Source organism: Erpetoichthys calabaricus, chromosome 2 (assembly GCF_900747795.2).
Source record: "Erpetoichthys calabaricus chromosome 2, fErpCal1.3, whole genome shotgun sequence".
Lineage (NCBI taxonomy): Eukaryota > Metazoa > Chordata > Cladistia > Polypteriformes > Polypteridae > Erpetoichthys > Erpetoichthys calabaricus.
In genome coordinates this window covers 20,570,860-20,642,948 of record NC_041395.2, presented here as the reverse complement: position 1 = coordinate 20,642,948, position 72,089 = coordinate 20,570,860, and the positions used below count along the sequence as shown (strand labels likewise).

General features: G+C 40.4%; 2 protein-coding genes across 2 annotated transcripts; one reads left to right on the top strand and one right to left on the bottom strand.

Annotated features, from left to right (window-relative positions):
* The first annotated feature begins 1,603 nt into the window (after positions 1–1,603).
* On the top strand, positions 1,604–2,401 carry LOC127526519 (embryonic polyadenylate-binding protein A-like). Its single transcript, XM_051922089.1, has one exon. The coding sequence runs from the start codon at positions 1,604–1,606 to the stop codon at positions 2,399–2,401; it is 798 nt and encodes a 265-aa protein (XP_051778049.1).
* Positions 2,402–17,630: 15,229 nt separating this feature from the next.
* Positions 17,631–68,516, bottom strand: api5 (apoptosis inhibitor 5). The gene is made up of 14 exons (XM_028793499.2): positions 68,173–68,516; positions 53,651–53,812; positions 44,716–44,809; positions 42,850–42,915; positions 40,238–40,389; positions 37,686–37,892; positions 35,185–35,289; positions 34,544–34,633; positions 32,077–32,258; positions 30,334–30,427; positions 22,945–23,001; positions 22,484–22,563; positions 18,700–18,839; positions 17,631–18,532 (listed from the first exon to the last, which is right to left on the bottom strand). The coding sequence occupies exons 1-14, from the start codon at positions 68,242–68,244 to the stop codon at positions 18,453–18,455; spliced, it is 1,581 nt and encodes a 526-aa protein (XP_028649332.1). The 5' UTR covers positions 68,245–68,516; the 3' UTR covers positions 17,631–18,452.
* Between the last annotated feature and the right edge of the window lie 3,573 nt (positions 68,517–72,089).

The window sequence follows — 72,089 nt, the reverse complement described above, 5'->3', positions numbered from 1 at the left end:
ACAACACTTTTGGGGAAAAATGTTCTTTGGAAAGGCTGCAGGGATCTGTGGTGTCCGGGGTGACCTTCTCCAGGCTGGTGGTAAGGCTGTCCTCCTGGCATTGCAAGCAATCTTTGCTTCCATTTGGGAGACTAGCATCATCCCAACTGACTGGAAAACGGGACTTGTCATCCCTATCTGGAAAGGGAAGGGTGATGGCCTGGATTGCAGCAACTACAGGGGGATAACATCGCTCTCGTGCAAGGTAAGATCTTTGCTAGGGTCATCTTCAATAGAATCTGTGATCACTTGCTCACCTACCAGCGACTGGAACAGTCTGGTTTTACGCCTAAGAAGCCATATCCTGGCACTGAGGGTTCTCATGGAGCGCAAACATGAATATTGGCAGAGTTTCTTTGCAGCCTTTGTCAATTTTCGCAAAGTGTTCAACTCAGTTGATCAAGCTGCCCTGTGGGACCTCCTGAGGGTTCACGGGATCCCCTCAAGGTTGCTGGATATCTGTACACTGGTACTATGAGTGCTGTGAAGAGTGGAGGCAGGACTTCTACATTTTTTCCCAGTTGATTCTGGGGTTCTGTTCCTACTCTGTTCAATGCTTGTATGGACAATGTGTTGGGCAGAGTCGTGGGGTCCAGCGGCTGTGGGGCATCTGTTGGTGAAGAAAGATTCACGGATCTTGGCTTTTCTGATGATGCTGTGATCTTCATTGAGTCAATGGAGGCTCTGATTGGGGCTCTCGAGAGACTGAGTGAGGAGTCTTGAGTGTCTGGGAGTTCGAGTGTCCTGATAAAAACCAACATCCAGGCCGTTAATGACCTCTTGGGCACGGCCTTCAGCAGTGTGTCTGTCTGCGGAGAGAGTGACGACCTCATCGAGAGGTTTACTTACTCAGCAGTGACATTCATGTCTCTGGTGACTCTTCCAATGAAGTCAGTAGACGGATTGGGAGAGCATGGGGGGTCATGAGGTTGCTGGAAAGGGGTGTGTGGCGCTCTTGATATCTCTGCAAAAGGACGAAGGTCCAAATCTTTAGAGTCCTGGTGCTTCCTGTCTTGCTATATGGTTGTGAGACATGGACGCTATCCAGTGACCTGAGACAAAGACTGGACTCCTTTGGCACTGTGTCTCTCCGGAAAATCCTTGGGTTCCGCTGGTTTAATTTTGTGTTGCTCATGGAGTCCCAAATGAGGCACATGGCCTGCATTGTGAGGGAGCGTCAGTTACGGTACTACGACCATGTGGCGTGTTTCCCCGAACGTGATCCGGCTCACAGGATCCCTCACAGGACAAAAACGGTAAAAAGTAAAGGCAGCCTTTAACTGTCTTACACATTAGTAAGGCATTGACACATCTGTCCTGCTGAATGCTATAGCCTTTCTCTTTGAGAAACTGTCTGTGATGTCATAATAGCAGAGCTCCGCCCACATATGGGTGGGGCCCCATGCTCCAAGTTGATAAATAATCCAGAGAGAGCAGAGGAGCCCATTTGACTTGGAGAAGTGTCACTGGCAGGTGCCCTCGATTCACAAAGAGTTCATCTTATTTATTTCTTCATCTCGCCTCTTTTGCTCCAACTACAGTTTTTGGAAAGCAGCTTGGAAAAATGTCACTATCCGGCCAGTCATCTTCCCTCTCAGACGATAAACCTGAAATTGCCCCGGATGGCTTAAATTTTAATACAATCAGTGGTCAGCCATTGCAGTCTGTTGGGCCACAGCAGGATTACAGCAGTTGCAAAGCTGGACGAATTTGCATTGGAAACCTAGAAAAATCGGTCACCACTGATGACATCCACAATATATTTTCTGCATTTGGGAAAATCCTGTCATGTCGGGTGTTTGCCGATGAACATGGGTCAAGGGGTTATGGATATGTGCACTTTGAGAGCCGGGAGGCTGAAGAGAAAGCTGTCCAGAAGCTGAACGGCATGCTGCTAAATGGCCAGAAGGTCATAATTGGCCACTACTTGTCAAGCAGAGAGCGAGATCCTAATAACAAACCTTTAGAGCTGGACAGAAGTGAAAACAAGGAAAACACGGCCAAAAATGCAGCTGTCAAACAGCCTGAGGCAGAGCCAGGAGCAGAGACCATGAATTTCAATGTGATCAAAGGAAAGCCCACGCAAAGTGTCTCGCCTCAGCATGAAGTCCTGCTGAATAACTGTAAGGCTGGAAAAATCTGCATTGGAAACCTGGAGAAGTCCATCGACAGCAAAGATATTTACAACACCTTCTCTGCATTTGGAAACATCCTCTCCTGTCGGGTGTTTGCAGATGAGAATGGATCCAGGGGTTTTGGTTATGTTCATTTTGAGGATCAGGAAGCAGCCCAGAAGGCCGTCCAGAAGCTGAATGGTATGCTTTTCAATGATCAGAAAGTGGTTATTGGACATTACTTGTAACCTGAAGGGTTGACTTCAGAAGTGGGTAGACCTGAACAAGGATTTAGCTAAAGATGAGCAGACTGTGGGAAGGAATTGAGCAATGCATGGCCAGCCTCCATCCGAGTTTGTGAAACCTATGAAAGGGATAGAGGGATGGACACATCCGTGGCTTCTTAACTCTTTCGTAAGGGTCACACAGAAGTCGAAAAAGGTCAACTCTGTGACATGAAGCTCGGTCTCCGGAGCATTGTTCATGTCTTCTTAAAAAAGTTGATTTGGGTCTGTGAGAGCATCATGTCTAACTGCAAGAAGAGGACAGCTCACATCTCGGTAAATGGGTGCTCGCATTTCCTTTCCCCAAAACTGATATGGGTGCCATGCCAAAGGGGACTGTTGGCATCCTGGGGTCCAGCACATGTGCACGTGTTGCCTAAGGACATGTTGTGATGAGGATGCGGTTAAGGTAGTCAGCACTGGAAAGCAGCATTTCTTTTGCTGATTAGAGTTTTATTTACAGTTCTTTATAAGGAGAACATTTCCTCTGGACCCTTCTGCCATTAAGACTTCAGTCCTTTTCTGTACTATGAAGATTGTCTTCCTAAATTCTTATTATTCTCCTTCCATCTTTTGTATATTACAGCTATTTATTATTCACTGGTATGATACAAATGAAAATTAGTCCCACTTATCCTCTACAGCAGTGTTTTGGGACCTAATTTCCCCCAAGTATGTGTCTTTGTGACTGACCAAGGTCCCCCTTTGGTGAATCAAGTGTGGTCATCAGAGTTGGGTGAAGGGAGTAAAGGGGGGGTGGGCGGAGTAAAGGGGGGCCCAACCCACCCTGCCCTGCCCTAACTCACTGCTATTCTAGCAACGTGCCATCCACCAGTGAAAGCCCAGTGGTTGAGAAGCGCTGCTGTATGTTACCTGGTTGAGTGCTTTAACAGTCCAATACCCTTCATCTAGTTTAGCCTCTGCTGTCTTTCACTTCAGTTCGGCAACAGTGGCTTTTATCTAGAAAGATGGACCCCCACCATCTTTGTCTTCCTGTACAGTAACTAGTGCTGCATCACTTGCTGTTAGACGATTTGGAGCTCCGAGTTGTGACGTTTCACCTTCCCATTTCAGTGCAGCCATCTGGGTTTCTGGTCGGCATAATCAGAACTACTTGAGGTCCATCCATCCATTATCCAACCCGCCATATCCTAGCTACAGGGTCATGAGTGATTTATTACTTGGTCTGAAAAACAAAATCAAAGATAAACTGCATTTTCATGATAATAAAAAGAAAACTGAATATGTTAAATTTGTATAGCTTCTTATTCTAAATGCAATTCAACCAAAAATGGTTGTTTTTATTTAATACAATTGACCAAGGTGAGTGTTACGTCACAACTCTCAGAATTGGAGTAGCTTTGTTTTCTCTGACTTGTTAGTCTATAAATTTAACGTATTATTCTTCATTATTGTAGCTCCACGTGAAATCTCGCATTTCCTCTCAGCCCCACAGCACGTGAATGCGGCGTTCGTCTCCTGTCGATCATTCGAGAATATTTTCTTCGAGTTAGGTGGCACCATTTTTTTTTTTTGTCTTTAAAGATCAGTAACCGCCATTGTTTTTTCCATAATTGTTTGCATTTATATAGCGCTTTTCTCATTACTCAAAGCGCTCAGCAATTGCAGGGCTTTGCTGAAGGGCCCAACAGAGCAGAGTCCCCTTTGGCATTTACGGGATTCGAACCGGCAACCTTCCGATTGTCAGCGCAGATCCCGAGCCTCAGAGCCACCACTCCGCAGTAAGATAATGTCCATCTTTTATTCTAGTAAAATCCGATAACAACCAACATATTTTCTTCTTAATTATCGATTAACGCCCAATGGCCTTTCATCTAAAAACTAAACGGGTTTCGCTGTTCAGTTGAATATAGTAACACACACTGTCCACTATTGTTAAATGAATAAATGTCATCCCTCTGTATCAGAACATTCACAAATAATTCTTTTGTTGGAAACCCCAACATATTTTGGATATTAGCTTAAAGCTAAAGATGAGAGATTTCCATTTTTTACGTAACTAAACTGACACCATTGTTTGTCTGACAACGCCGCGTTGTTTTTTTGTTTTTTTCCTCAAGCCCACTTTTTCAGTTGAGCAGAAAGTCACGCTTTTTTATTTTTGATATAAACAATTTTTTTTTGCAGGAAAAACCACCGTATGACATCTTTTCTAAGTGAGAAAACCAATATTGTCATTTTTGACATAGGAAGGCAAACGTCTCTTTATGTTTGTTTTTTTTTTTATTAATAAATTGTGTTAGCAAAACAGCCGCTACTTTTATGCGGAGTTAAAATGGAAAAACAAATCGTCGTCTTTCTATGAAGTGTCTTTTCCTTCTATTAGAGAAGTCAAGCAAAATGACCCCTTTTATTGGCTAACTAAAAAGATTCCGATATGCAGGCTTTCGAGGCAACTCGGGCCCCTTCTTCTAGCGAGATGATTAGATAAAAAGTCGGCTTGAAGTTAAAGTGACGGGTCTGTGCATCAAGTGAGGTGACGGTCGGTCAGTCGCGGATGAGCAAAACATAACGCTCTGTGTTATCACACCTCATTCTGTGGAATTTAGATACAATGGCTGTTGTCTTTTTAATCAGCCTTTATTAACATACTTTGGGGCGTTAATGCACCCCCTGGATGCCAAATACGTTTTTGTTGCATTTTTTTTAAGTAAACGTCACAATTCACCAAGAAAAGTGAAATTTTAATGGAACACTTTTTTTTTTTCGTGCAAAGAGCATCACAATTACTGTAACACTTATCATTTTACACACTGCCAATGAACTGTAAAAACTATTAAATAAACTACTGGAACAATCTCTTATGATAGGTGCAAAGTGACCCCATCGATGAAATTCAGTAAACCACCGAGCTGAGTGCACGCGAGCACACGGAGGTAAGCGCTGACGCCCTCAGGCACGTCTAGTGCAGCGGCTCAATCCCATCGCTAGGGGGCGCCAGTGGTCACCAGCTGGCTGCTCAACGAATGTACGGCAGGCAAATTGCATTGGGAAGCGACTCTAGCAGGTTACAACCTGTCATGTTCTTTCTATCTATTAAGGTAACCGTCGTGTTTCTCACTAACAAGATAAAACAGTTGTTGTCTTTCTATCGATTAAAGCACACAGTCATCATCTCTCTAGCGCAGGGGTCCTGGAGGACCACCGTGCCTGCAGGTTTTCATTCTAACCCTTTTTTCTTAATGAGTGACCTGTTTTTTTGCTGCTAATGAACTGCTTTGAATTAATTTTAATTGATTTGCTCTGTGGGGTGTGCAGTGCAGGATTTACGTATAAGCTACACAAGCTATAGGTTAGGGCCCCCGCCTTCTTGGGGGCCCCCAAAACAAATTGTCCGAGTGAGCAATTGTCATATATACTTAAATATACTACAGCATTATTTGTCTCAATCAGGCCCGGCCTTAGGCATAGGCAAAGTAGGCGACCGCCTAGGGCCCCGGATCGACTCCTTGGTCTAATTTTCACGCATTTCACAGAGCTTCCAGCGGGGCTCCGCCCCCCTCAGGGGGCCCCTGGACCCCCCTTTCGCCTAGGCCCCATAATACCTAAGACCGGGCCTGAGGGTGTGCTGGCGCCCTGCCCGGTGTTTGTTTCCTTGCCTTGCACCCCGTGTTGGCTGGGATTGGCTCCAGCAGACCCCCGTGACCCTGTACTTAGGATATAGCGGGATGGATAATGAATGGATGATTTGCTCTTGACGACTCAGACCCCTTAATTGTTTCTTTTTCCTTAATTAGCTGCCAAACAATAATGAGATACAAAATGAGCCAAAATAACTGGTGTCTATCATACAATATCTGAAAATAAAGAACGATGAAGGTCTCAGGAATGTCAATCTGCTCAGGTCCCCCAAAACATCTGACCAGCGCTCTTAGAAAAGAGAAAATCAACATATTCAGAAATGTTTGCTAATGAACCACAAGAGCAGCAACACGCCACAAAATTAAAGAACGAGTTTAATGAACGACAAGACTCGCCGTCTAATTAAGCAACTGGTTGGAGTGAAATTGGTTGGAGTTTGAGGCCCTGACTTATACTGTAGTTGGTCTTCTGTCGGCTCCCTCACTTCACATTTCATTTCTCTTTATGTGCCAATTAATGAAAGGAATGAAGAAACTCAGGGGAACAGATCTTAAAAAAGCAATTCAATTAAAATAAATTCACAGCACAAACAGAGCACTCATTTAAAAAAGGGTTAGAATGAAAACCTGCAGCCACGGTGGTCTTCCACTTGGCGACCCCCAGCCTCATCTTTCTGACGAACAAGTTTAAACGATTGCCATCGCGTTATCAACTATAAATCAGTGGCTCTCTATTGAGTAAGATAAGCGCAGTCTTTCTAAGTAGCACGATAAAATGGTTGGCATCTTAACCATCAAATAGAGACCACAGTCATTGTCCCATGGAGTGAGGCAACTGCCATCTCTTTATCATCAGTTGTCATCTTTCCATTGCGTCAAGGCAGGATCTCACAACCGGACTCTGCCAGGGATTTTCGGTTGTAGTCTTTATTCAGATGTTCTTAGCAAATTGTGAACAACTGCCAGTCATGTACGTGTTTGTCTGAGGGGCAGCTTCTGGGTGTGTAAGAGTTGAGCACCTCAGTGGCTTATCGGCCTGATATTTTTATTTTGTGTCGTTTTGGGAAAAGGAATAAAAAGTTGGGTAAAGAACTCGCCATACATGAAAAACACAAACACGGTCGTTATTGTATCAAATATGGAAAAGCTCATCAAATCTTGAAAGTTGGAAATCGTGAGAGAGTCCATCCATCCATTCATTTTCCAACCCGCTGAATCCGAACACAGGGTCACGGGGGTCTGCTGGAGCCAATCCCAGCCAACATAGGGCACAAGGCAGGAACCAATCCTGGGCAGGGTGCCAACCCACCACAGGACACACACAAACACACCCACCACACACTGGGGCCAATTTAGAATCGCCTAACCTGCATGTCTTTGGACTGTGGGAGGAAACCGGAGCGCCCGGAGGAAACCCACGCAGACACGGGGAGAACATGCAAACTCCACGCAGGGAGGACCCGGGAAGTGAACCCGGGTCTCCTAACTGCGAGGCAGCAGCGCTACCCACTGCGCCACCGTGCCACCCGTGAGAGAGTCACGTGATGATTAAAGGCAGAGCCATTAAGTGTGGCGTACCCTTTGACTCCAAGTCTTGTAATGTGATGTAAACTAAAAGATCTGCCAGCTCAGCGTTTCTCAACCTTTAAGTTTTGCTACCCGAGTTTTCATAAGTTTTATTCGCGCCCCCCCCCCCAACGTTTTTTTGAAACCCTAATAAAATGTATTCCTATATTTTTTGCTTCCGATACACCGCTACAAGTTTAAAATTTTCCTTTCGAATAGCGAAATTACACCACGTATGGCAGTGGTTCTCAAACTGTGGGGCGGGGCGCAAAGTAACAAAAATTAAACAAGAATCGAAAATATGAAAAATACATCTATTGAAACCAAAACAAATGACCTTAAACTACATTCTGATACTAGAAAAATAAATATTGAGTTAGATAAATGTCGATAAAAGTTATGTAGGTATAATAAAATATGTATCTACGATGTATCCTTAATTACAAAAGAACAAATTGGTATTAGTGGGCTCCTTTCAAAAAAACGTTGGGGGGAGGGGGGGGCGATTAAAACTGTTATGAAAACTTGGGTCGCAAATACTTAAAGGTTGAGAAACGCGGACATATGCCAACATTCGCGCCCCCTTTTTTGTTACTTTGCGCCCCCCGCCCCACAGTTTGAGAACCGCTGTGTCGGCGTCTGTCTAGCAAGATTCAACACGCGTTCGTTTGTTTGTTCGTTCTGGTTGTGGGTGCCAAGAGTCTTAGCAGTGCCAACCCATACTGCGAGATCCCAAGGTTTTCCCAGTGCCATCTTGGAGAAACAACTCTCCCAGCGAGCCCTGGGTCTTCTGCCGAGTCTCGGTCATTTCAATTCCGTGTAGAGGGTCTCAAGTCTTTCCCACCCAATCTCTAACAGAGAGCCCAGCCACCTGGGGAGAAAGCTCAACCAAGCTTGATGGCTGCTCGTGGTTCTTTCTATCTAGAAGTGTTACCCGTCACCATCTTCTGACAAACAAGACTAAGCGTTTGCCACCTTTCTGTCGCGGTGTCTCCATTGAGAAAGAGAACCAGTCGTCTCTTTGTAAAGGAGGATTAGATCCTCTGAAGTTAAATAACGTGAGACGATGTCGTCCTAATCTGCGTTACAAGACCAAACGTGTCTTTTATCGTGCCAACATATTTTTGTTTGTTTGTTTTGTTACTGTGATGGCCGATTTAAGATCCTTTTTATAACTTTATCTGTCGGCAGTAGATTTATTTTATTTCTTGCTGATCTGCAATAATGTGCAAGAATTTTAGCATTAAAAGGGTATAAATCAGCACAAGATTATTTTATGAAAATTACAATCCAGGGTTTACACGACTTTTTTTTTTATAACCACCAGGTCCGGAATAGAAGGGGGGGGGGGGGGGGGGTTGGGGGTCTGTGGGTTTATGGATGTAATCGCAAGTCTTATTATAATGCCATGTTTATCTACATTTTGTCATTTTCATTTTGTGAAATAAATATCTTAACAATAACACGAGCTTTATGTTACACAGATGTTGTACTTGAGATATGTGGTGTTGTTAAAATGAAAATTCACAATTCAGGGTATTGAAATTATTTTTATTCTGTCATTGATTTGTAAGTCCAGGCTTGGGCAGATGAAATTTATTGTCAGTAAATGTAAAGAATTACACATAGAAAGTAAAAATGAATACACCATGGGCAGTCTGAAAATCGAGAGTCCACCTCATGAGAAGGATTTAGGAGTTGTAGTGGACTCTAAGCTATCGACTTCCGGGCAGTGTTCAGAAGCCATTAAGAAGGCTAACAGAATGTCAGGTTATATAGCGCCTTGATGTGTGAAGTACAAGTCACAGGAGGTTCTGCTCAAGCTTTATAACACACTGGTGAGGCCTCATCTGGAGTACTGGGTGCAGTTTTCGTCTCCAGGCTACAAAAAGGACATAGCAGCACAAGAGAAGGTCCAGAGAAGAGCGACTAGGCTGATTCAGGGCTACAGGGGATGAGTTATGAGGAAAGATTGAAGGAGTTGAAAGTTGTAATAGCTTAATGTCAGTAAATGTAAAATATTACACATAAGAAGTAAAAATGTGAGGTTTGAATACACAATGGGAGGTCTGAAAATTGAGAGTCCACCTTATGAGAAGGATTTAGGAGTCATAGTGGACTCTAAGCTATTAACTTCTGGACAGTGTTCAGAAGCCATTAAGAAGGCTAACAGAATGTCAGGTTATATAGCGCCTTGATGTGTGCAGTACAAGTCACAGGAGGTTCTGCTCAAGCTTTACAACACACTGGTGAGGCCTTATCTGGAGTCATGGGTGCAGTTTGGGTCTCCAGGCTACAAAAAGGACATAGCAGCGCAAGAGAAGGTCCAGAGAAGAGCGACTAGGCTGATTGCAGGACTACAGGAGATGAGTTATGAGGAAAGATTACAAGAGCTGAGCCTTTAGAGTTTAAACAAAAGACGATGAAGAGGTGACAAGAACCAGAGACACTTGGAATAAGTGACCAAGTAGCATGGTAGACAGTAGGACTTTAGGGACCTTCAAAACTCGACTTGATGTCATTTTAGAAGAATAAGGTGGATAGGACTGGCCAGCTTGTTGGGCTGAATGGCCTGTTCTCATCCAGACTGTTCTAATGTAAAGGGGTACAAATGGACTGAGCTCCCTGTGAAGAAACGAGCACCTTGCAGCCCGATTAATCACTGGAGCCAAGGGTAGTCACCTTTGGGTCAACTGGCCAAGTTGGTTGGTTTCACCACATGGTGTGAACCCACTGGAGACATGCCTTGCTGGAAATAGTGGGCGATATTAAATAATTCCAGTTAAAAAAAATGAACTGTAAAAGAACTGAAAATAAGTTTGGAACTTGTGGTCAAACCTGGTGGTTCTCACAAGTGAGGGGGCATCTGAAGTGGCTCAAGTGATCTGTAAAAGTGTACGGAGCAGCAGGAGTTGACACCACACATTGCTTCAGTGGCAGCTTGTGACTTAAACAGTTTTAATTTCCCAGTTTGTAAATGGTGGTCTTACACCCATGAGATGTTTGTTTATTCACATTTGCAGCTTTGCTCGTTTCTTGTAACAATCCTTTTACGCACTGTTGGTAATCAATATAGAGACCTTCAGCAGAGTCACGTCAGGGTGGGGAGCAGAAGAGAGGCAGGTCTTCAGTTCAAAAGCACAATCCTATCTGAAGGGGTGTCCTGTCTATGGTGAACTACTTTAACTTTCTGGAGTTATTTATTTAACGATATTTTTAGCACTAAGTGCACGTTGTGAGTGTACAGCCGGATTTTTCTTTTCATGGTCATTTTTGATTGTTGTTTGCTGCTCTACTAAAGCCTTGGTCACTACTGGGTCCAGTTCTAACAGAAAGTTTGCTTTGTCCTTTCTTCACAAAAACATGCGATTAAAACTTTCTCAAACGACATGGGGTACGTAACATAGAAAAGAATATTGTTGGATGGGATGGAAAGTGTCTTTAAACCTTCATGTTTAGGTCTCTCCACAGATGTTCTACGAGGTTTAACCTTCTTTCCTTTATATTTACCCCCAGAAAAACAAGCCAAAAATGTTGAATTTATTTCAACAAATCAAAATGTTACTACATGTAACAGAAACGTCAGCGTAAACGCAAAGGAAAGGTCTGTCTAGTGTCTGATGCTGCGCTGATGCAGATTTACAGAAGTACATGTCCTACGTGTGACACGTTTCGAGACCGTTACCAACGCACAGCCCGACGTCCCAATTGGGGCAGTAGACGTGTGTTCTTTTGCACACTTTTTTCTGTTGCTCGCACAGAATGGCATTGTCTGATCTGCACGTTCGATACACCTCTTGCGTTACTTTAGGCTCCAAAGCCTAAGGCTTAGTGACTTCTACATTTGCTGTATTGTGAACAGTGCTTCATGGGGCTAGCGTCTTTACTGTCCTTCTGATCACAATCACTTTGCCTTTTTGTCACACCACACTGATCCAATTCACCAGGCATAGCACGACATAATCCGTGTCAACATCTGATGACCAATTCACTTTGTCATCACTCTCACTCGATTCAGCTAATGGTTCAGTTTGTTCTAAAACTGGCTTTACAGCTTCTCATTTACATGCCATGGTGTTTTAGCTGAAGGCTCCACCCTGATGAGTTACCATAGATTAGCAGAAGGCAGAGAAATACTCAAGATTTATTTATTTTACAGCATATGTATATTATCTACTAGATGGCAGCAAAATACTGTCCCATAAAAGCAGGTCTTTACCGTCTTCCCTTTGTTTGACTCGGGCTTAACTGTAATTGCTTAGAATTCCAAGTCACGCTTCCGGATACCACCAGTGAGTTTAAGTCTTGGCTTTGGCTGGTCCTTCAGTTACCTGCATGAGGTGGTGTGTGTGTGTTTTTGTGTTCCATGTTTGGTCTTATCAGACCAGAGCACCTTTTTCCTCACGCTCTCAGACTCCTTTAAATTCCGTCACATTCCTGTTACTCACGAATTGCTTCTGCCAACTCACTCTACCCATAAACATGTGATTGATGCACCACTACTGAGATGGTTGTCTTTGCTTCTCATTTCAGCAGAGGACTTCATAAGTTCTGTCCAAATGACCATTGGATTCTTGGTCACCTTCTCTGACCAAGTCCCTTCTGGCCTGGTGGTTCCCAACCTCTCTACCATTGTACAAAGATTGAGGGCACTGTGCTTTTGGGAACATTCAGAGCTTTTACAAACTGTTTGACCCGATCCACAATTTGATGGAGGACCACAGTGAGTTCCTGGAATATCATGGCTTGGTTTATGTCTGGACATGCTGTATAAATTGTGGGATCGTGTGGAATCGCATGCCCTATAAGTTGCTTTGAATATGCATCAGTATGCCTGCCATTATTGATTCGTAAACTCGGTGACACTTTAGTTTACGTACTGCAAAAATGCATCTACTACTCATTTACTGTCCTTAACACACGGTTTCTTTGGGTCTTCATAACACTTACAAAGCACCAGTGAAGTGTTTAATCATCTCTGTAATGTGACCTGCTAACAGAACGTCACTTTGGAGTGCTCTGTGGTGGCTTCTCGGAGATACGTTTCTCTTGATATCCCATGTTTAGTATAAGAGCAGTGAATCCTTCAGAATAATCGAGTCATTTTAGTAGCACGTCAATACGCTACACAGCTCAGTCCTACTGATGGTTAATAAACGTTATGAAGAGCAGAAGGAGCCTTTGTTAAGGTTTCATAAAAGTAAACAAGTGATAGATGGATGTTTGCAGTGTTAGCCAAACTAAGGTTACAAGAAAAAATCAAGCCATAACAGAAAGACACACACCGTCTTTTCTTCTGATTGTATGTGATTTTACACTGAAGCTGTATGGATTATAAGATACATGATTAGTTATAATATTAAAATGACTTTAGATATAAACCCCCCACCCCCCAAAAATTTTCCTGACATTCATCAAAGTTCTGCCTTCCCCTTCAACACTGCCAGAAACAAGCCGACTCACCTGTGTCCGCGCACTACTGTTACATTTACTATCATGTCACAAATAAATAAATGAAATCGATTGGAGTCCTGCGGGAGTGCAGATCTCCAGTCCACAACACGTCAGAGAGCAGAAGAACAAAGAGCCGAGCACAAGGTCTTCAGAACTACTCTTTACTTGTGGCACCTAAACAACCAGACTGCTGATCCCGTACCGTTGTATAAAATGGTCATTTCAGTACCGGTGATCCACGCAACGCTATACTGGATGGGGGAAGAGATTTCAGTTTTTGATTTTTAACAAATTTGCAAACCTTTTTGAAAACATGTTCTCACTTTGCCATTATGAGTTGTCGAGCGTGGATTGATGGGAAAAAAATGTCGCATTCATCCATTTAAAATTAAACCTACAACACAATAAAGTGTGCGTAAAGTGAAGGGTTCCGCACCGTCTCTAAAACTGCTAAACGTGAATACGCCTCAAGTTATTGTACACTTGGGATGGACTGTTACATGCAGTACTGCAAGCCTGTCCAGTAAGTAAAAACGGATACTAAAATAGTCTGCTGCACATTGACAAGCTAAGAGGAAAATAAGATGGAGCATAAACAGCAACACCAGCAGTACAGGTGCTGGTCATAAAATTAGAATATCATGACAAAGTTGATTTATTTCAGTAATTCCATTCCAAAAGTGAAACTTGTATATTAGATTCATTCATTACACACAGACTGATGTATTTCAAATGTTTATTTCTTTTAATGTTGATGATTATAACTGACAACTAATGAAAGTCCCAAATTCAGTATCTCGGAAAATTAGAATATTGTGAAAAGGTTCAATATTAAAGACACCTGGTGCCACACTCTAATCAGCTAATGAACTCAAAAGCCTTTAAATGGTCTCTCAGTCCAGTTCTGTAGGCTACACAATCATGGGGAAGACTGCCGACTTGACAGTTGTCCAAAAGACGACCATTGACACCTTGCACAGGGAGGGCAAGACGCAAAAGATCATTGCTAAAGAGGCTGGCTGTTCACAGAGCTCTGTGTCCAAGCACATTAATGGAGAGGCGAAGGGAAGGACAAGATGTGGTAGAAAAAAGTGTACAAGCAATAGGGATAACCGCACCCTGGAGAGGATTGTGAAACAAAAATGTGGGGGAGATTCACAAAGAGTGGACTGCAGCTGGAGTCAGTGCTTCAAGAACCACCAGGCACAGACGTATGCAAGACATGGGTTTGAGCTGTCGCATTTCTTGTGTCAAGCCACTCTTGAACAAGAGACCGCGTCAGAAGCGTCTCGCCTTTGGACTGCTGCTGAGTGGTCCAAAGTTATGTTCTCTGATGAAAGTAAATTTTGCATTTCCTTTGGAAATCAAGGTCCCAGAGTCTGGAGGAAGAGAGGAGAGGCACAGAATCCACGTTGCGTGAGGTCCAGTGTAAAGTTTCCACAGTGATGGTTTGGGGTGCCATGTTATCTGCTGGTGTTGGTCCATTGTGTTTTCTGAGGTCCAAGGTCAACACAGCCATCTACCAGGAAGTTTTAGAGCACTTCATGCTTCTTGCTGCTGACGAACTTTATGGAGATGCAGATTTCATTTTCCAACAGGACCTGGCACCTGCACACAGTGCCAAAGCTACCAGTACCTGGTTTAAGGACCATGGTATCCATGTTCTTGAGTGGCCAGCAAACTCGCCTGACCTTAACCCCATAGAAAATCTATGGGGTATTGTGAAGAAGAAGAAGATGCAATACTCCAGACCTAACAATTCAGAAGAGCTGAAGGCCACTATCAGAGCAACATGGGCTCTCATAACACCTGAGCAGTGCCACAGACTGATCGACTCCATGCCATGCCGCATTGCTGCAGTAATCCTGGCCAAAGGAGCCCCAACTAAATATTGAGTGCTGTACCTGCTCATACTTTTCATGTTCATACCTTTCAGTTGGCCAACATTTCTAAAAATCCTTTTTTTTGCATTGGTCTTAATTGATATTCTAATTTTCCGAGATACTGAATTTGGGACTTTCATTAGTTGTCAGTTATAATCATCAACATTAAAAGAAATAAACATTTGAAATACATCAGTCTGTGTGTAATGAATGAATCCAATATACAAGTTTCACTTTTTGAATGAATTACTGAAATAAATCAACTTTGTCATGATATTCTAATTTTATGACCAGCACCTGTATGTACACATTACAAAGAAACAAACTCGCTCTCTAGGACTGGTCTGAACAAATAACTAAGAAGACTGTTTGGGGACTGGGATATACGGGGCCTTTCAGAAGTGCTCAATAAACCACAAGAACACTTACTGCAGGGATATGTGTAAGCATTGCTAGAAATCATGAGAATCAGGACCATTTTAAGGGGTCTGAATACTTTTGCAAGACACACAATACTGAGATATAGATGTGAAAGGCACTATATAATAGAGATGCCGATGGGAAGTGTTCATAACAAACACTTTTCTGACGCAGCAGTTTCTTGACGCGCTCAGTAGGATTTGCAGAAGCAGGACTGCCTGCCCCAACACAAGCAGAGCATGACACAAGTAACCTCCTACCTGCACACGCAGTCTGTGTTTCATCAGTTTGTACCGAGGATCTGTTTGCTGTAAGTAGCTTCTATCAGAGGTGAAAAAGAGGAAAATAAACCAAATGCATAAGCTGGTGTAACTACTGTCAAGGTAAAAGTGAAACAGTAAACTAACTAGTAGTTGGAGCTGTTCTAAGACGGACAAATCTGCAGATAAGACAATGCTTTTGAGGAGGGAGATTTTGTAATTTCAAAACTTTGCGCACTGCAATCTATTTTGTTGAGATATCTTCATGAAAATTTAACTGTCTTGAAAAATGTCTTTAAAGAATAAATGCACCACTTTTCAACAAAACAACTGAACCAAGTTGCTTCATGCAAACTGAGACACACCGACCGACATGGCTGGGTTAGGTGCATTATACAGTACTAGCCATGTGCGCCCAACTACGTTGCGCGTGTTAAAGTTGTCTGTGAAGGGCTCCCTGTTTAAACGCGGCTGCCAGTCGTGAACTGGGTCCTTCGTCGCACAGCATTATGATTTTTTATAAGGGAAACAAAATTACAAAACAAAACCCTTGGACATTGATTCGATAGGAACGGCCTACTCGGAATCACTGTCCGAATAGTAATTATGTGGTGGTGGAGGAGCATTTCTGCTTCTCTCCGTTCACAGTCTTGTCTCGTTTTCACGAGGCTGTCGTTTCCTCTCACGATCTCTTCTGAACCTTTCTCCAATCTCGCAAGTTGTTTTGTGGCAATCCAAAGAGTAAGGCAATATACACGGAGCAATGGTTATAAAAGGGGGACACATAGGTATCCAGGCTCTTTAAAGCATAAATAGGGATCACTTCACTGACATGTGAGCGAGCCACGGTACAACTGTGAGACGCGCAGCACTCGCCGGCTATAACATAACAATAATAATTTCCAGAACGTGCTGTTACGTTGTCATTCATTTTACCCATGGTCTTTCTTTCATTCATATGTTACGTAGGCACGTACCTTTTATCTTCGGCAATCTCATTCTCTAACCAGGCCTCAGGAGCTAACCAGCGTAACACTGTCCACCACCCCTTTTGTTATTCTGGCACATTGTTGACATCCCTGAGTAACAACAACGTACTAAACTGGAAGGTGGTCTACACATGCATAGAATTCGCAGACAAACAAAGATTAAGATCCAAATGAACATTATATATAAAGATTAGTTAATTTAAAGCACAATTTGTTTAGTTTGAATGTCTGTGTTTTGAGGTGTGGCTGGAGTACTACAGTCTTCAGTAGTATAAGCCTGGAGGAGATTCTTAATGCAATGCCTATGTTTTAGCTGTCTCTCTACTGCCATCTAGTGCTTCTTCTTCTAATGCATTTGCGGACAAACAAAGATCAAGATCCAAATGAAGATTATAGAGATGTGAGCACAACTAAACACTTTTATACTAATGGACTCTCATTTCTTTATCATTCTCTCAAAATCATCAGAGTAAATTGCAAATGTCCACGTTGGCAATTAAAGTAATCGGGCCACTACCAGTGTGCACAAAGCTGAAAACATTAATTGAATTGACTTCAATGCAGCAGCTCTAACTTGGTCCAGAGTACCTTTTTTTTTAATCAAAATTATTAAATATCACTTAACAGAAAAAAGGTACAAAAAACGCATGCCAGCTCTCAAAGTATAAAACTTTAAAAACACAAACCAGTTCCTCCCAGAATTTACAGATTTCAGAGCATCACAATGAACTTGTTAACAGAACTATTGTCTAAAATACACATCAATATGAAATTAAATTTCTTTTTTGCTCCCATCATTCTGAATTTGTATTTTTTGCTCTAAGGAAAGCCTGAAAAAAGCAAAAATTTCTTTAATGAGAAATGTGAAGAATGCTAAAATATACTCTCCAGTCACAGAGAGGAAAAAAGGCTGTTAGATAAGAGACCCCCCCCAATTCTTAACTACTGTGAACTAGATCTTGATTGCCCACCCAGGTACAGCTCAGGCATTTTAACCAGACTGAGAACAGCTGATAATACACACTAAGAACCATTTTTAATGTGTAGTTCAAATAAGATATTTATCACAGCTCTGATCAGCGCTGGGTATTCTGGGTGCACTGCATGACCAGCTTCTGCTCCATTCCTGCAGCCTAAATCACATATTTTGCAACTTTAGCAAAATTTGCTGCCCTAAATAAAAAAAAATTTTTTTTAAAAATGACAAAAGTTCTCTCAGCATTTTGAAAAATGTATCTTGAAGTGTATGCAACTCTTTGATATTCTCACGTGATAATTCCCAGAAAAGAGCACACTATATAAACCAAATCAAATCTCAGTGGTATGCGGTCACCTTAAAAGCCATCTGAGGAGGCTTCAACACACAGTTGGTTGAGAGAACCTGGTCTTTGTTCTTCATTGGTCTTGTTTTACATAAATAGCACAACATATTCTTTCAAATTAAAGCATTGGTGCGTGAGATGAGGATCCAAAATATTTTGGACAAAAATTAAACTACTTTGAAGATGGAGATCACAGCCCTCCTAATGCAGTTAATCAATGATTTGAGGCTTGGAGAGAGGAAAAAAAAATCCAAAAGGGCATTCACAATCTTCTTATAAACAGATGAAGTCACTTAACAAAAAAAACAAAAAAAAAAAAGTCCCCCATTCCAAAAATAATTATAATAAAAAAAAAAAAAAACACGATGACTCCTGTCGCTGAAGTTGGCTATGAATATGAACAATGATGGCGTTTTCTGTGAAGGACCTGCACTGCAGATGCAGGTGTAAGTTCAGTCAAGGACCACTACAGTGCACCTTCGTACACTCAAGTGGCAATTGCAGGGCAAGGCCTGTGGATTAATAGATCCTTCCTCGGCTTCGGTTCCCACGATTTCCCCAACCTCTTCCACGTCCTCCTCTGAATCCTCCTCTCTGTTCTGCAATAATAACAAAGCATGTTAGGTTGACCATTGTGCACCGACACAGCAAGACAAACGTACATAAACATTTCTTCAAAACATATGCAGGTGTGGCTTTGAGAAGTTTTTTTTTAGCAATTCTGTTCGAACCACAAACTAAAATATTTTTATTTCACCTAGCTTACCATATGAAAAGTTGCCAATGCTGCCACTGTATTTGCCACTTGGCGGATTGTATATCTGCCTGGAATCTCTCTTAGGAAGTGAAACTGGTTTCTTTGGAGGGGAGTTTGGGGTCATGTCTTCATTAGATGTTCGTTTTTGTCTAAAACAATGCAATACAAGAATTATGGGTTAAACCAAAGAAATATACAAATTCTACTAAAGGTGCTGTCGCCTTATAATAAATTGTTGAGAACGTAAAGCCCCTCCATCAATAAGCTCACATTTACCAGAACTTTGTGTTACATGACCCGATATATTCCAGCAAATGATGGGTAAAGACAATTGTGTGCATGCATAACTGAAAGCTGTGATGTAATGGAAGCAGACCAGAAAACCCTGGAGCAACAGTTCTGTAAGGAAGAATCACAGTTGTGTCCAAAGGCAGATTTGAGAATGACAAGTTAAAACAACATTGGTTGCAGTAACCAGTTTCCAGTGATAGAATGTATTTATAGAACTGTACTAGGGGGCTCTGCCCCATGCTCACCCACCCCTGAAACCCCCTTGGAGCGTGCTACGCTCCAACCACTTCGCATCTCTGCCGTTCGCGTTGTGAAAGGAGGAGAGGGACTGAATGCATGCTGAGGAGATGCGGTCTGATCAGCTGCTGAGCTGCATGTTGATCATTTAAAAGCCTGTACAGCCACTATCCTTTCGTCTCAAGTGACGCTGAAGTGTCTCTCGCGGGATGTCAAATTGTCTTCCGAGAAGATCACATCTTGTCTCCTTCCAAGATTTTTTTTTTTTTTAATAATAGAGACACAGTTGTGTTGTGTAATGTGACATACCTAGTGACTCGGTCTAACCAGTCTGCAACATGCACTGATAAGGGTGATATATTCATATACGTTTAATGCTGCACAAACTAAGGGACAAATTTAATTTGCTCAGTTTAGGGTCACATTGAGCCAAGTGATTATCACAGGAGCACAGAGTATAAGGCAAGGAGCAAACATGGCAGATGGCATGCTGGTCACTTGTAGTGCTCAATCACAGCGCCAATCAGAAAAAATGTGCTGCATGTAATATAGTAAGAGAAACTATTAATAAAGTATTTATTTAGTTGTAATAGTTATTTGACAGAGAGGTGTTGGAACAGTGTGATATGGTGGTGCAGTAGCTTATGTTCATACAGTGCATCCAGAAAGTATTCACAGCGCATCACTTTTTCCACATTTTGTTTTGTTACAGCCTTATTCCAAAATGGATTAGAGTCATTTTTTTCTTCAGAATTCTACACACAACACCCCATAATGACAACGTGAAAAAAGTTTACTTGAGGTTTTTGCAAATGTATTAAAAATAAAAAAATTGAGAAAGCACATGTACATAAGTATTCACAGCCTTTGCCATGAAGCTCCAAATTGAGCTCAGCTGCATCCTGTTTCCCCTGATCATCCTTGAGATGTTTCTGCAGCTTCATTGGAGTCCACTTGTGGTAAATTCAGTTGACTGGACATGATTTGGAAAGGCACACACCTGTCTATAGAAGGTCTCACAGTTGACAGTTCATGTCAGAGCACAAACCAAGCATGAAGTCAAAGGAATTGTCAGTAGACCTCCAAGACAGGATTGTCTCGAGGCACATATCTGGGGAGCTTTGAAGGTCCCAATGACCACAGTGGCCTCCATCATCCGTAAGTGGAAGAAGTTCGAAACCACCAGGACTCTTCCTAGAGCTGGCCGGCCATCTAAACTGAGCAATCGGGGGAGAAGGGCCTTAGTCAGGGAGGTGACCAAGAGCCCGATTGTCACTCTGTCAGAGCTCCAGAGGTCCTCTGTGGAGAGAGGAGAACCTTCCAGAAGGACAACCATCTTTGCAGCAATCCATCAATCAGGCCTGTATGGTAGAGTGGCCAGACGGAAGCCACTCCTTAGTAAAAAGCACATGGCAGCCCGCCTGGAGTTTGCCAAAAGGCACCTGAAGGACTCTCAGACCATGAGAAAGAAAATTCTGAACTCTTTGGTGTGAATGCCAGGCATCACATTTGGAGGAAACCAGGCACCCCTCATCACCAGGCCAATACCATCCCTACAGTGAAGCATGGTGGTGGCAGCATCATGCTGTGGGGATGTTTTTCAGAGGCAGGGACTGGGAGACTAGTCAGGATAAAGGGAAAGATGACTGCAGCAATGTACAGAGACATCCTGGATGAAAACCTGCTCCAGAGCGCTCCTGACCTCAGACTGGGGCGATGGTTCATCTTTCAGCAGGACAACGACCCTAAGCACACAGCCAAGATATCAAAGGAGTGGCTTCAGGACAACTCTGTGAATGTCCTTGAGCGGCCCAGCCAGAGCCCAGACTTGAATTCGATTGAACATCTCTGGAGAGATCTTAAAATGGCTGTGCACCGACGCTTCCCATCCAACCTGATGGAGCTTGAGAGGTGCTGCAAAGAGGAATGGGCGAAACTGGCCAAGGATAGGTGTGCCAAACTTGTGGCATCATATTCAAAAAGACTTGAGGCTGTAATTGCTGCCAAAGGTGCATCGACAAAGTATTGAGCAAAGGCTGTGAATACTTATGGACATGGGATTTGTCATTTTTTTTATTTTTAATAAATTTGCTAAAATCTCAAGTAAACTTTTTTCACGTTGTCATTATGGGGTGTTGTGTGCAGAATTCTGAGGAAAAAAATGAATTTAATCCATTTTGGAATAAGGCTGTGACATAACAAAATGTGGAAAAAGTGATGTGCTGTGAATACTTTCCGGATGCACTGTACCACAAGGACTTGAAAAGGGGATGGATGTTATTTACTTCACAGCACATGAAGGAATAAACGTATTTTCTTAACTTAAGTATTCCGGACACATTTCAAGTATTCAGTGTTAAAATGGGAAATTGTATGCATTTGAGCTCACTAAGCTCACTAATATCGATCAATCCAGAAATGAATGGGAAGAACATGCCAAACAGGAATGACAGCTCTGTACTAACACCCCTGCCTGGATGTTGGAGCTTAAGATTTAGTTTAGTTACAGAGGTTTTAACTTTTCTTAAGTTTGTCACTTGATTGCAAGCTACCTGCATTACTAACCTCTCCCTCAACAGCTGTCACCAGATGACTGAAGCATGCGCATATAAGGCAAAACTTTTTCTTTTCCTTTATTCCTGGTTTTGATGAGCAGCTTCGCTTCCAGGAAGAGTCAGTGACTTCCTATAAAAATGCTCCAACAAATGAGTTTTTTTTTTTTAAAATCAGCATTTCATAAGCGTTGAAACTGCCTGAAAACTGCTGTTGGCAGAAGTTTCCTAAACTGTTTGTTGCTAAAAAGCTTAGATGTTAATTAATAGTGTAATTGAACATAAGCAGTTTAGGAGCCCTCTAGTCCAACACTAAAACTCTCTTAAAGAACACTTGGGTGTGAATTGACCCTTAATCACTTAATTTTACTTTTGAGTTGCTTGATGGCTAGACACTGCATTTCCAAAATGATGACAAGGTTTCAAATCCTGATGCGGGCAGAAAATGCTTTGTAGGAGGCGGTGTGGCACAATGGTCAAGCCTACGGACTTCAAACTCTGAGGCTGCGGGGGGTTCAAATCCTGCCACTGACACTGTGTGACCCTGAGCTCATTGCTTCACCTAGCTGTGCTCCAATTGAAACCAACTGTATCTCACAAGTTGCAAGTCAAATGTTGGCTAATAGGATAATACTCGATGTATGAATCATGTCCAGACCCAATTTGATCAATAAAATTTCCTTCAAAATAAACTTTATTTATGCTGCTCTTACCCTCCTGTTTCTGCTTTTTGTACAGGCTTCCACGACAGGGTCACTGTGCTTTTATATGAAGGGGGATTATGGAAAAGATCCTGTAACAGAAAAGGAGATGGGAAAAGAGTGAACATTTATTTGAAATCAATGACTTCATTCTAAAAGTAGAAAATAAAAATCAGTATTTATAGAATGTGGAGAAACAAACTGCCGATTATTGGTTCCAGATGTCAAAGCAACACAGCAGCTTACATAAAAACCAAACATTTGCTTTGATTTGATAAAAAGAAAACCAGCAGAATGAAGGTTTACAATTGCAGCTTTTAAAAGCTTGCATATTATAATCTTTTTATTTAGCCAATAAAAGGTGTCATTTTGCTTGGCTTTTCACTAAAAGCTGCAAACAATAACAAAGGAACACGCAAAGTCATTTTACACAAATACTTAATAAAAAGTACAAAACACTTTCAGACTGGTACCTTAATTAGAATATTGATGTTATTGGTTATCTTCAAAGCGACAACTTTGATCTTGTTCTAAAAGGAAGAAAACAATCAGATATTAACAGGAGTAGGCATCAACTAACATCACTTACTCAAAATGCCGAGTCATACCTGACATTCAATATAAACCAGCGACCAGCATACAGTGCTGTAGCTCACCTGAATAGTAGAGCCGTCACTGTGTGCAATTATCTCTTGGATGGATCATGGTTCTATATTTTTTAAGTTGTGATCTAAAGTGTTTTTTTGTAAATTTTAAAAATACTTTATTTTTGGATATTAAAATGGGGCTCTATAGAACCCCACGTCCATATGTGACAGAAAGAGTCTTAACTTACTGAATATGTCCACTTTGAAACGATTCTGAATTAAGAAAATGTGCCTCACAAGTTTACGATAGTTAAGGATACAGGATTTGCTCATTTGGGTGCTTGCAGCAGCCACGGAGTTAAGCCAAACTCAGCACACGGCCTGTGTTATTTTACATGGACTACAAAGAGACCTGCATGGAGAGTGGCAGTAGCATGTGAGAGTTTCATTGTGCTTTGTCCGCATGACAACACATCTGAACAGACCTGATCACACTGCATTGTATCCACCATAATAAAAGGACAAGTGTCTGTGCGTTTGCCCAGTTGCTATGTCTGTCATTCCCAAAGATGGTATATCACAAACACTAACACTGCCATTACACATGCCATTGTTTGTAGTGTGCCATCTGTTGAAATGACAAATTCAATGCATTTTGTTACTACAGGCATTACAAAATCCTCACAGGTGGCGCAGTGGTAGTGCTGCTGCTTTGCAGTAAGGAGACTGTGGAAGATTGTGGGTTCGCTTCCCGGTTCCTCCCTGTGTGGATAGCATTTTGAGTACTGAGAAAAGCGCTATATAAATGTAATGAATTATTATTATTTTATTATTAAAATGCATTTTACAATAGAAGGTGCACTGCAAACTTTTAACGATGAGGTCTCCTTTCATTACTTAGATTTCAATGCATCTTAGATGGGTAGCACAGCTAGTTTTCAATAAAAGCTTTAGATCATTAAAGAGCCAAACCACTTTTGCTGTGTTGTGTCTGGCACATGCACAATTAAAAAAAAAAAAAAAAAACGGAAGCATTTATGATTGAGCAGATTGAAGCACCACATACACATTATCAATATTGTTAATGTTTGATAAGCCATGATACAGTAATAAAAGACCTGACAACAATGTTTTTTGAGGGAGTAAATTCACCAATGCAGATGCCAGTCAATCTGCAAATACATGCAGACTCCATGTAGAAACTTGCACTGTGAGGCAGGAATGACAGGCCACTCTGCCTGTGTTAAAAAATCTGTACTAAACTTCAACCCGATTAAACTTCAGTGAACTAGCATTGCTTAACTGGCCCTAAAGTGTGTGTTCATATGTGTGTTCACCCAGTGCAGAGCTCCTGCCTTGAGCTCGATGATGGCTGGGATAGGCTCCAGTTGGCCCATGACCCTGGAAAATCAGATTAGGAAGATGGATAGACTGATGAATGGATGGATGTAGGCAGCACCTGAAGTGGGGCACAGTATGCTGCAACACGATGTACCAAAATTCTCCCGTTCAAGCACTCCGTGTATGCCTGTAATTTCAGTTCCTGCCACTCCACTGCCTGCAACACAAGCTCAATGTTCTCATAGTGAAGCGCACACACACACACACACACACACATATGGTTTACCACTCCAGCTGGAGCAGGCAGTATCCTCCATATAGTGAAAGAAAATGTGGTTAGTGTGATTGTATTCCTCTTATGATTGTCTGTCTACAGAGCAGAGAGATCAAGGGTACCAAGGAAAAAGACAGAAGTTGGCATGGGCTGTGTCTGAATCTCACAACATGCTCTCAATCTCTTTATGCTTTTTTCTTTGTTAAAAAGACATGGATATGATGTTTTGCAATGTGTGTAAACAAAAGACGTACTTGAAATATTTAGTAAGTTTTAAGGCCTTTTTTATCATCACATATGGGCATGGGGTTCCATAGAGCTCTGTGTTGTAAGAAGTAAGAACAGACTAAGTCAAGTTGAGGAGCATGCACTGGTATGGTGCGCCACACCCACTACACGATGAAACAACTCAGGATCCCAGTTGGCAACCCACCAGGCAGACACACTGTCCAGTCCCACCCTCTGGAAATGACCCTCTATCTGCCGCAGCCAGGTGTTACGTGGACGACCCCTTGGCCTGGTCCAGCCACTTGGGTCCCCAACAATGAGGATCTTACGAGCCGGATCACGCTCAGGGAAACGCACCCCACGGCTGTAGAGCCGTAACTGACGCTCCCTCACAATGCAGGTCATGTGCCTCATTCAGGACTCCATGAGCAACACAAAGTCAAACCAAAGGTACCCAAGGATTCTCTGAAGACACACACTACAGAAGGAGTCCAGTCTTCGTCTCAGGTCACTGGATAGCGTCCATGTCTCACAACTATATAGCAAAACAGTGAGAACCAGGACTCTAAAGACTTGGACCTTCGTCCTCTTGCATAGATATCGGGAGCAACACTCACCCCTTTCCAGTGACTTCATGACCCCCCATGCTTTCCCAATCCGTCTACTGACTTCATTGGAAGAGTCACCAGAGACATGAATGTCACTGCTGAGGTAAGTAAACATCTTGATGAGGTCGACACTCTCTCCGCAGACAGACACACTGCTAACGGCCGTGCCCAAGAGGTCATTAAAGGCCTGGATGTTGGTTTTTATCTGGACACTTGCAAACCCAGACACTCAGACTCCTCACTTAGTCTCTCGAACGCCCCGATCAGAGCCTCCATTGACTCCGTGAAGATCAGCATCGTCAGCAAAGTCAAGATCCGTGAATCTTTCTTCACCAACAGATGCCCCACAGCCACTGGACCCCACGACCTTGCCCAACACCCAGTCCAAACAAGCATTGAACAGAGTAGGAGCAGAACACACCACTGACGGACCCCAGAATCAACTGGGGGAAAAATGCAGAGGTCCTGCCTCCACTCTGCACAGCACTCGCAGTACCAGTGTACAGGCCAGCCATGATATCCAGCAACCTCGAGAGGATCCCGCGAACCCTCAGGAATCATCAGGAACAGACTAAGTATTTTTAAAATTAAATAAAAAAATGCTTCACAATAGAACACATCTTTGTGTGTCAAATTCATATATACTATGATTCTGAAGAAATAACGGACTTGAAAAATACCAAACTTATACTACAAAGAGCAGATTGGAGCAGTACGTTCATTTTAAATTTTACTTGATGGATCAACTGTGAAACTGCAACCAATGACTTGCTGTGAAGGGTTGTTTTTAGGCGATGAAGCAGATTCCTAGAATAAGGGGTGGGAGTTGTGGGACAAAAAAGGAAAAAGAAAGAGCGAGAGTGCATGGAAAAGTGGATGATGAATTTGCTAACTCCTGCGTTTGTCCAGAAGAGAAAGTAGTAGGAGGAAAAACAGAAACAAAGATTTACAAGCCAAGTTGGCAACAATTGGGCAATACGTATTTTTAGCAGACCTGAAGTATAATGCGCTGTTATTTGCTATTATGAGTGAGTCAATGTGCTGTTATGTTTTATTTAATCAAGCAATTTGTAACACAGGAGGTTATTTAATACACATGCAGAACACAACAGTGCTGGTCTCGAGAGGACAAATTTTATTGCTTCTTTAAAGACACTCAGGAGGGATTGGGTTGGCAGACTAGCACAAAACACAGCACTGATTTCTGGTGTTGGAAATGACGGTTTCATTACATACAAATTCCATGCTTCACCTTTACAAAAATAACTAAGTTTTGCTCCGTTAGAATTCAATTGAATTTTTCTACAACCCTGTTTCCAAAATAGTTGGAATGCTGTGTGAAATATAAATAAAAACAGACCATAATAATTAGCAAATCATTTAAAACCCATATCTCTCTATTATAATAAAAACATCCTGGGACAAGACAAGACTTTTTAGCCTGGGACAAGACGTGACTTTCTCAGGGCGACACTTTCACGTCCTGTGAGATGAGACTCTGTGCCAAGAGATTTAACCAGGCCCGGGGCTGGAAATAAAAGTCAAAGAGTAGATGACAAAGTAGAACGTCGTAAAGAATTCAAAAACGTTGGCGCGATACACATGCAGAGCAGGTTACAGACAATGGAAGTACGAAAATGCGAAAGTCTCAAAAAATGATAGTAAAGATCACATTAGCCCAAACAAACAGAAATTATTACTCAGTGAAATAACGAAACAGTGAAAAGAGATTGAATATATTGTTCAGATTTAAACATTAAGTCAGAGACTTGTAGATCATCTAATTTGTGTCGACTTCAGGGAAAAGTAGTGTTTCTTCCCAATGAAGAGGCGTATCTGCGAGAATTATTTTCATTAAAAATAAAACAGACACAACATATCAATTGTTGAAACTGAGAAATTTAATTGTTAAATGAAAAGAAAAATTCCCATTTTGAAAAGGCAAAAAACTGAAATCCAGAAAAGAGATTCCCATCCCTACAAATCTAAGAAAAAATATTATCACAATGTCTCCCGTCTAGTACCTCTGGTTAGACAAGATACAAAAACCTGATTTTTTTATTTTTTGGAATATCATCTATTTGGCAGTAGTCTATCTACTAAATAAAAAGGGTGTACAGAGTAGTTTTATAGATATAATGCCTGGCAGGTCCAACATAAATGTGGCTTTATCGGTAGATACATAACACTGTTTTAAATATCAGTAACATCTTTTCATTATACTCCTCACAAGTTAAAAAATAAATCTTAGCCCTATTAAAAATTCAGATCTGCTCAGTCCAAAAATGAGCGAGTCTCTAGGTGTAGTGCAGGCATCAAACATAATTATTACTTAAGTGCAAGTAGAAGAAATTTCAGTGGATTGTCATACAAATAATTGTGATTTAAGGTTTGTCTTTTCCTGTTCCAATTATACGACGATTAGAGTAAGCCTAAGAATAGTTTAATAATACATATACACATTATGAAGAAAAGCCATTTATTGGCATTGAACATTGCAACATATAAATAAAACTGCATTTCATTTTATCTTTTAGGTATTGTGAACAAAAACTGTTCAGGGTAGATATGACATAAATAATAACCATAATCAAAATAAACAATGTACTACCGGACAACACTAACATATTTACCTTATCTGGCTTAAGGAAACATCTCACTGGGCCAAAAAAAAAAAATACAGAAGAATGATCTTACTACAGAAGATTATTCCCACCACTCTCAACAGAAAGACCTCATTACTTTGTGGAAGTATTGCCTTTTTTTCACAGCGTTGTCTGCTGCTGTCAGAGTATAGCCTGGTTTACACTTTCCACATAAAGCTTGCATGAGGTAGGTGACCAAATTCATACTTGTGGTGGCCTTTTTGATCAGCACGTCGATACACTTCTAGTCAGCAGGTGACAGTGTTTGGTCAATGTCACATAACTAACAATGTCACAGCAGAGGAAGTGAAACTCTGCTGATGAAAGAAGTGCTGAGTCTGTTATTACTGGCTTTAACTGGAAAAGGGGAAGGTAGAATGTCAGACCCATTAACCCTAAAGTAGTAAATGGAGGGCAAGTATGATAGTCTCATGAGTGGGTAAGCAACATGATGAACAGATGCACTTCAAACATTTTTGCATGTCTATCTTGTGCTTTGATATGGTGTCCATATTTTGATGACCTGCTGCATGAATAGTAAGTCCTACGCTCCGACATCCTTGTAACCAGCCACTCATCTGAATTTGCCACTTTGGAAAACTGAGCAATGCAAGTAGCAGCATGTTGCTGTCTGGTATCATTTTTATCATGCAGTTCTCGTGACCAATCAAGCCAAAATGTCATTAAAACTGGATGTGCTGAGGGTCACAGTGAGCCAATTACCATCGCAGCAATGCTGGGTGTAATGTAAGAAGCAGATGTACTTTAGCAGCCGCTATCGGCCCCTTGGCCTGGTCCAGCCACTCAGGTCCTCAACAATGAGGATCCTGCAAGCCTGATCACCCTCATGGAATCAAGCCACATGGCCATAGTGCCGTAACTGACACTCCCTTACAATGTAGGTAATGTGCCTCATTCCAGACGCCTTGAGCAACCACTCATTCTACACAAAGTCAACCCAGTGGTACCCAAGGATTCTCCGAAAATACACAGTACCGAAGGAGTCCAGTTACACGTCACTGGATAGCATCCATGTCTCGCAACCATACAGCAATGCAGTAAGCACCAGGACTCTAAAGACATGAACATTCAAACTTCTGCACAGATATTGGGAGCGCCACACACCCCTGTACAGCAACCTCATGACATCCCCATGTTCTCCCAATCCATCTGTCATCGAGGTAAGTAAACCTCTCGAGGAGGTCGACACTCTCTCTGCAGACAGACACACTGCTGATGGCTGTGCCTAAGATGTCATTAAAGGCCTGGCTCTTTGGTTTTTATCCAGGACACTCGTATTCAAAAACACAAGAAAATGATCAAAATTGAGCTGTGTTTCTGGCCAGTTTCATGAAGGTTATTTGGGTTTAGGATTTAATAACAAATGCTGGCGAGCAAAATGTGTGGTTTAAGAAGAGTGAGTATTGCAAATGCATAGATTGTAACAGAATACCATCCATCCATCCTCTTCCGCTTATCCGAGGTTGGGTCGCGGGGGCAGCAGCTTGAGCAGAGATGCCCAGACTTCCCTCAATACATTTTATAATAAGTAGCTACGTAACAGTTACTTTTTTGGTATAATTACTAAAGTTACTTTTAACAGTACTGTTCCAAACAATGGGACATCATTAAACGAGTGCCATACAAACACTACACAGTGAAAACAAAATAGTGGTAGAAAAATGACATTTCTGTTTCAGCTATTTTTATGCAGATGAATTGAAGCGAGTCTAACGATCACACAAGATAATCGAGGTCACCTCAAGTAATTATGTAACAACTGTGATAGGCCTGTGCGGAATCTGTATGTGTTAAGCTAGAGGGTATGTGACAGTAGGCCAGTCCATAATGAACTTGGTAATACAGTGACAATTAACTCAAAGCAGAACTCTACTTGGTCACCTCAGAGGCTGCTCAACTTCAAGAACTTGGGAAAGACACAGCTACAGTCCTGTGAAGCATGTTTGCTCTCACATGATTAATTTTAATTGATAAAAGCAACACTGAAAAGCACAAAATGACATTATACTACTTTGATTTTTTTTCCACCATCAACTGACTCCCATTTCATATGCAAACTAAGCTTTTGAACTAAATAGCTGTAAACAGCTGCATCCTTTTAATTGACCGATTTACCTTAATAAAAATATGTACTTCGCTTAAGAATAATTTCTCTTACCTCATCTGTCTTTAAGGCATCACCAGTCTTACCCTGCAATGCAACTCTTAACTGGCGAATGTATACTTGAAGGCCTCGAGCAAAAAACTGTAGCCTAAAAAGCAGAATAAATTTGATTGTTATCTGATCAAGTAAAATTTACTAAGAAACAAGAAGATTCCAGACTTGTGTACTTGTAACAAAAACATGCATTGCTTATTCTGAGAAACTGGATTATCTTGATATGTAGCTTTTCATGCTCAACACTAAAAATGTTTACTTTCCCGTAATTTACAGATGAATGGAAATGTTCACATAAAGTACATAAGGATATATTAAACCTATTTAATTATACAGGGACCACAAACAATTGAGAAGCCAAGCACAAGTCATCAATTTCTGAAAAATTCATGAGATCAACAAAAACTAAAGCACATACCAGAAGTAGTGCAAAAACCAAGTGAATACAGGGGCCAAAACACTTCACTTTTTACATTGTGTTATGCTGCAACCTAATGCTACATTTAAATTCCTTCCCCACCACCCTTATCAAACAACACTCAACACCCCAGAATGACAAAGCAAAAACAGGAAGTTAGGTATTTTTGCAAATTTATTAGTCCTACAGCTGGCAACCCAGCCAAACTGAGCAACTGTACGAAAGGGGCAATGATAAGAGGAAAACCAGATGGTTACTCTGGCTGCACTCCAGAGAACCTGTGTGGAGATGGGAGAAACTTTCAGGAGGACAGCCATCACCACACTACTCCACCGATCTGGAATTAAGAGCAGAGTGCCCAGATGACTTATGAAAGCCTGCCTGGAATTTGCAAAAGGCACCTAAAGAACTCATAGACTTTGAGAATCTTGGTTCTCAGTCTGATGAAACCAAGACTGAACTGTTTGGCTTCAACTCCATGTGTCACATCTGGAGGAAGCCAGGCAACCGCTCATCCTCTGCACAACACCATTCCAACGGTGAAGCATAATGGGGGCAGTATCATGCTGCAATCGCTTATCAGCACAGGGACTGGGAGCCTGGGCAGTGTAGAGAGACAGCTGAGTAGAGCAAAGTACAGCGATAACCTTAAAGAAAAAAACCTACTCCAGAGCACTTTGGACATCAGAATGGGCTGAAGGTTCACCTTTCCAATGGGACAATGACAACAAGGGAGCGAGTGGCTTATGGACAACTCTGGGAATACCCTTGAGTTGCCCAGACTATGCCCGGATCCGAACACAAACATCCATCTCTGGAGAGACCTGAACATACAGCTGTCCAATTATGGTCTCCAACCAATCTGGGCAGAGCTCGAGAGGATCTGCACACAACATTGGCAGAGGTTTATGAAGCTTGTGTCAGACCCAAGACTACTCCAGGCTACAATCACTGCCAAAGGAGCTTCAGCGAAGTACCGAGGACAAAAGTGTCTGAACAGAATACCTGTGTCAATGGGATAGTTCAGTTTTATTTTTTAAACTTATAACAAATTTGCCAACTACCTTAAAATCCTGTTTTCGTTTTGTCATTCAGGGGTATTGAGTGCTGCTTGATGAGGGAAAAATTTATTTAAAATTTTTAGCATTTGGCTGCAATATAACAAAAGGTGAAAAAAGTAAAGGGATGTGATTACTGTCTGGACGTGATGTACGACTGGATATTGAGTTTATCTTGTGGATTACAAAAAGTCATTACTTCTATTAACAAGTCAAGACTAAGCCATCAGAAGGTACCCATGTTAAAGGTATAGTTATTGTAGTTACCTGATTTTAAAGTCTTTCAGTCTTTCTGCATTCAGTTTAGCTGTTAAGAAGTCAGGAATTTTTTTACCCAACTGATGGAAACTGAACAGAAGACATTCAACATAACTGAACTGGAGTTTGGGTTCTTCACCTCCAGCATTCTCCCCATTTTCTGCTTCTTCTGGAGGCAAAGGCATGTATTCCTGCAAAATACCACAAAAAATGTTGCTAGGCCTTCTGTCCAATCTTTTTATTCAATAAAAAATAAAACAACACAATAAAGACTTAAAGGAAAGCAATGTCTTAGAGAGATATCCTTACGCAAAAACACAGCAATACTTTTATAATCTCTAAGGAAAAGTGAACAAAAACTACAACAAACTTTTGGATAGAAATAATAAAAGCAGAAACAGGACAGCGTATTTAATTAGGCAAGAATTAAATTAAAACAGTTATTTAAAACCTAGCATTTACAACATAAATCTGCTGCTACAGGTTTCATAGTGTTATACTGCAAGTTTAGTTCTAGCTTTAAAAGACAAAACAAAAACGTAGCAAAAAATGAACATCAATAAATTAGTTATCAGCAAATTCCAGGAGGCCATGGCAAAAAAAAGATGTTAATTTCTCAGAGTAAATAAAAAAAAGAATTTAACATTCACACATTATGAAAACTTTTGCATGAAATTGTTTTTATTTTACATGTTCTAAATAAAAGTTTCGATCAAATTTCAAAATTATATGTGGGAGGCCTTTAACATGAAGCACAATACCAAAAAATGCATTATTAAATACCATTATTTAATAATCTATTATAGATGTATGGAAATAAACTCCCCAGAAATACATTTAAATACAAATTTCTGCTTTCCTGTAATTTCACCAGTTCAATCAAATTGGCTTATTCCTATTTATTTCAACTTTTAAAATGATACCGATTCAAAATTTTTGGAAAGAAGTAAAACCCAAATATCCAGTGATGCCTGGCACAGCTCGGTCTTACCATGCTACCTTTACAAATAAATGAACATACATTTTAAATGAACTGTGTTCATGCATGAGGTACTACCCATAACCCCCCTCTCCAAACAATGTTTTAAAATGCTTTCAATTGTATAAATATTGGTTGAGAAGGGAAGGTGCAACAGCAGTGAACAGGCTATTACTCAAGAGTTTATATATATATATATATATATATATATATATATATATATATATATATATATATATATATATATATATATATATATATAAACTGAATGCACCAGGTATATTTTAAAATGTTAATGTTCAGTTTAAAAAGTTTGTTCATAATATTAAACTTTTTCTGCCTTTACCAATTAAAAATTTCATATTCCAAAAACTAGGCGGTTACCTATTTTTCTTTAATTCTTTTTACACTAAGCTCATGTATAACCAGTTATATAAAATTATTTTTGACATTAAATTGGTATTTTTACAGGTGTTAAGTGTTCATTTTTTTAACAAAACTGAATTCTGTACGCTTCTTGTTCAGTAAGCGTAACACTAAAATTAAGCCCACAAACCTTTTTTTAACTAACAAAACATGCACACGAAGTTTTACCCATAATGCATATGGCATAAAAGTAAGGAAGACGCTTGTCATAATTAACAGCCACAATTCTCATAAAATGTTCGTGTGATGTTTATCAGGAAGACACAAGGTTAACATGCCTAACACATTTACAAGTAAAATACAAGCTTATTGGTTACTAAGAGGTGAAGGCTAACTCTTCTTTATCTATTCTTTTTCTAATTAAAAAATGTGACCTGTTGCACTAAACCCAAGTTTGCTCACTGCACACACTCAGTAAAGAAGTGTTAGTTTTAATTAGAGGACAAAACAAAAAGGTCTGAATTCACTAAATGGCTACTCTTTTAATTCCTGCCAAATACATGTCTCTTTCCCCTTCCACTCCAAGTACAGCTGGACCACATATACATCTGCTGTTCCTCTCTTTGCACTGGGTTGCTCTTAAGATACCCTTCTCTTAGTTTACTCTTCCACTTAATGTAAAGCTCAGAGGAGCAAATTCTAAAAATATGTTTTGAGATCAGTCAATTTACTGATCCCTGATCGAATCACGCAGAGAGAAATAATCAGTTAATTTACATCAGATGACGAGTGATCAGATCATCACTACTATAGCTACTGTCCTTGGCATTCACTGAATTAAAGGGAGAAGTGGTAGATGAGCTAGCATGTACTGTGTTTTGAAATACTACGGCCTTTGATCTAGATGCCAAATAGTCTGTGCATATTGAATGGATCTGGCTGTGCACTCACCGCTGGCATGCTACCTGTAACTTCAGAAATGCCCATTTCTAAATCATTTATATATACGCAATTAATTTCAAAATCATGCCAAAATGAACAATTCACCGAGTTTAAGTCCTTCAACAGTAAGAATGCTGAACAGCAAAATAATTTAAAAATACAAAAAAATGATATAAAGACACTACTTACCAGTAGCTTATCGAACAGTTTTGTAAGATTGGCTTCTAATTTATCCATATCACCACAGTAAGGACTCATCTCAGCCAGAAGTTTCAATACCTATTAGAAAGACAAGGTTACGGACTTGGTAATCACAATCTGTAAATTTTGAAGCAATGTAAATGGCAAAATTAGAGATGCTACTGTGAAGCTAGAATTTAGGGCTAACCATTTCCCCTCTAAACTATATTAATACACTGAGGATACATTTACACCTGTTTATCTAACCCAATTCCAATTTTAGTACACATGCAATACAGAACTTTAAAAACAGCAAAGAGGTACATGGAGAAAATTTCAGAATCATAACCATGATGAACATTTGTAAGTAGACCTTAAGCTTTCATAATGTGAATTTCATGTGGCCATTCAGATCAGATTTGTAAAGCCACAGTGATTCCCCCTCCCCTAAGATTAATGAGAATAAACAAACATGTCTCTCTGTGGTGAATAAGGGCATTATTAGCATACCACCATATCCTGACATTCACTGCATTCATGAGGTAACTGACATGAAATTCTACACGTGGTATTCAATAAATTGAATATCCTAATAACAAACTGAATTAAGTCTACACTGATACATAACAACTGACAACTATTTTATTTACCTCTAACTGGATATCCAGTTCTGCTACAGGACTTGTCAGGGTGTTCAGGATTGGGAGGACTTGTTCACAGAAGTAGGTCACAAATCGAGTTGAATGAACATTTTTCTAAAGACAGAGAAATTTACAAGATCGAAAATTAATTTATGTAAATTGCTTCAAAATAAGTACATCCATAGTGATACTATATATAAATAGGACATTTTAACACTCCTTTGAAAACATTTTAAATGAATATTTGGGGTGATCAATTTAAACTTTCCGAGAATATGAAAATGAATGTTTGCAATTACATTTAGGGCATTTAGGCTTTTCTTGCAAATACAAACTTTAACCAGAAGAAATCAAGAGTAATCCAAAACAGTGATTGAATTACAGGAGTTTTTAATCTGTATGAAACCCATGTCTGTGAGATTTTCTTCTGTGGAATCCACAGGATTGCACAGTAAACCAATTTACAAAAATGTAAAAACTGCAAGAAGAATCGGTTCATTTTCAGTTTCTTAGAGTGTAGCTCAATCACCGTCTTCTACTCACAGTGTGACCCAAAGTCTCTTTACATGCTTGTGAACCAATTGTTAAAAAAATTAACAGTGCCTAGGAGAACGTTTCCAGCCAAATAATATACAATAGTAAATTGACAAGTAAATCTATAAAAGGAACATTAAGATAGCTTAAGCAGCATTGGTGGTGGTTTGTGGGGCAACAAATTCCAGTGCCATATTAAGCAGTTATATAACAACATGGCTAATGAGAACGGGGTGTTCAAGCACTCCGTTTGTTCAGCTCAAAACTTTTGCATCCCAACCAACCGCTGTTACTTCAGGTGGGCTCTGTCCTGGGGCCCCTCCTCTTCATTATTTACCTCCTTCCCCTCGGTAATATATTTCGTAAAGTATAACATTAATTTCCACTGTTACGCCAACGACACCCATTTCTATCTCACTAGCAAACCTACTTTTTCCTTCCCACCCTCCTTGCTTACCGACTGCCTGGTTTTCTTCAAATGTTCTTAAAAACAGTGACAAAATTGATGTTATCTTCATGGGTACAAAATTAACATTATCCAAAACCGATAATGTTTAGTTTGTTATTGATAAGTCCTCTTTCTTCCCTTCCCCACAGGTCAAGAGTCTGGGTGTCATCATTGACAGTACCCTATCTTTTCAGTCCCACATCAATAACATCTCCCAGTCTGTATATTTCCACCTGCATAACATCAATCTTATTCGCCGCTCCCTCACTCCCCACACCACTGCTATTCTTGTTCATAGCCTTGTCACTTCTTGTCTGGATTATTGCAATTCCCTTTTCTTTGGTCTTTCTCACAAATCTCTATTAGCTTCAACTGGTCCAGAATTCAGCAGCCTGCATCATTACTAGAACCCCCTCTATTCACCATATCACTCCTGCCTTGTAGCAGCTTCATTGGCTTCTGGTAAAGTTCCACAATGACTTCAAAATTCTCCTGTTAACATTCAAGGCTCTCCACAACCTCACCCCTCCATTTCTGTCTGACCTCCTCCATGTTGCTGTTTCCTCCTGCACCCTTAGATCCTCTTCCTCCATTCACTTGACTGTCCCCTTTGTTCATCTTACCACCATGGGGAGCACAGTATTCAGTTGCTCTGCTTCCCAAATCTAAACTTAAAACTCATCTGTTTAAGACTGCTTTTTCTCTTTGGCTATAACTGCTCTGTCTGATTTTAAACTTTTTTTTATATTTCTTTGTATTTTCACTTTTCTTTATAATGTGATTATCTATTGTTCGGTGACCTTGAGTGTTTAGGAAGGTGCCTATGAAAAAATTAAATTTATTATTATTATTAAACACCTCTGCATTCCATTTTAGCAGGTATTTGTTTGAAAAAAATTCTCACGCATCATTTCTGTTCATTGGCTCCAATAACTGTACAACGCCCATTCAAACATGAATCTAGTCTACCTTTAACTAATAAGGTCTAGGGCAGTGTTTCTCTACCTTTCTGGATCTTCATGACTCACCAAGGTGAGGGCACCTTCCTTGGTAAATTGAGTGCGATTGTCAGAGCGAGGGGGAGTTTTGGGGCCTTGGTTAATTGAGCTCAATCATCAGAGCGTGCCATTCTCCACGGTGAATTGGGCGTAGACATCAGAGTGGGTTGAAGCACTCCCATGGTTAACCCAATGCAAATGTCAGAGTAGAGCAATCATGCGGGATTGTTGGAGCAGACCAATGCCACAGCCCAGTGTGCGACCCACTACAGTTATAAACAACAGCAACTTGTGACCCATTGGTGGAAGTCCACAATTAACCCAGTGGTTGAGAAATACAGGTCTAAGGCATTAATGATACTTCCAACAATGAACAAACACATTCCATCATTAGCCAAAGACACACACTCAACTGGTATGGTGTAAACACAGATAAGAGTACTTTAAAGGGATGCCCTGGGTAAAATATCAATTAAGCACAAACGACTTTCTAATTATGGTACAATACATTTCTCAGAGTGACTACATACAGAAAATAGAGGTACTGCTTGGCGAGTGCACTGCAACAGCCTGTCCATATTGTCTGTGTCTGCCGGATTGAGGTGTTGTTCTAAGAAAGCCTGCTCTGCAACAAGTTCCACCAGCTGCTGACGTCCACTCACAGTCTGCAGACCCTTTAGTCCAGACAGTATCTTCATTAAAAGTACAAATTCCTCGCCAGTGACATCTTCCAAGACCTAAAAACAGCATAAAAAATACATTATATCAATTTCTAAAAATATTTTAAATTAACAGTACCAAAATATTTAGTATTCATTCCATGATGTCATAATGCAAACAACTTGTCATAAAAAGTAGTACAGTATATCACACTTAATTAGGATGTAACACATCACTACCTATTCTAGTAAACAAATGTTTTTGTATCGTTTAACAAATAAACATGTCTGACATACAGTCCAACATTAAACAAGCTGTGGGTATACTGTACTGGTGCCTTCAAGGGTAGTTTCATTTTACACAAATATGTATACATATTCATTTCAGAATTGTATACAATCACTTTACAGTAATGACATTTGGAAATCACATTCTTCTTTACTTTAGTTCCAAACTGAAATAAAAGGACAGTTAGTGCGTCAGCTTGCTTTATGAACTTTTAATTACAGTATCTTAGATGCACATCTGTGCAAATAATACATGCCAAATGGCAAAAAAATAATTTTTATGCTCTGTATTAGGCTCTCTTTAGTTTCTGGGGGTAGACTAGGGCATCAGGAATGCACTATGAGGATGCCAAGGTGGCGGGCCTAGTGAGAATAGATAGATTTAAACACCAATTAGATTCTGTGGTCATACCTGGAAAAAATGCATTGTGGTTCTAGCGTAAATCTCATTACAGGTATCTGCTCTTCCTTACTTTGAGAACCACAACAAGAACAGTCATCTTTTTCATTGATCCACCCCTTGAATTTTATTTTTATATATATCCTGCATTGTTCATCTTCAGTAAATCAAAAAACAAACAAAAACAATCTGCCATGTGTAACAGTTAAAGACACCAAGGTAATGGCAGTAAAACAGGGATGAACCTGAGCTGTTTAAACCAAGCACTTAAACTTGGCTGTGCAAGTGCTACTATGAAGTAATATAATGGCACCAGGGTGGCGGCATGTTGCATGTTAATTGGCACATCCAACTATGAATTTCTTTGTACTTTATAAATGTCTTAATACTGACTCTAGGAATTACTTAAAACATCCTGCTTCTCAAACACTATGCACTGTTTTTGAAATGCCAGCCTTCTGCAGAGGTTTTTTTTTTTTTTTTTTTTTTTTTTTTAAAAACTAGAACTCACTGAAAAGCAACACTTTCAACACTTGTAGACAGTGATAAGATGGGAAGGGAGCAAACGATGATTTTTAACAATTTTTCTATGAAAAAGGTGGAAATACTTTGTCAAAAACTTACTGAACTATAAAGGAGATGAACACTACAGGTAGTCCCCAGGTTACGGACACCCGACCTACAACATACGAATGGGGCTGCAGCTGCGACGCATTCGCCTCAGTAACTGCCGCTCTGTCATCTTTGGCCCAGGGACACTGCAAGCGGTGGCTGGATGGAGGGGGTCGATTTCGCTGCTTGTGCAGTGTAGTGTCCATCGGGCGGCTCCCAGTGGCAAGCAGTTTCACTGCCCGCCCCCCGCTACAAGTGGTGACCCTGTTGTGGCTGAACGGAGGTCACTGAGGGTGAACGGGGAGGCGGGGGTAGCATTCTAGTGTGCCTCAGATGTCTGCATGTTGAATGGGGGCGGTGGTGTGGCAGGACACTGCAGGCAGCATATTGTAGTGGAGGTGACTGTGATGTGGGCTGGTGATGTACCGCCCCTCTCTGCCCCTATTCATTCTCAATAGCAAGCCTGCTTGTACTGTTACATAGCAGGAAGTTGTCTCTTGTCAGTACAGGGTGGTCCAGATCTAATTCTACAGATCCAGATCGTCTGGATGACTGATTTATGCGGGGATGATTCCAGTTCGGTGCGAAGACGATTCTTTGTGTCATCAGTTCACACACTTCTCGATGGTCCGGGATTTTTCGGGTGACTTTCTATGTAATAAACTGAAAAAGTTATGGCATAATGAAAATTGCTTAATTAGATCTGGACCACCCTATACATCAGACGTGTTGACGACTGGTGCCTAATCTGCTGTGATAGCGTGTACAGTGCTGTACAGAAGAGCTCATCTTAACCTTTTGTCTTCACCCTTCAAGAATGTCTCTGAAACACAAATCTGATGCAAGTGCTGGTGATACAGTAAAGAAGAGAAAAACCATCACCATTGAAAATAATGTAGAAATAATAAAAAGGTCAGAAAGAGGCGACACTCCATCATTCATTGGCAGAGCAGTCGGTCAACAATAACATTTATTAAAATAATGTACCTGTTCTGACTTGCATACAAATTCAACTTAAGTACAAACCTACAGTCCCTATCTCATACATCACCCGGAGACTGCCTGTACATTCATTATGCAATTAAAGTAATACGGGTAATGATGAAAGACTATTAACAATTACCTTTTTGGACTGTAGAAAAATGTAGTCTTCCACTTCTTTAGTTAATACATCATCTGATAAGGTCTTCAGCTTGTTGGATAAAAACTTAATTGCTCGTTCCCTCACAATGTCCTCACCTTGCAGAATCTGGGTAAATAATCCACCCAAAGTTCCTGTACAAATAAAAAAAAATACACTGTTATAATTACACAGTAAAAGAAATTAATCTGTGCACAGCATAAACTTTTCATTACACACACATGCATACATATATAATGTATATACTGTAAATGCACTGAACTGTCAGCTTATTATTACGTACACCCATCTAGTAGTGTGTTGCACCTCTTATTATGCTAGAAGTGTGTGCCTGAATGTGGAAACACTGTAGCCATATAGGGAAGAACTTGGTTCCAAAGTTCTACAAGTTCCAAACTACACTGTCTGTTGGTTTACAAATGAAGATACCATGCTAACCTTTCAAAATTATGAATAGGCTGATTATAGAAGTATAAAAATATCTCTAAAATGCTGTGGCTTTACATAGCATGTCTGAAATAACTCCATGGCAAAATTAGTGCAGGTAAAACAGACCACCATTCTTTTACAATCAAATGTGAGCATCTGAGTAAGAACAAGACCTTTTAAAAATAAATTCAAATTATATTCAAATAGCAATATTCGAGATGACAGCCCTAGTTGGCACACTAATGTATTAAATTAGAAAACTTTTCCAATACATTAAAACACAAAAATACAGCATATAAAATCTAAAAATATTTTTCTCTTTTTAGAAGCATCATTAACGAATATACTTAAGTGCACACACACACACACACAACATTACGGTTTTCTAAAATTTAATACCACTGTAAACAGAATTTAAAAACTCAAGCTGCTCTATGGCCCCTTTACCACCTGCTCTCACAGATGTCCAATTTTTCAACAATTTATACATAGGAAGCTAACTCCATTATTGCAGAGTTAGGCATATTCAGACATTTTAATGGTTTCTAAAAGCAAATAAATATTACATCCATTGTCTTTTCAACAGATGTTTTCTATTCTTTGCGTATTTGTCTGACAGCCACGCCAAATACAATAAGCAAGAAACTGAAATGCACTGAATAAAGTAGAGATGACTCGCTATGGATGACAAGCTTATATGTATCAGAATTTTAATGAATGATATCATTCCATATCACAGACCAGAGAAGAAAGTCTAAAATATGCATCAAAAATGAAATATTTACAAAAGTTGATAGTGTTCTTTACTATTCATGGAAATAAGTTAAGTTAGAGATAAAAATATACTTTTAAAAATGTGTCTGCTTATCATTCTATGTTTATATGTCAATAGTGCTATAACAGATAATGTAACAGTATAACAAGCTGTAGCAATATACACATATGGGAGGTCCTCATCACATTAAAGATGGGTGCATGTGTCCATGCTAAGTGGAAATCTTTGAGTCAAGAGCAGAACACATTTATTTAAGTACACAATAACAGCAGTAAACAACTGAAAAAATACAAGAAGCATGAATGTTTATCAACTCAGGATGGACAACATTCAGTTTGTGCTAAGTTTTAATGAAAAGAAAAACGGTTAAAAAGTAACTAAAAACAGAAGCAGAAGGCTTGTTTAAGAAAAGCAAATGACTACTTATAACATTTTATGAGAAAATTCAGTATGGCCACCAATTTCAAAATATTTTCAGATATAATAATTGTGTTAGATTTAATGAAACATGTTATGTATATTACAAAACGACAAAAACACTTCTGATTTAGTTTTGAATCCTTACTTCTATGCTACCATTCTACCCACTACTTACAGTGGGGGACATAAGTATTGGAGTATTGTAGAAACTGATTCTGTGGACAGGTGTGCTTTATACACATAAGCTGAGATCAGGAGTATCTGGAATTGATGAAGTGATTGATTGTAATCTGTGTGCCCGCCAATCTGTGGGAGCCAGAATTCTGGCTGGGTTGTAGGGGATCAAACACTTATTTACTTTTCAGGATTTTTGGTTGATTTTCTGTCTCTCCCCATTAAAATGAAACTACCATCAAAATTAGAGACTGTTCATTTCTTTGTAAGTGAGCAAACATACAAATTCAGAAGGGGATCAAATACCCCCACTGTATACATGAGCTCCCTCTGTTTATTTTACTAAGCGAATGTTTAAATTATAGGTTTCTTTTTTTTTGTTTTATCATGTTACACCAACTTTACTGGTTCCATACATTTCCAAACTGTTATTATCCAAGTAAATGTAGTGTAATGGTGAGACAGGTACACTAAGTTTGTCTCTACCAATTATTTAGGGAGACTTTATTATCCCAGAGGGAAATTTGTTTGCAGCAGGAAAGTACAAAAACAGAAGAAACTGTTACAGAGATCCAATAGATAAACAGAGACACAACATTTGACAACCGATATTATTGCATAAACACACACTTCAAGATCAATATCAATAAGAATAATTACTATCAACAGAAACTAAATACTAAGAATTTAGGATTTGTTTTTCTAGCACAAGTTTGTGTATAGATTATATAAAACATACTGTACAATGTAACTAACAAAGATATTACACACAAAAGAGATGTGAATGTTAATTTACCTTTTGCGTCCATCTTGAATATACACAGCAATGCATTATTTACCAAGTTAAATTCTGCAGAATCATCTAAAAGGGAAAAAATAAAGCCCATTTAATTGTACACACCTAGTAAGACAAAATTATAGTTTTAAACTTTTCCATACATTATATGTAATGTAATATAATTATAAAATATATAAATATAATTATATGTAATATGTAATCTAATTTATACTGTCAATGGCACAGCTAACTTGGATTTGGGTGTTGACACTGGCAGATTATCTATGCTGTGTTTTTTAGTTCAGCATTATCCTCATTTTTGTCATTTTTATATATTAGCCTCTCAGAAACTTTATAATTTGCTTTGTTAAATACTTTGAGAGTCAAACATGATATCAATGCAATAACTATCATAGTGAATGCCATTTTTAAAGTGACACATTATGAGCAAACAACAAACTGTCATTTTCAGCAGCATTCACTTTCTGTTTGCCATTGCTTATAGTTGTGTTATGAGTTATCAGGCATCCGTCAGCAGAACATGATCCTCACTTGAAATATTTCTGAAGATTTATTATGGATGGAGCAATTTAATTGTTTAGCGCCTGCATGTCTCAGCGCGAGTATTCTTATCGACAGAGATGCAAGCAGCAATGACAGCATATCTGATGCCAAATGTCACTGAAGCAAATAGTGAAACTCTCCTTTGGAGGTAAAAGAATATCTCCCTTAATGACAGATGTCACTGAAGAATTAAACTGTCACTGTTATTTTTAACAGTATTTATTTTGATATTTAAGTTTAAGACCATTTTCAGCAGGGCAGGTACATGCCGAATTGTATGTGAATATTTCTAAATGAAAAGGAAGAAATGTAAAGCACTTTTCAGTCTCACAATTAACCACTGAACACTATACAACCTAATCAGGACTACATGTGTATTCAGTTCAAATCATGATGATGCCTTCAACCTACTCTCGCATGCATCTGTACTGTAACATGGAGGATGGTGTAGGGAGATCTAGGAGTTACTTGCATTTATGCTTCATAGTCATCAAAACCTTGGACACTACTCAAAAAAATAGACTATACTCACTCAACAGTGAGCAAGTTTAAAATAACCTCCACAAAGACAGGCAATGTCATGGCATTGAGGGAAACAGGAGTGCAGCTGCAAGTTTAGTTAGCTGAATTTAGCAATATGGCTGCTGGCTGTGTAATGTTTGCAGTGAGGGGGATTCTAATTTGCAGGGATCCACTGCTTGAAGTGCTTGGAAAGGTTTAGCTGTCTGCTCTGCCATCCAGAGGTAAGACTTTCTCACAAATGAATGAATACATCTTAATTTCATCAATGTGTAACAGTATTAAACAAAAGAATTGGCCAACTCTCAACCACACAATGGCTGACTTTTAAAGGTAAAGCCTTTAGATCTAAACAGCTTTTGTATCACAGAAACTAAGCCAGTGCTTCGCACATTAAAAGTTGTGCATCCTATCTCAACCAGAGATGTGTTTCATCAGGAGTACTGTATAATAAATTGAAGGAAAACTTTAAGCCTGTAATGTCTCAATAGAAAGACAAAAGAGAAGGAAGCTAACATCTAAATCTGCATTATGTAACTGCAAAAACCAAAACATGGTACTGATATTCTGTAATATGTCGATCTGCACATATTAAACAGGAATTACTGTGTATTTGAAATCCAGTATTTAAATCGTATCATAATCATTCTGAATTATTTGATGACTACAACTTTGAGAAAAGCTGAAAATGTTCACCCAAAATCTTTACTTTATTAAATAGAGTAAACAATATTGAGGAGGTTTAACCGATTCATTGTAAATTATACCATATATGTAAGGGAAAAAAAATTAATCATCTACCTGACTGGAGAAGTTGAGTTAGAATGTCTGCTACTCTGGGGAGGTGTTCACCTGCAGCAAACTGCGGTAGCTCCTTGATTGCCTGTCGACGTATCTAAAGTCATGTCGAAAGAAAGAACAAAAAAAATTTATAATGGTTTTCCTTGATAAAGGGAAAAATTAAGTCAGAATAAGAATTTTTCAAAATAAAAAATGTTTTAGATATAAGCAAAGGCAAATCACACCACAAGGGGATTTCTGACATTCCTAAGCCTTTAAAGGAAAAAAAATGAGAACAGAATTTTTTCTCCACCACAAGTCATGACACAAAATACTACTCAGTCAATCTGTCTAAAACCCATTTATGGCATCACTGAGCTCATTGCAAGTTTTGAAAACTTTCCCAAGCAGATTTTTTTGGATTTTTGAAACAACCAAAAGTCACAGTGTGGCAAGTCAGGGGTATAAGAAGAGGGATCCACAAACTCAAAACCAGACTGCTAAATACTGACCATGATCAACTTGGCAGTGTGAAATGGCATGTTGTCACAATGGAGGAAAGACATAGAAAGGGGAAACTGGGGGGGGGGTGACCTCTCTTCATTCAGCAAAAAATTTTGGGCAAGCAGACTTCCAAGTACTATTTGGTTTTCACCGTAGTCCCAATCTCCAGCACAAAAAAAAAAAAAAAAAAAAAAGGCGAACATTGTTTTGCCAGCTCACTTGCACTGCCTGGCCTTTGGGGAGCAATATTTTTGACTGATTTTTGTATTCAAAATTGAAAAGCTAAACCAAGTTTGGCGTCCAGTCATCCAAAAAAAAATAAAAAAATTAGGGACTGTCATTTTTTAAGGTTTGTAAGAAAGATCCAACAGAAAATGTCTCAACACTGCCTCAATTCTTCTGTGAGAGGACTCAGCACCCAGTGGGAAGAAAGCATGGAAAAATTCAGCTCCTCGACTTCTTATGGAGATTGTTTAAATAAAAAAAATAAAAAAATACAAAATAGGAATAATGGTGCTCTCCAGGAAAATCAATGTGAACACCAAGAAAGCTGGAACAAGAATGATGGCTACAGACTTTTTGAACACCCATTGTGTATGTGCCTACTGTATGACCAAAATTCTATATCACGGTATTTTTCAAAATTATACCGGTTTCACGGTATTGGACGGCATTATTTTCCCCCATGCATAAGTGGACGTTAACCACATTTTCCATTTCAATTACTGGCTAAGAATAACCTATTCCACTGTCATGAGAATTTTACATTGTACAAAAAAACAGTTTAATGTGCACACAAGTTTTAATACAGTTTTGCATGGCCCCTTAAAGTGATACTTTTCAAGGGGGTGGCACTAATGAAGAGAAGGAATCACATTGCATGACAGATGCAGTCAAAATATAGAGCCTTTTTACTGAACAAAGTTTGCAAACAACTTAAACTAAAATTTTGACAACATATTTTCAACCATCCAAACAGGCATTTAGACTTAGTAAAATATCCAGAGGTGCTTGTAAAAAGTTGTATTGCACTGAACATGTCTTAGAAAAGGAATAAATAGTAAATAGTTTTTGTAAACCAACTACACTTTGTTAATGTTAACAATCTCTGTCCACTAACACATTAAAGTGACTTTTCAAACAACTTAACCATCATTAAACTGTGTAATATTTAAACTAATTAAAAATAACAATACAATAAATAATAGTATTATTACTGGAAATTGCACTATTACTTCCAGGACTTCAAAGCCAAGGTGCATTACACAGTATTCACCAAATTAAAATAAAACAAAACAAGTGCAACTTGGTGATGACATCTTTACCAACTAAACCATCATTAAGGCAAACTGCATTAATATGGACCTTGCTTCAAGCTAAGCTATATACATAAATAATAAAACTGCAACTTGCATTTATAATGCTATTTGTGGTATAGCCTTACGGAAGTGTATTAGGGCCATGGTGAAGAAAAAAAAAAAACTATGTCGAGATTAAAGTCGACATTTCCACTTTATTCTCGTAGTTTATTCTGTCATTAAAAGTAGAATGTCGTAAACTAAACTTCACCCTAAAATCAATGTTTAACTCACTAGATTTTCACAAACCCTGTCATAAGTTAATGTAGCACATTAAATGCTTTGTGTTAAGTGTTCCCTATGCATTACGCGCTCCTTAAACTGACTTCCTCTTGCACTAGGAGGCAGTGATCGCTGCACAGAATACATTCACTTCATGATATTCCTGCTCTCTGAAAATGTAGAATGCCAAGATAATTTTTCATGATGAAATTCATTAAAACAGGTATTAAACATGCACAGTAGTGTGGCGGTGGTGCTGCTCCCTCACAGTAAGGGGTCCTCAGGTGTACGTTCATTGTAAAGAACTTTATGGCAGGTGTGACAAGGCTCTAAAAAACTGGATGTATGAATGGATATCGCACTGGTTTAACTTAAATATTGTGTAAATGTTGGGTTTGTGATCTGGTGGTCGAAGACACGAACATAGAATTGAATGGATGTTCTTCTGAGCGGGCTTTCTTTATTGCATGCTTGCGGTCTGTTTCTGACGTATTAAACCCCCAGTCCCTATCCTTCCTTTTTCTTTCTCCACATAATCAATCGCCACATGATAAACGTCCTTGTGAAATTAAAACTAGTTATAAACTTCAGACCACGGAGTGTTTAGAACATTAAAAAAATGTTTAATTATACCGTCCATTCAGGGTTGCGCCCATCCCAGCAAGCATTGTGTGCAAATCCTGAACGTGGCGCCAGCACATCACAGGGTGAATACGTGCAATACATACACTAGCAGGGTTAATACAGCATAACAAAACCCGCCATCCTACATGACTTTGAAAGGAAACTGAAGCACGCCGAGTAAACCCACCAGAAAAACATGCAAATTCAAGGCAGGGAACACCCGGGACACACTTGCTACGAGGCAGCAGTGCAACCTCCACGCCACCGTGCCCCCACATGATTAATACATACTTTAATGCATTCCATCATGAAAATTATATCAAGTATTTATCTTAGCATTCTAAATGTTCAGGGAACAGGATTATCATGAAATTAATGTATTCTGTGTGCTGCCAGTGCCTCCTCTTAGTGCAAGAGGAAATCAGTTTAAGAAGCATTAGCGATTAACATGGCTCCGGGCACACTTAACACAAAGCATTTAATGTGCTACATAAAACTTATGACGGGGTTTGAGAAAATCTAGTAAATTAAATATTCATTTTAAGATGAAGTTTAGTTTACGATGTTCTACTTTAATAACAAATTACGAGAATAAAGTCAACATGTCGACTTTAATCTCAACAAACGGCGAGAATAAAGTGGAAATGTCGACTTTATTCTCGTCATAAGTGTTGAGATTAAAGTGGAAATGTCGAGAATAAAGTCAACATGTAATCACAGTATTACACAGTACCCAGGTAAATTACATAGTATTGAAAAAAAAATAAAACAAGTACAACATGGCTTGCAGTATTATCCAGTAGTATAGAAACAGTAGTCACACATTTGAACATAATGGTCCACATCCAAACTTTTAAATCTAAAGTATCTCCAGACAACAGACGTGACTCCTTTTTCCAGCAAAAGTTTTTCTGTGACATGTTCAACTTTATCGTCTAATACAGCTTCAGTTTCGGAATGTTCTCTGTCCATTTTCATCGCGCAACACCTCATTTACTCCGTTGTATGCTTGTTTAGTGGTGTAGCAGTGAAAAAGAGCCCCCGCACAACACTTCCACTAACGCATGTTCTCCATTACATGTGTTTAGCGGTGTACCAGTGAAAAAAGGTCCCCCTTAAACAGTTTCCCGCTGTGCCACGTTCCGAACGTTGTTTAGGCAATTTAAACCGGTGTTGTGGTATAAGAAAAATCCATATCATAATAAAAATAAAAAACGGTTTTCAGTATGAACCGGTATATAGTATGTGACATCTACTATCTGCTTTCGGGCGATTATTTTTATTACTCTTTTTATTTTATTTTGTTGTAGAATCAACTCTCGGCAGTGCGCAGCTGGGTGGCTGTGTGGCGCATGCGTATGGGCACCGTTCTCATTCCCTACCACCTTCGCTAATCATTCTTGAGGCAGATTGAAGACTTAAGTGCCAGCTTAATTGCAACACAAAAACTAACTTAATCAGTTTTAACGTGAAAAGATGCCGACGAAAGAAGAGAAGCAGTGGCCCGCTAGGATGGAGAAAAGAAGATCTGCTCAGGAAGCAGCAAGCGCATCAACCTCTGAGAAAACGAATGCTAAACAGAGAAAAGGTCAAGTGTATTCACTGCACGTTATCGTGCAGTACGCCGTTACAGATATTATTTTATTTATATATATATATATATATATATATATATATATATATATATCGTGCAGTACGCCGTTACAGATATTATTTTATTTATATATATATATATATATATATATATATATATATATATATATATATATAGAGAGAGAGAGAGAGAGAGAGAGAGAGAGAGAGAGAGAGAGAGAGAGAGAGAGAGAGAGAGAGAGAGAGAGAGAGAGTCTGAATCTCAAGTATATTTTAGGAAATTGGATAGAGTACTAGCAAATATAGGCAATTTCCAAGTGTAAGATTTAGCAAGGAATTACATCTTGGATTAAAAATTTTCAAAAAAAAAAAAAAAAAAGTGTATAAAACTTGAGAATGCATAATTGAATTCCAAGAATCACAAATAACCTTACTGCTTATATTATTAGTACTATAATTAATTTCAAAATGCACCAGAACAATCTTGTCTTGCAAGAATGTTACGTTCCTTAGCCTTGCATGTAATAGAAATTTGCATAAAGTGAAATATCCTTAAACAACGCCTTACATTTCCCCATAAAATAACTGCAACATGACTTTATACCCAATAATATGTACACTTACTTATTGTTTTCCACATAAACATGCATGAGTAGCATTAAATCCCGACTTCCCCTGTACATTGTTATTTTGAAGGCGTCTTTATAAGAAGGTAGAGCTAAGGCAGACTTGGCACCTTTCTTATATCCCATATAGCTGGATTAAGAACTTAGTTTTAACAAAAATGACAGCCAGTTGACACCTAGACATAAGAAGATACACCCAACATGCAAGACAGAGCAGTTGTACATGTCGAAAATAGGAGGAGACATGAGGACTGCCTCGTTTTTTTCCTAACAGTAACTTTTTCCACTCTGAAGTAGAGAAACAGAGGGAGTTGGTACAGCAGGTATATCACTTCCTCATTTATTCATCTTTGCATGCCACTTCAGAATGAGCAAGACAGTAGGAGTACGTCTCACTGCTTTTCATTACACGATGACTCTACAGCAAGGCCATGTTTTATTATTCCTTCACCCCCACCGCCCCAACCCCAAGTGGGAAACAGTGTGAAGTAAGAACAGGGCACTGGGCAGGCATTTTACTCACTCTTAGGCTACTGTATGCCACAGTGATTGAATCATAGCAAGAATATGTGAGATTCTTTTCGCACTAGTGGAAATGTGAGGGACAGACTACCCAGTGGGCATTTTCTTCTTTCTTGTACTGCTGTATTAAAGAGCAAGAGTATGAGAGACAGCTATGGGCAGTGACTGAGACAGATGAATGGGAGAAGAAGATCCTTTTTCACAATATAAAGAAAACAAACATCAATCTGCAAGGTGCATTATTTCAATTTTTATTCTCTTTTCCATTTTATTTTAATATTCTTGTATCAGTCCACGCAGAACTGAATTTGCATAAATTGGGGTTCTACTGTACTTTGTAAGTAGCAGTGGAATCACATCACAGTCCTTATGTAGTTACAGTGCATCCGGAAAGTATTCACAGTGCATCACTTTTCCACATTTTGTTATGTTACAGCCTTATTCCTCAATGAATTAAATTCATTTTTTTCCCTCAGAATTCTACACACAACACCCCATAATGACAATGTGAAAAAAGTTTGAGGTTTTTGCAAATTTATTAAAAATAAAAAAATTGAGAAAGCACATGTACATAAGTATTCACAGCCTTTGCTAAGAAGCTCAAAATTGAGCTCAGGTGCATCCTGTTTCGCCTGATCATCCTTGAGATGTTTCTGCAGCTTAATTGGAGCCCACCTGTGGTAAATTCAGTTGATTGGACATGATTTGGAAAGGCACACATCTGTCTATATAAGGTCCCACAGTTGACAGTTCATGTCAGAGAACAAACCAAGCATGAAGTCAAAGGAATTGTATGTAGACCTCCGAGACAGGATTGTCTCGAGGCACAAATCTGGGGAAGGTTACAGAAAAATTTCTGCTGCTTTGAAGGTCCCAATGAGCACAGTAGCCTCCATCATCCGTAACCACCAGGACTCTTCCTAGAGCTGGCCGGCCATCTAAACTGAGCGATCAGGGGAGAAGGGCCTTAGTCAGGGAGGTGACCAAGAACCCGATGGTCACTCTGTCAAGAGCTCCAGAGGTCCTCTGTGGAGAGAGGAGAACCTTCCAGAAGGACAACCATCTCTGCAGCAATCCACCAATCAGGCCTGTATGGTAGAGTGGCCAGACGGAAGCCACTCCTTAGTAAAAGGCACATGGCAGCCCGCCTGGAGTTTGCCAAAAGGCACCTGAAGGACTCTCAGACCATGAGAAAGAAAATCTCTGGTCTGATGAGACAAAGATTGAACTCTTTGGTGTGAATGCCAGGCGTCACGTTTGGAGGAAACCAGGCACCGCTCATCACCAGGCCAATACCATCCCTACAGTGAAGCATGGTGGTGGCAGCATCATGCTGTGGGGATGTTTTTCAGCGGCAGGGACTGGGAGACTAGTCAGGATAAAGGGAAAGATGACTGCAGCAATGTACAGAGACATCCTGGATGAAAACCTGCTCCAGAGCGCTCTTGACCTCAGACTGGGGCGACGGTTCATCTTTCAGCAGGACAACGACCCTAAGCACACAGCCAAGATATCAAAGGAGTGGCTTCAGGACAACTCTGTGAATGTCCTTGAGTGGCCCAGCCAGAGCCCAGACTTGAATCTGATTGAACATCTCTGGAGAGATCTTAAAATGGCTGTGCACCGACGCTTCCCATCCAACCTGATGGAGCTTGAGAGGTGCTGCAAAGAGGAATGGGCGAAACTGGCCAAGGATAGGTGTGCCAAGCTTGTGGCATCATATTCAAAAAGACTTGAGGCTGGAATTGCTGCCAAAGGTGCATCGACAAAGTATTGAGCAAAGGCTGTGAATACTTATGGACATGTGCTTTCTCAGTTTTTTTATTTTTAATAAATTTGCAAAAAAGTCAATTAAACTTTTTTCACGTTGTCATTATGGGGTGTTGTGTGTAGAATTCTGAGGAAAAAAATTAATTTAATCCATTTTGGAATAAGGCTGTAACATAACAAAATGTGGAAAAAGTGATGCGCTGCGAATACTTTCCGGATGCACTGTAATATTAAGAAGCAATTGAAGAAGTGGTAATGAAGGCTAACAGGATGGGGGAGGGCTATTTAAATTGCACTCGTGCCATACTCAATACATTCAAATCAAGGACGGTTAAGGAACATTCTTAAGTTGTACAGAAGGGCAACAGGACTGAAGAGTATGGCTCAGAGTAACGATTAAAGTTTTTTCAGTTTAAGCAAGCAGAGGTTAAAAAGAGCCAAAATATTCATAATTATGAAAAGAATGAGTGTGGTGGTTGGTAGCTGTGACTTAAAAATAAATATTTCAACTTGTCACACTTTTGGGTTACTATTTGCAATTGTGCAATCATGCTCAAATCACTATGAGGGAGCTGGTGGGCTGCAAAAACACTTAGATGAGGAAAAAGTGGATCACGACACCACAATGGCTGAGAAACACTGAACTAGAACATAGAGATACAGATGGGACCTGGTTAAAGATTCATTTCAAAGTAACAGAGATTCTTCAAACAAAAAACTACTGTAGAATAAGCTCAAAGTACTTTAACGGACATCCATGTTTTGAATTCAAGCTGTAAAGTTTAGGTTTATACAGATTAGGGCTGTCAACGCCACTATTAAAATAGAATTTGAATATAATGAAAGGAAATCTGACAAATGTAAAAGCATGGAAGTATGGTTGCTTGTTTTGTATTTTCACCTGCTTTTTAAAGATCTTTTTGCACATCACTTCGAGGAACAGCTACCGGTATGTCGTATTTTTGAATGGTTAGCATGTACCATCGTTTCTAAAACAGATGGGCTTCCTCTTCTCAGACATATCCCTTTACAGTGTATTTAGGGAAAATTTTTCATCACATTCCTGTGCTCTTAAATCTTCAGCTGCACTAAGAGTGGATTTTTAAATTTTTTAAAATTCACACGATTTTGCCTAATTTTTCACATGTATTACAGGCACAATGAAGGAGTTGGCAATGCACCCTGCTCCACATTCTCTTTGGTCATGTTTCTTTTATAATCGTCAAGCATCAAAATATCAATAAGTACTAATTTTAACATTTTAAATGACTTCAAAAATAATTTTTCATTAAATCGAATTTACAGCCTACATTATGAATGCATTTCAAGGTCGCCATGGCTCACTAAAGGATCACCGAGTAGAAGAGTACACTGGTCACTACATACGGACTAAACATTCCAACAACTTTTCATTAAAGGACCTGAATCTCCACAGAAAATATAACCAGCACCAGACCTCGTCATACAGTAGGTATGTGTGATCAACAAATATTTAAAACTACTACATTAAAATTAGTGATTACAATTTAAAAAGTGCTTTTCTACTAAAAAGTAGGCATAATTTTACTTTTAGGATATAACAGTATTAAAGCGATTAGTCTTGCAACAATGCATTATATTATTCCCAATTTAACTTGAAATTAAAGAAAAGCACATATACTGCTGTCCTCTTTGAGTGAAAAATAAAAAGAAAGCATTGTTAAAATAAAAGGAAAGGAAATCCTTGTCTGTTCTTACCGATACATCTTCATCTTCACACAAGTCTAGCTGAGCATTAATTGCAGCATCTGCCAGCTCAGGAAAGCTTTTGAAAAACTTGGGAATGAACTGTGCTGCCAAGCGCTTCTCTTTTGGACCACCTTTCACTCCATCAAGAATAACCTGGTAGGCATCCTTGTGCTGTATAAAGAGAAGAGAAACAACTTTTACATTTTCAGTATTCATATCAAAAATTCAAATCATTGTTTTACTTAAAGGTGAAAATGAACTGTCAAGATTAGTGAAACTGTACATCCTGCAATATAATAAAATGATGATTCTTGTCATTTGCATTTCATCAAGAATACCTACATTTTTTAAACTAACTTTACTACAAAGTTTACATGCCCTCAGAAACAAGCGGCACACAACCAATTGGAGTTTGAAGCTCTATTTAAGGTGCTTACTTCTCCATGGTGTGAGGGTATTTTCTCCTAGAAATAGGCTGGCATGGGTGTGGACTTTACCAGAAAGGGACAAGCAAGAGAGAAAGGAGAAGACATCCTTATAATAAACTTGAGAATACATACTGCACATTTGAAACATCACTTCCCAACGCTTAAGCATCATACATTTGCACAAGCCTGACAATTGCTCCAGGGGCTATATTAAAATGCAGATCTTATGCTCTGACCTTCAAAGGTCATGAATAAAGACAATTTCCCTTCATGACTGATAAAGTATATCAAATAAAAAAAGCAAGAAATACATATCAGAGCCTTTCAATGTTCAGCATAATATGCAGAAACCACAATGAAGTTATCAAATGCAAATTACGAACTTAAATTCATAATTGAAATGTAAACATTTCTGATTTGTTGTACTGAATGTTTGACTGCCTGGATGATTAGTGATTTTAAAATCCAAGAAATCTGGGAGTGTGGTGTAGTGGTTGAGGATTTGGAATTCAAAATGTGAGGCTGTGGGTTCAAATGCAGCTACTCACACTGTGTTAGTTCAACTGCCTGTGCTCCAACTGGAAAAACAAAAGAAATGTAAGCAACTGTGTCTCAAATGTTCTAACATACCTTGGATGAAGTTGACAGCCAAATAATAATGTTGGATTTCATGGAAGCATATATAAAAAATAAAACAAGATGTTCTACAATCAAAAGCTCAACAGCCTGATTATGTGGACTTTAATTTTAAATGATATAAAATCCCTCCCAAAGCACTCATCTGAGCGCTTTTCTCAGTACTCAAAGCGCTATCCACACAGGGAGGAACCGGGAAGCGAACCCACAATCTTCCACAGTCTCCTTACTGCAAAGCAGCAGCACTACCACTGCGCCACCTGTGAGGTCATCATTGATCTCATCTTAAAAGACTTCAATAATTTTACATATAAGGACTCCACTTTTCTATTATTAGTTCTATTTTTGTATGTTATTTATTCATTATTATTCTCCCCAAACTTTAATCTGTTTCTTTTCTTGTAACCATTTGACATCTTGGGAAGCACTCTGAGCTACATCCAGTGTATGAAAATGTGCTACAGAAGTAAATGCTGTTGCTGTTACAGTTGGAACTCAAAGCAATGTCAAACTGAGTATGACAAAAACAGACATCACTGGCGGCTTGTGACTTGTTCACATTTAAAACAGGCCATTCCAAATGATACTGCATGACATACCATACCTATATCAACAAAGTTTTCAAAAAATAAAAACATGAGAAGAGGCTGGCTTATACGAGTACACAACTGTTGTCACAGACGGCTTGTGTGACCGAACACTCAAAAATACTCTTGTTAGGCTTGACTGGGAAATGAGCGTATTTGCTTTTATTACTATTATTTTACAATACAATCTGCAAAATTAATGTGTCTCCTAATGGTAGTGTTGTAAAATGTGTTTTGAGATTTTTCAGGAAAGGTAGATCAAAGAGTTCAAAGATAAGGTAATTATTTCAGGTAAGCAAGACACAAGTTTCAGGTTAATGTGGTTATATTCACTAATCATGGAGCTGGAGAGTTGTAAATTATTGCATGGTGGTTAGCATATATGACAATTACAACCCAGTAACCCAGTTAACACCTCTAGAGACCTCGGGTCAAATCCCTGCTCATCAGATGCTTTCAGTTAATAGGGAAAAAATATCCAAAAACATGTGGAAAACTTTATTAAGCATTAATAATATCCATCCAGATACACCAGTAATGCTTTGCTCACGTTTCAGAAATGTACTAGTTATATTAATTAAGTGAGCTCAGCTACATTAACAAACATCCCTCTGCCCAATTCACTGTTGCAATATAATCAAATCTAAAGAACAAAATTATTCAACAAAGGGGTCCAGGTGTAATGAAAGGTGTAAAAACATTTCTTTAAACATTTTTTGCAAAATTATTGTGAATTACTTTCACAAGACATGTAAATGTTTAACTGATTAGAATTACAGTTGAGTACAGCTGTTCTACTGCCACTGAAATCTTGGTCAATTACCTGTTTTAACACTGAACACTGGAAATGTGTCAGTAATACCTCAACAAAATACAGTGGAACCTCGGTTTGCGAGTAACTTCGTTTACGAGTGTTTTGCAAGACGAGCAAAAATGTTTAATAAATTTTTGATAAACGAGCGAGATCTTGCAGTACGAGTAGTATGTATACGCTTTGTCTGCTGAGCGTCATGTGATCACAACTGAGCTGATGGTTCTTCTCTCTTGCTGCGGGATTGTGGGCAATCGTCTCCTATTCTCCATCTGAGTCGGCGTGCCTCACTCATATAGTCAACATCCGTACGAGTGTATACTGTTTACTGCAGCATTAGCATTGTGACTGGGTGTGTGTGTGTGTGTGCTGTAACATGCAAGTCCCCGTCTTGCACCCTAAAACACAAAGCTGAGTCTCAGTACTTTAGCAGCACCAGCTTTATTCAGCTTGAAACAGCAACAGCGCAGTTATTTATTGTAGCGGGATCTGCTACTCTCCTATAGACACAGCAGTCAGGCAGAGACCTGCGCATTTATAATGTTCCTTGTATCACCCATCAACAGCAGGCGCTCACAGCATGTCCGCGATTTTTTCGGATTCGGTTTTACGACGAACTGCTACAGTGCTGGGAGACTGCGATTGCTTTGGGATGCTCTTTCGCGTGTCGTCCCGTTGGGTGCAATCCCACAAGAGTTTAGAAACTCACTCACACCAGCCATGATTCTTTTCAAAGGTAAAGTGCAGGTTAATTTGCTTTATGTATTTTTACTTTATATTTTGTATTAATCATTTTTATATGAATAGTTTCGGGTTGTGGAACAAATCATCCGAGTTTCCATTATTTCTTATGGGGAAACTCACTTTGATATACGAATGCTTTGGACTACGAGCACATTTCCGGAATGAATTACGCTCGCAAACCGAGGTTCCACTGTATATTTACTCCTTCATGTGCTATAAAGTAAAAAAACATGAATCCCCTTTTCCCTTTCCCAACCTGAGCTGCCAAAGACTCAAGACTGTGCTTCCAGATCACCCCACGTTTTAAAATATCTATAGCAAATAACTGGATTAAAAATAAAAGTTTTTTTTGTAGGTTTCTGTTACTGGACTCCGCTCAGCAGTCTTTCTGGTTGTTTGTGAGACTGATACCCGTAAAGGACCAGTGAACTGTCCATCACATTTAGTTCTTTCCTTACACTCAGTGCTCCTGTGACTCTAAACAGGACACATTAAATTTACCCCTCAGCACATGCAGAATTCAATGTATACTTATAACTTTCGATCAGTACTTGTCAACTGATTGCGTGTTGACCTCTTACTCGCTACCTCTCAATACATGGCCCGAGCATGCATGACGCTCCTGACTGCAGTAGGCAATATCTATGCAAAATAATGTAATACTTTGGAAAAGTGGCTTCCATAGTACAGTATGCCAGAGGAACCTGCTACTAGAAAATTACCTGAAGCGATTAAAACTCATTCAATTTCTGGCAACTCATAAAAACACCCCATATTAAAGGAAACTGTACACATCAAATAAGAATTTTTTTATAACCTCTATGTACACTATAGGTAGTTTAAATGCCAGCTCTCAGTGTAAAGACAACTTTGACAGAAATGGTCAAAAACACCTGCATCAATCTGTGCCCCTATAACAATAAAGTCTACCCGATACATTTCTTTCAAAATTAAGTACTTATGTTATGTCTTGTTGTGTGCCAAGAAACACTACTGGGACTCCTTCAAATCCCTGGCAATACACCTTCACTGTGGCTCACTGGGATTCCTCTCATCTTTAGCCAAGCCAGAACCTTTGTTCTTTTTGGTTAACTTTTGGTTAACAGGCCTGGAGGTGGGGCTCGATGGCGAGCGCCTGGTGGCCGGGCCTGCACCCATGGGGCTCGGCCGGGCACAGCCCGAAGAGGCAACGTGGGTCCCCCTTCCCATGGGCTCACCACCTATGGGAGGGGCCAAGGAGGTCGGGTGCAGTGTGAGTTGGGTGGTGGCCGAAGGCGGGGACCTTGGCGGTCCGATCCTCGGCTACAGAAACTGGCTCTTGGGACGTGGAATGTCACCTCTCTGAAGGGGAAGGAGCCTGAGCTAGTGCGCGAAGTTGAGAGGTTCCGGCTAGATATAGTCGGACTCACCTCGACGCACAGCTTGGACTCTGGAACCAATCTCCTTGAGAGGGGCTGGACTCTCTACCACTCTGGAGTTGCCCCCGGTGAGAGGCGCCGAGCAGGTGTGGGTATACTTATTGCCCCCCAACTTGGAGCCTGTACATTGGGGTTTACCCCGGTGGACGAGAGGGTAGCCTCCCTTCGCCTTCGGGTGGGGGGATGGGTCCTAACTGTTGTTTGTGCGTATGCACCGAACAGCAGTTCGGAGTACCCACCCTTTTTGGAGTCCCTGGAGGGGGTGCTAGAGGGCATACCTTCTGGGGACTCCCTCGTTCTGCTGGGAGACTTCAATGCTCACGTGGGCAATGACAGTGAGACCTGGAAGGGCGTGATTGGGAGGAATGGCCCCGCTGATCTGAACCCGAGCGGTGTTTTGTTATTGGACTTCTGTGCTCGTCACGGATTGTCCATAACGAACACCATGTTCAAGCATAGGGGTGTTCATATGTGCACTTGGCACCAGGACACCCTAGGCCTCAGTTCGATGATCGACTTTGTGGTCGTGTCGTCGGACTTGCGGCCACATGTCTTGGACACTCGGGTGAAGAGAGGGGCGGAGCTGTCAACTGATCACCACCTGGTGGTGAGTTGGCTTCGATGGTGGGGGAGGATGCCGGTCAGGCGTGGTAGGCCCAAACGTGTTGTGAGGGTCTGCTGGGAACGTCTGGCAGAGCCCCCTGTCAGAAGTAGCTTCAACTCCCACCTCCGGCAGAACTTCGACCACATCCCGAGGGAGGTGGGGGACATTGAGTCCGAATGGGCCACGTTCCGTGCCTCTATTGTTGAGGCAGCTGACCGGAGCTGTGGCCGTAAGGTGGTCGGTGCCTGTCGTGGCGGCAATCCCCGAACCCGCTGGTGGACACCGGCGGTGAAGGATGCCGTCAAGCTGAAGAAGGAGTCCTACAGGACCCTTTTGTCCTGTGGGACCCCGGAGGCAGCTGATAGGTACCGGCAGGCCAAGCGGAATGCGGCTTTGGTGGTTGCTGAGGCAAAAACTCGGGCGTGGGAGGAGTTTGGGGAGGCCATGGAGAATGACTTTCGGACGGCTTCGAGGAGATTCTGGTCCACCATCCGGCGTCTCAGGAAGGGGAAGCAGTGCAGTGTCAACACTGTATATGGTGGGGATGGTGCGCTGCTGACCTCGACTTGGGACGTTGTGGGTCGGTGGGGGGAATACTTCGAAGACCTCCTCAATCCCATTAACATGCCTTCCAATGAGGAAGCAGAGCCTGGGGACTCAGAGGTGGGCTCCCCCATCTCTGGGACTGAGGTCACCGAGGTGGTCAAAAAACTCCTTGGTGGCAGGGCCCCGGGGGTGGATGAGATACGCCCGGAGTTCCTCAAGGCTCTGGATGTTGTAGGACTGTCTTGGCTGACACGCCTCTGCAACATCGCATGGACATCAGGGACAGTGCCTCTGGATTGGCAGACCGGGGTGGTGGTCCCCCTCTTTAAGAAGGGGGATCGGAGGGTGTGTTCCAACTACAGAGGGATCACACTCCTCAGCCTCCCTGGAAAAGTCTATTCAGGGGTCCTGGAGAGGAGGGTCCGTCGGATAGTCGAGCCTCGGATTCAGGAGGAACAGTGTGGTTTTCGTCCTGGTCGCGGAACAGTGGACCAGCTCTATACCCTTAGCAGGGTCCTGGAGGGTGCATGGGAGTTTTCCCAACCAGTCTACATGTGTTTTGTGGACTTAGAAAAGGCATTCGACCGTGTCCCTCGGGGAATCCTGTGGGGGGTACTTCGAGAGTATGGGGTACCGGCCCCCCTGATAAGGGCTGTTCAGTCCCTGTACGATCGGTGCCAGAGCTTGGTCCGCATTGCCGGCAGTAAGTCGAACCCGTTTCCAGTGAGAGTTGGACTCTGCCAGGGCTGCCCTTTGTTACCGATTCTGTTCATAACTTTTATGGACAGAATTTCTAGGCGCAGCCAGGGTGTTGAGGGGGTCCGGTTTGGTGGGCTCAGGATTGGGTCACTGCTTTTTGCAGATGATGTTGTCCTGTTTGCTTCATCAGGCCGTGATCTTCAGCTCTCTCTGGATCGGTTCGCAGCCGAGTGTGAAGCGGCTGGGATGAGAATCAGCACCTCCAAATCCGAGACCATGGTCCTCAGCCGGAAAAGGGTGGAGTGCCCTCTCAGGGTTGGTAGCGAGATCCTGCCCCAAGTGGAGGAGTTCAAGTATCTCGGGGTCTTGTTCACGAGTGAGGGAAGAATGGAGCGTGAGATCGACAGGCGGATCGGTGCGGCATCCGCAGTAATGCGGGCATTGCATCGGTCTGTCGTGGTGAAAAAGGAGCTGAGCCGCAAGGCGAAGCTCTCAATTTACCAGTCGATCTATGTTCCTACCCTCACCTATGGTCATGAGCTATGGGTAGTGACCGAAAGAACGAGATCGCGAATACAAGCGGCTGAAATGAGTTTCCTCCGCAGGGTGTCTGGGCTTTCCCTTAAAGATAGGGTGAGAAGCTCAGTCATCCGGGAGGGGCTCAGAGTAGAGCCGCTGCTCCTCCGCATCGAGAGGAGTCAGATGAGGTGGCTCGGGCATCTGATCAGGATGCCTCCTGGACGCCTCCCTGGTGAGGTGTTCCGGGCACGTCCAACCGGGAGGAGGCCCCGGGGAAGACCCAGGACACGCTGGAGGGACTATGTCTCTCGACTGGCCTGGGAACGCCTTGGGATTCTCCCGGAAGAGCTAGAAGAAGTGGCCGGGGAGAGGGAAGTCTGGGCATCTCTGCTCAAGCTGCTGCCCCCGCGACCCGACCTCGGATAAGCGGGAGACAATGGATGGATGGATGGATGGATGGTTAACTTTTTATGTGAATTTGAGAAGGGATGTTCTTGTTGTTTGATATTATTTGTCCCAAATAAGCTTTTTAAATAAAGTGCCCTCTATTTGTTTAGGCCAATTATTTGACTTTTGAATATTACCCTCACAACTCAAGTAATAAACTTAGGTAACAGGTCTAATATCTCTTCACGGACTTTATAATACTCTCTTGGCAGACATAACAATAGATTTACATCAGAAACAGACACAATGTTCAAGGTGAGGCCTTACAAGCATAAGGAGACCCTCTCTGCTAAACAGCAGGTTACTTGTGGTAAGTGGAACATCACTGTGAGTGACATATTCAATTATATTACATATATTCCTGATTGGCAGACCAAATAGGTTGAGAGTTGGCATCACCTCCAACACCATCATCCTTAAGATCAGCGCAACCTCGGGTTGTGTCACAAGTCCCTTGTTGTATTCCCTGTATAGTCACAATTGTATATCTATGCACAGATGTACAACGGTTGTCATTGGCTTGTTTGCCAATGAGGAGAAGTCTGCCTACCTGGGGGAGATGGAGGAACTGTCTTGGTAGCATCAGTCTAACAACTTTGACCTAAATGTCTCTAAAAATAATGAAATGATTGTGGAGTTCAGGTGGAAGCACAAAAGGCAGCTCACAGCTCACTTAGGATCCGAATCTACAGTGGAGAGAGTCAGCAGCTTTCACCAAAAATTTCACCAAAGCCATAAAAAATGTCTAGGGCTACATTAAGGCAAATGGCCAGGACTGCAAATACTGCATGAAAAGAAGTTTCTTCCCTCATTCCATGTGAATTTTAAACTCCCTCTTTATTCTGCATCTGTGCTACTTTGTGAACTCCAAACTACGCTAATTATGTCATAGGTGTTGAATATGGAATATTAATTGCAATAAAATTGAATGCAGTCGAATGAGTTAACTACATTGACATGTAATGTACATATATGCATGTGGTGCATTCAATTTTGGTACAAATAATCTTCCATAACCAACACCTACATCACCCACATGAAGCAAGGAATCTTTTATCGTTATGTCATAGATAAAAACATGATTGCTTTTAGCTACAGCATTCAATTTTCTTATGACTTTAAAATGCAATATAAAAGTGTATTGCATTTTAATCCATGTCCCTAGATTGCATGTTGTAACTAAAAGCGAATCAAAATGCAATACATTTGCTTAAAGACCACGCATTAATCATATACGAAAACTAAATGTAATCAAATGACTGCCATCAAAGGGTGGGGCAAGAGGCGTCAGTAGTAGGTGTAAGGGGTGTTCCATTTCTAAACATTCTCTGCTCTGCCAGTGAACAGAAGCTCTGACAACGTGGACAGTGGAGTTTATAATCAAAACAGCAAAAAGTATGTTTCCAGTCTTGCTGAAAAAGTTTACCTCAAAAGTTGTCTAAAGTTATTTCCTTTTTATTCATGTTAAATTACAACCCCAAATCAGAAAAAGTTGGGACAATGTGGAAAATGTGAATAAAAAAAGAAAAAAGCAAGTTATAAATTCTCCTCAAATTTTATTTCATTGCAGACAGTATGAACACAAAATAATTCATGTTTTTTTTTTGTCAACATCATTTGATTTGTAAATAAATATCCATTCTTGCCATTCAGGCTTGCAACACATTTCAAAAAAAGTTGGGATGGGGGCAATTAAGGGGTAGTAATGAGGTATAATAACTAAATAATGATGTGATTTGAAACTGGTGATGTTAACAGGTGATTGCAATCATGATTTGGTACAAAAGCAGCATCGAGGAAAGGCCTACTCCTTTAGGAGCAAAGATGGGCAGAGGATCGCCAGTTTGCCACCAAGTATGGGCAAAAATCTTTGAAATGATGAAGAAAAACGTTTCTCAAAGACAGGAAGAGATTTGGGCATTTCTCCCTCTACAGTGCATAACATAGTGAAAAGAATCAGGGAATCTGGAGAAATTACCGTGCGCAAAGGCCAAGGACGCAAGCCTAAACTGAATGGCCGTGCTCTCCGAGCCCTCACACGGCACTGCATTAAAAACTGTCATTCATCAATAAATGATATAACTGCGTGGGCTCAGGACTACTTCAGGAAGTCACTCTCAAGCACTACAGTACGTAGTAGTTACATTAGGAAATGCCAGCTAAAACTGTACTGTGCCAAAAGGAAGCCCTACATAAATAGTGTCCAGAAGCGCCGTCGACTTCTCTGGGCTCGGAGGCATCTGGAATGGTCCATTGTGCAGTGGAAACGTGTATTGTGGTCAGACGAATCGGTTTTTCACATCTTTTTTGGAAGAAATGGACGTCGTGTGCTGTGGACCAAAGAGGAAAAGGACCATCCAGACTGTTACCAGATACAAGTCCAAAAGCCAGGGTCTGTCATGGTATGGGGTTGTGTCAGTGCCTTCGGCAAAGGTAACTTGCACTTCTGCGATGGCACCATCAATGCTGAGAAGTATATCTCAGTTTTGGAGGAACAAATGCTGCCTTCAAGACGACGTCTTTTCCAGGGACGCCCATGCTTATTTCAGCAAGACAATGCCAAACCACATACTGCGCGCATAACAAAGGCATGGCTGCGTAAGAAGAGGGTGCGGATGCTTGACTGGCCTGCCTGCAGCCCTGATTTGTCTCCTATAGAGCATGTTTGGCACATTTTGAAACGAAAAATGCGTCAACGAAGACCCCATACTGTTGCGCACCTAAAACGTTGTTTGCAGGATGAATGGGACAAACTAACACCTGCAACACTTAGTCACTTGATTTCTTCAATGCCTAAACGTCTTTTAAGTGTTGTTAAAAGACAGGGGAACTGTACAAAGTGGTAAATGCTGTACTGTCCCAACTTTTTTTGAAATGTGTTGCAAGCCTGAATGGCAAGAATGGATATTTATTTACAAATCAAATGATGTTGACAAAAAAAAAACATGAATTATTTTATGTTCATATTGTCTGCAATGAGATAAAATTTGAGGAGAATTTATAACTTGCTTTTTTCTTTTTTTATTCACATTTTCCACACTGTCCCAACTTTTTCTGATTTGGGGTTGTAACTACCGCAGTAAATTTGCCAAGGTGTAGGCTGTTGGCAGTTTTGACTAAATACTGAATATAGTAAAATAAGCTTGGTTTCTTCGTTCCTTTTCATTCATATACTCTGTCATAAGTAGAGCCCATACTTACCAAGCATCTCATTATTACCTCTAGGAATTGCACTAAATGTCACATTAGGGTAAGAATTCATCCTACCTCAGAATAGGACAAGAGATGTATTTATAACATTATATTTAACAATAGTGTTATATTAATTACATTTATAAATATACATTTATATTTAGATTATTTATTAAGCCACCTAGTCCTAGTAACTCCCAAGAGTAGGAATGAATGATGCCATGATTTTACAGCACTCCTTGCCATAAATGGCCATTCATTTTGACATTATGTAGGTTTCCGATGCTTACCCTAAGGCTTTACTACAACAATGATAATCATCATCATCCTCCTCCTAGTAGTGGAAGAAGGCAAACATAATAAGGTAAGATACTAATGCTAAGCTACATGTAATTGTTGCCATTTGATCACAACAATATCAAGAATAATATAGTAATGATCACCAAGACACATACTTTCAGTTCATTTACATGCACATACCTACCCAGATTAAGGTGAATAACCTGATTAAGCCAGCAGTTCAAGGTTGTCATCGGCTGCCATGAAACTAAAAATAAGCATAATGCCTGTAATAATTCTGTTGTATTTCATAAATGTTTATTCAAATGGACTATTTAGAGGTTTGTCATCTGATTGCACACCATTTTCTTCTTGACAAAGCCCTTCAAAGAACCCAGTACGTGTGCTTCTTTCCTTATACCAAGTGCTGCTGGAATAACAACAAATGTATTTTTAACATCAATAAGGTAAGTATTGTTTTAGGTTACTCATTACTTTAAAAAGTAATTGGACCATTTAACCCACATTACTTTTAACGTGTGACCTTACTGCTCTTGAGATTGTGTTGCAGAGTTTAATATTGTACATTCAGTTCATCAACACAATTTTAGCTATTTCTGAAATATTGAGAGATTATTTAGGTCAGGAGAAGAATCAATACGATTACTCAGACATTTGGCTCTGGCATAGTATTTTGTGGATGCTGAAAGCGTGTGCAAAGCAAATACATGCGCAGGTTGGCAGAGTGCAACAGGCATGAGCAGACTACAAAACCCTTAACAGTAACCCAGTAATGGGTTTACGTGGCCACATAATCCAATTACTCACAGAGATATCTACCAGTTAACCAGATTTCTCAGAAGTCAATAACTCAATTTCTCTAATCTGAATAATCGGGTTTACCATGGCATTTTAGAAATTAGATTTCTGTGAATAATCAGGTTATTGAAATGTATGTAAACGCGCTAATTAACAAGGAGTTAAGCCCGATAATGGCCTTGTTTATTTAACAACGATAAATGATCATGTTTATTTAACAATGAATGATCCAGAGCCGTACATTTACTTTTGACCACACTAAGCACCACATAAAGTAATAGTTATCAAAACTATCTGTGGCTAAAAGTTGCAGTCACTCTTCCAGTGTGCTTTGCCCTGCCTCTCTGTGATACACCGAAACTTCTGCAAGGCTCTATTTATGCAATAACTCTTGGGGTCTCCATCTGCCTTCTTGAACCTTCCTAGGCTAATAAAGCCTGACATGAAAGTCCCGGGGGTTCATGGAGGCAAAACTCAGGGTACCTGTGTGACATTTTGCCATCAGTCACCAATCCAGCCCCACTTATTTTTCAGGTATTTTGCTGGCTACTACAGTAGCCATCTACTATTGTGATATTGCTTGTGCCTCACATGTGTTTGCTCATCCACACTTGGAGCAATGTTCTTTACTTGTGTGACAACTTGCATGAATATAGTTTGCTTTAATAGTAACACACATGGATGTGTGAGCAAATGTTTAACTCTGTGTATAAACTCATGTTGTAAAAGTGTTCAAAATTTGAGAAATGCTTGGTGGTGACCTACCCAAATCACTGCTAATGCAAAGCCATGTTTTCTCTGTGGCCAAAACACTACCAACATTTTCATGTCAGCAGAGAGCGCGTACCTTCTCTGTGTAGACAGAAATATCATGCAACAAAAAAAGATTTGTTACGAATATGATACCATTTCTGTCAGACATATGTTTTTACAAGTTTACTGTTGTCCAGAATTTCCAAAACATTCCACCATTCCTAGGATGTGCATGTTGATCTCTGCATGAATGTCATCTTTTGGCAGCTTCTTGTGAGTTAGGACAGCTCTCAAGTTCTCCTAAATCCTGCTGAAGTTAGGAGTAGATTCCTAAATTAGGAAAATTGATAAAAAGCTTTTTACTTCTAACAGATAGACCAAATTGGTATTTCTCAGAGAATTTTGAGCCAATAAGGACCATTAATATAGGTACAGATATTATATATTTTTCCCCTCTTTTGACAAGGAAGACAATAAAATCACCATTGACATCACCAGCTTCCACCTTTTTAATGAGATGTAGGATCACCTGCCATATGGAAAAGTGGTATTATGGAAGATTTATGGAAAATCAACTTCATCCTCTAAACAGGATCATCTCTAGACAGAGGAGCAGCGTCAGCGACAGACTGCTGTCACCGTCCTGCTCCACTGACAGACTGAGGAAATCGTTCCTCCCCCAAACTATGCGATTCTTCAATTCCACCCGGGGGGGTAAACGTTAACATTATATAAAGTTATTGTCTGTTTTTACCTGCATTATTATCAATCTTTAATTTAATATTGTTTTTTTGTATCAGTAAGGTGCTGCTGGAGTATGTGAATTTCCCCTTGGGATTAATAAAGTATCTATCTATCTATATCAACTCCTCATTACTACAACTGTTAACACACGTAAACCAACCTTTTGATTCTGAATGATCAGTTTATTCTATTTACTTTTGACAAGATTAAAGTGTGGTCTTGAATCGAAATGCAATACAACTGGACCAGCCACATACGTTTGCATTGCTTTTAGTCATGACAAGTGATCCATGGACATGAATTAAACTGAAATATGCTTCAGCACTACATTTCAAACCGACATGCTATAGTGAAAAACAATCACAAAAATAAACACAGCACTGTTCGTTTTTTAATTATGGTATGATAAAACCGTGCCAAAATTAAATGCGCATTGCAATGCAGTTAAGTGTTGGACAGCATGTACCTCGGGCACCCATCTTTTAGAGTAGGTAAACTATTATCCTGCAATAAATCAAATGGTCATTTAAAAAACTGTTAATTGTGTTTACTCAGGTTGTCTTTTGCATTACAATAAATTTGATTGGTGATCAGAAAAAAAAAACAAGCGTTATGAAAAAGCAAAAACAGAGGAAATCGGGAAAGGGAAAATACTTCTTCGCGGCACTGTACATTTTTTTAATGCTCAGAGCTGCTTTTGACACAGTAACATCTCACTCCCGTTGCCCTGCGCAATCGAGTATATGTCAAATAAATAAAATCTTCAAATCGTATAACACTTATATCTGTGTTTGCTCGTCGGGTACCAGAACAGCAAGAACTGTTCCGATCATTGTGATCACCAAAACACATACAACTTTAATATTTGGTGCAAATTCAACCAAAAAAAAAAAGTTAAGTCTAGTTAGCAATGAAGGACCTTATTAAGAGACAAAAGAAAAAACAAAAATGCAGCGTTAGCGCCCTCCGGGGCAGTTTGCCCACCGTGATGTAAAGCCCACTTTGTGAGTGCCTAAGGGCTAACGCTTCGTCCCACTAACTCGTTCAAACCCCCCCAACATATAACTCTTAAATCATGCAACAAAACTCTGTCAAATCTGAAATTTCAGCAGAAATCTGACAAACTAATTAAAACAAATCACAGCTTCGAACGCAGTGACCAACTCCGGCAGCCAGGGTGTAAATCACGATGACTGGACGGACCAAAACAAGCGTCGGTGTCGCCGCAGCCGCCGCCGCCTCCTCCTCCTCCTCCTCCACCACCACCACCACATGGACGGCGTAATCAGGTATACGAGACCTTACCTTGCATACATCGTCTTTGGCATCCGCCAATACGCCGTAATTCCGATATAGCTCCTCCACGGTAACCGCCATGAGTACAAAATGCACGGCAGCGGAATGGCTAGGCTTTCCTTGCAAAGACTTCTGGTGCTTTCACTCCTTCTGCTTAATGTCGTCGCGACTCTTCGGCAGCGCAAAGATGACGGTTCTACTATTGTTTTCAGCTACAGCTTTAAGTATGCGTATTTACCTCCAAGCACAATTCCATATATTTGTCCCCTAACTTCGTCGAACACGTTCAACTCAGCCTCAAACACTTTTAGGCCGCTTCCCTCCCTATTAACGCCGAAAGAAAAGAAAGACCGTGAGACCTCGGGATCTCGCGAGGAGATTAACCTCGCGGGAATGCGACGTCAAATTTTTGACAAAACTTTATTGACAAGAAGAGAAAGAAAGTACAGTATGAATGAAACCTTTGAAGTAAATTTCAGCGGGCCATTTTCTCAGAATTCAAATTTGTTTATCAAAATTGTTTTATATTATTATTTTTTTTAACCATCGAGAATTATGTTTTTTGGATTTCTCAATTGCTTTCAGTATCATCCAGCTATTACTCGGATATGGAGTAAGTAAGCTCAGGGGTGTGTATGTGGATGAGCCTATGATGTCCTGGGTAATGCACTATCTGTTCATCAGACAGCAATTCCCAAGCACGGTATCACCACAAGGAATACATAGCCCTGTCTCCTTTTTTCTTCACCCTGTATACCTAAGACTATGACTACCAGGTCATGTCGCATACAGAAATCATCAGGTGATTCTGATGGAGTGCACCGATAAGGAGGACAAGACAGAGGATAGCAGTCAAGTGGAGGACTTAGTGCAAAGAGAAATTGTCTGCAACTAAACCTCCTTTTTTGTTCTAATTTGACGTCAGGATGTGTGCAAGCTCCACCCACCATTTTAAGGAGTGGATGTAGAGGGGGTCCACTCCTACAGGTAATTGGGGGTCCACATTAATGACAGGTTTGACTGGTCTCAAAACACAGAGGAGCTATATAAGAAAGGCCTTTAATGTGGAAAGTGACATTCTGCACATCTTCTACAACTCCGTGATGACCAATGCAATTTTCTATGCTGTGGTGTGCTGGTATGGAATCAACAGGCTGATTAAAAGGGCAGTCTCAGTTATGGGACACAAACTGGACAACCGGGAGGTAGTAGTGTAGGAGAGAATTAAAACAAAACTGAGTGCCATTATGAACAATGCTGCACATCTTCTTTATGACACACAAACACTGAGGAATTTCAGCCAACAAATCAATCGGCAAAAGTGAGTCAAGAAACACAATGGAGGCTCCTTTATACCAATAACAAATTGCTTTCATAATACCTCAGTTTGACAGCTCTCTTATCGTTACCGAGTGAAAAGATTTCTTTCTCTTTAGTTATTCTGGTGTGTATTTGGGAGAAGGGGTTGTTTGTTATATTATTTATTTATTGAGCTTCTATTTCAAGCTAAATTTTCCTAAATAAAGTACAATGTATCTATTTATTATGTACTGCCTTTCCTATCTATCTATCTATCTATCTATCTATCTATCTATCTATCTATCTATCTATCGATTTAATACTAAAGTGAGAGCTGCTGTTGACTTAGTTGCACCTGAAAAGACAGTTAAAAAATCTTCTAGCATTGTACCATGGAAGACCCAAAGAGTGTCTGATTTAAAGAGAACATGCCATAGAGCTGAGCGTAAATGGAGGAAAACTAAACTAACTATTGACTATGAAATATTAAAAGTTAAAATAACAGAATACAATAACACAGTCCATCTTGAGAGGCGCTGCTATTTCTCTAAGATAATAAATAACAATGCTAGTAATCCCAGAGTCTTATTTTCGACGATTGATCGTCTGTTAAACCCAAGTAACTCAAAAGAATGCCTCCTAAGTACTTCCAGTAAAACCTGTGAGGCTGTTGCTGTATTTTTCAATCAAAAAATTAATGATATTAGAAATAACATAGTAAATCTGCCCAACAGTGAGGATCCTCCTAAATCCCAGTACTCCGTTACAAACAAATTAAATTCTTTCACCAGGATAGATTTATCTGATTTACATAAAATAATTTCCCAAATGAAACCCTCCACCTGTGCCCTTGACCCAATACCAACAAGTTTTTTCAAAGAAGTATCGGGCGTGCTAATTGATAATGTTGTTGACATAGTAAATTCGTCATTAGATACGGGGGTCTTCCCAGACTGTCTTAAGACTGCTGTAGTTAAACACCTACTTAAGAAAAATAATCTTGACCCCTCTGCTCTTGAAAATTTTAGACCCATCTCTAACCTGCCTTTCTTAAGTAAAATTCTAGAGAAGGCAGTCATTATGCAGTTAAATGACCACCTCAATTAAAATGCTATTCTTGATAAATTTCAGTCAGGTTTTACAACAAATCACAGCACAGAAACTGCACTCGTTAAAGTAGTAAATGATTTACGGGTAAATGCAGACAGAGGCCATTTATCTGTTCTCATCCTCTTACATCTGAGTGCCGCATTTGACACCATTGATCATAATATTCTTAAGAATGGCCTTAGTCAATGGGTGGGCCTCTCTGGCAGTGTCTTAAATTGGTTTGAATCCTACCTGGCAGGGAGAAAATTCTTTGTTAGTTGTGGTAATTATAACTCAAAGACACGCCTTTGCCGTGAAGCTCCAAATTGAGCTCAGGTGCATCCTGTTTCCCCTGATCATCCTTGAGATGTTTCTGCAGCTTCATTGGAGTCCACCTGTGGTAAATTCAGTTGACTGGACATGATTTGGAAAGGCACACACCTGTCTATATAAGGTCCCACAGTTGACAGTTCATGTCAGAGCACAAACCAAGCATGAAGTCAAAGGAATTGTATGTAGACCTCCGAGACAGGATTGTCTCGAGGCACAAATCTGGGGAAGGTTACAGAAAAATTTCTGCTGCTTTGAAGTTCCCAATGAGCACAGTGGCCTCCATCATCCGTAAGTGGAAGAAGTTCGAAATCACCAGGACTCTTCCCAGAGCTGGCCGGCTATCTAAACTGAGTGATCGGGGAGAAGGGCCTTAGTCGGGGAGGTGACCAAGAACCCGATGGTTACTCTGTCAGAGCTCCAGAGGTCCTCTGTGGAGAGAGAAGAACCTTCCAGAAGGACAACCATCTCTTCAGCAATCCACTAATCAGGCCTGTATAGTAGGGTGGCCAGACAGAAGCCACTCCTTAGTAAAAGGCACATGGCAGCCCGCCTGGAGTTTGCCAAAAGGCACCTGAAGGACTCTCAGACCATGAGAAAGAAAATTCTCTGGTCTGATGAGACAAAGATTGAACTCTTTGGTGTGAATGCCAGGCATTACGTTTGGAGGAAACCTGGCACCATCCCTACAGTGAAGCATGGCGGTGGCAGCATCATGCTGTGGGGAAGTTTTTCAGCAGCAGGGACTGGGAGACCAGTTAGGATAAAGGGAACGATGACTGCAGCAATGTACAGAGACATCCTGGATGAAAACCTGCTCCAGAGCGCTCTTGACCTCAGACTGGGGCGACGGCTCATCTTTCAGCAGGACAACGACCCTAAGCACACAGCCAATATATCAAAGGAGTGGCTTCAGGACAACTCTGTGAATGTCCTTGAGTGGCCCAGCCAGAGCCCAGACTTGAATCCGATTGAACATCTCTGGAGAGATCTTAAAATGACTGTGCACCGACGCTTCCCATCCAACCTGATGGAGCTTGAGAGGTGCTGCAAAGAGGAATGGGTGAAACTTGCCAAGGATAGGTGTGCCAAGCTTGTGGCATCATATTCAAAAAGACTTGAGGCTGGAATTACTGCCAAAGGTGCATCGACAAAGTATTGAGCAAAGGCTGTGAATACTTATGTACATGGGATTTCTCAGTTTTTTT

What these genes read in the sequence shown, in the direction of transcription:
- api5 (XM_028793499.2), bottom strand. Translation starts at nt 68,244, where the DNA reads ATGGCGGTTACCGTGGAGGAGCTATATCGGAATTACGGCGTATTGGCG. An exon ending in AACTCAACTTCTCCAGTCAG is followed by an intron (nt 42,916 to 44,715) that starts GTAGATGATTAA and finishes TTTCCCTTTTAG; the next exon opens with ATGATTCTGCAGAATTTAAC. An exon ending in TTTTTCTACAGTCCAAAAAG is followed by an intron (nt 37,893 to 40,237) that starts GTAATTGTTAAT and finishes TGCTGTTTTTAG; the next exon opens with GTCTTGGAAGATGTCACTGG.
- LOC127526519 (XM_051922089.1), top strand. Translation starts at nt 1,604, where the DNA reads ATGTCACTATCCGGCCAGTCATCTTCCCTCTCAGACGATAAACCTGAA.